The sequence below is a fragment of the Notamacropus eugenii genome, chromosome 1, assembly GCF_028372415.1.
Source record: "Notamacropus eugenii isolate mMacEug1 chromosome 1, mMacEug1.pri_v2, whole genome shotgun sequence".
NCBI lineage: Eukaryota > Metazoa > Chordata > Mammalia > Diprotodontia > Macropodidae > Notamacropus > Notamacropus eugenii.
In genome coordinates, this window is record NC_092872.1 from 749,955,915 (window position 1) to 750,028,003 (window position 72,089).

Below are 72,089 nucleotides of genomic sequence, written 5' to 3' on the forward strand. Positions count from 1 at the left end.
GTTGGCAATCAACCATTTTCCTAGCTCTGAATCATCCAATTCTGATATTGTTCCACCTGTATTTCTCCATCTTTTCCACAAGAATAACATGAAAGTTCTTATCAAGTGCTTTGCACACAGGTGAACAAGGTCTACAGCATTCCTCTGATCTCTCAGGTTAATAACCATCTCAAAAAAAAAGAGAAAAGAAAAGAAAAAGAAAATGAGATTAGTCAAACTTGACATGTACCAGGAAAAACTACATGAAATTTCTATGATTATTTCTTTCTTTTCCAGATCCTAATTAACCATCTCTGAAATGACCCATTTTAGAATTTTTCAGGTATGATTGTCAGATTTACTAGCCTGTAATTATTTTATCTTATTTCCCTTCTTTTTTCCATTTATTTTTGTTTGTTTTACTTCCCAATTGGAATATTGGCCCTCCTGCAGTCCTGACTTATGTCTTCACATTAATGACCATATATTAAATATCAATCAGTTACCAAATGTTTATTAAGTACCTACTATGTGCCAGGCACTGTGCTAACCCCTAGGGATACAAAAAAGGGCAAAAGCCATGTCCTGCCCTAGAGAGCTTAATGGGAGAACATCACTGACAGTGAATGTCTCTTCAAGTGGACTAGTCAGTTCTTTCAATCAAATGATCAATATTTATTAATCTCCTACCATGTTCCAGGTGCTAGAGATATATTCATCCAGGCCAAGTGACTTGGATTCATGAATTGCATCTGGGTGATCTCTTAGTATCTTCTACTTTATATTACCTCCCTAATAGTTCTGTTCTGTCCCTTTTATTCCCAAATTCAGTCTCTCTCTACCATAGAAAACAGCACCAGAATGAGAATTACATAATTTTTCTTTCTCTTTCTTGTCATTTGTCATCATCCCATCCACCCAAGCAGCAGTTCTATTGCTTCTTTTTTTTCAAATAAAACAAATTTTTGTTCTCCTTCCGATTTCCTTGCCAACCTCAATTCATTTCAAATTTGAGAATGTCTGGCACAATTCTTATGGGACTGTGCCACTATTTTGTCTTCATCCTCTGCTACCTGATCTACATAGTATTCATGTACTGAACAAGTTTTATTTAATTCTATGCAATACATTGGTCTCTTCAGACCAATTCCTTTTCCCTCTCTTCACCAGAATCTTTTCTCTTTGTATCTTCAAAATTTCACTCCTGAGAATTTTCTATTTCTCCTAAGCTAACTTCCCCTGTAGAATTTTAATGCATAGGATCCTACCTATCACTCCTGCGAACTCCTTGAAACATTCCCTCCCCAAAATGAAGATGTTTTTCAGAGAATGCCCAGCTTTTCTAAACACTTGTCATGAACTCTAAGATGTAGTGCTAATTTCTCTCCAAAGTTTCCACCTTTTTCCCCAGTAACTAATTCCTTCCTGTTGATGAGAATCAGATCCAAAATAGTTTCCTTTTCATGATTTCTCCTACCTTTGAAGAATTAAATTAAAACCTGAACAAGTCACACTACTATTGTCTCCCTTTGCTTTGGCAGGAGTGGTCCAACAGATTTATGTACAATTGAAGATGTTCATCACCAAAATAGTATGCCTCTTTGCTAAATTTGTGAATTATTCTCCAATCTCCTGATCCATTTCCTCCATAGATCCAAGTGGTCAGTAGTACACTTCAATGCCAAACACATATATTTCTCCCTTCACTGATCTTCACACAAATGCTATCCAACTATAGTCCTCCACTATTCTTACCCCTTCGGTTCCTGAATTTCCTCATGTTATTATCCATCCCTTTTTTTACCTATCTTTTATTTTATTTAATTAAATATACCCATCTGCAATCATACTCCATTCATAGGTCTCATAGTACCAGATTTGATATTGACCATAAGTTTTAATTTGTCTCCTTTTCTTCGCACTTATCATTAATTTTGTTTCCTGTTTAATACTTAGTATATTTGTGGATGTCTCTCAAAGATTTAATTTAATTATTCACTCCTTGTTTAGTTTTGTTTTCTACTTTGTGCTCTTACATGTTACAACTTATATTCTCCCCTATGGTCTCCTTATATTCTCCCAATTTATATTATCCTGCGGTTACTCTATGGCATCTACTTTGTTGGATATATGTAGCCAGTTTTCTTCCTCCCACTTTCTTTACAGCTTAAAGCCTTTTCTATTTTAGTTGACTTAGCAAGACCCCTGAATCTTGTCAGGTACCTCCTGTCCAAGACTATGCTCCTGTCATTTCTGTATATTAAACCTTTTTGAGATTATAAGGACGTACTAGAAACTGCAAGAAGGTGCTGGAGCCTGGTCTATACCAGGATGATATATCAGGCCTATACCAGGTCTATACCAGGCACCAGATCAGAATTTCACTGAAGGAACTTAACTACTCATTCATTGTGAACTAAGCCATCTCATCCCAAATGTCTGCTTTCCCAAAGAAGCATGGTTTCAAGTTTAGAGACAAGGGGAGTCATACAGGTCACAACATATGCTAAAAGAAAAAGTACTGGAATTTTAGTCAGATCTGCTTGAATATTAAACTCACCCACTCCCTCAACTGTAGGATTAGGGGAGAAGACTAGATGCCTGCTAAGATCTCTTCCAGCTCTAAATCCTAGAGTGCTAAGAGGAAGAATTGATCTAACAAAATAATTTAAACTGAAAGTTACAAAATTATGATGAAATTTTACCCAAAGAAGAGATATGTGAAAAGATATGTATACTTTGCCATTTTCTTTCCAGAATTTGGAGCATGCATTTGAAATCATATTTTTGCAATGCTTTCTGAAGTGTACTTAACTGGGTTTTTTCCCTCTCATTTTTATTTTTTTGTTTGTGGTACTGCTATCTGAAGGGTAGAGAAGAAGGGGTATTTTGAGAAATGTAGGTGATATAAAAGCTAAAGATATGAATTAAAACTTATTTTAAAATAAAACAAGAAATTAATGACTTTCCATAAAAGGAGAATTAACCATAGGATCTCACAGAAGTCATAAGAGTCCTGTCCCTGCTGTCCAATTACTCCTTTGGTACTTGCTGCTAGCTTCTTTCTTCTCTCTGGTATTCTGAACCCTGCAATTAACCCCAACTAGGCTATAGAGTAAAAACTATAATTAGGAGATTTTTCCAATGAACAGTTATGATTTGGTTGACTTTCTCACGTTTTTTCTTCTTTCTCAAGTCATTAAACACTAGTTACTCTCTCCTTTCTGTGCAACAGTCATTTGTTCTGAATCTTTTGCAATCTAACAAAAGAGCCCTAAACTTCCATGAGATGCCTTAAGTTTGTGTGACATCATTAAATTTAGTTAAACCTCGGTTTCCTCCTACATGAAATGGAAGCAATTTGCACATATCTGATCTTCAATAACATTCTGGGGATTTGAGACTGCTCCACACTCATATTCACTACTTTGTCATTGGCTCACCATGACCCTCATGTCTGAAATGCTCTCCCCATCTTCATTTTTCATTACCTCGTCAATCTTTAAATTCTAATTCAAATGCAACCTTCTAATATATGTCCTTATCTTCACTGAGATACATCTTATCATTAGAACAATGTCAAACATGTTCCAGAATCATATCTGAGAATGCCATATTCTGTCCTTATCTTTCCTTGCATAGAATCAGTATGTATCTGATACTGACTTTTTGTTCATTACATCATACTTCCTGCCATATAAATATTAATCAATATTATTATTGCAAGAGGTAAGATGATATTGTTGCCTTGGAGTCAGGAAGAATTGAGTTCCAGTTATGTGTCTGCCACATAACATGGAGATTGTACTAGACAAATCAGTCAATTTCATAGTACCCCAGGCAAACCGTTATGACTGAAGTCATGAATTACCAATCCATATTAGTGGAAAGAATTTCCACTCCAGAAATTCCTTAAACCAGTAAAATCAATGGCACAATCCCTTCCCCTGTTCCTTGTTGAATGAATAGATTGATCCATCAACTGTCCATATTAAAACTAATTTTAAAAAATTGATATTATTTTGAACTAGGAAAGATGTAGGATCTCAGCATTGTGAGCATATCTCTCCACAATTATAGATTGAAACTCATCCATTCCATATTATCCTGCACCAGACTTGGCCATGTATTCTCTTAAATCATCCACATAGATTCTAATTATCTCTCTGGTGAATGCTATTTCTGCCTCCACAGTTGGAGACAAGAAGATAGAGGGTGCTGAGACTCATATGGCTTTCCTAATATTAACTTAACTGTTGTCACTCAAGTCTGTGATCTCTGTCTTATGATTCCCTGCAGTAGGAATGAGCCCATACCTGCACTCCCCTAACCTTGAGTGTGTCCAGCACTTCCCTATACACCCCTAATTAAATCACTGTTCCTTGGTATGCGCTTTTCTATCATCTAAGCCACTGTCCATGGATGTATCAATTTTAAAGACTGGCAAAAAGCTGAGCCAGTGATTTTCTGAGCCCAAAAATTATTCAGCACTGTTGGAGTTGTCTGTCACAATGATGAGGTGAGTCAGAAGGAGGAGAAGTCAAAATATTGTTGGCAGTAGAGAGATGAAGCTCACTAATGAGCTGTCTCAAACCACTTTGTCTCATGTCTATACTCTCCACCTGCAGGAAACACAAAGGAGCCTGTTCCATCAATAGTAGCAAAAGAAATGAGTTCTCGTAAATAGTCAGCTCTAGTCTATACAATAGAATTTGTCTAAAATGTTTCCACATTAAACATTTTCCGTTTTATAACTTCTCTTGCTTCATATGCCAGTTTAAAGAGAGGTAGCATCTTATAATGGACACCGTAGAACCTGGAGTTGGGAAGACCAAGTTAAATTCTTACCACTAGCTTGGGATCATGGGTAGTCACTCAAAGTCTCTGAGTTTTCTCCTGTCTAAAATGGGGACATGGAGCACCAATAGCTGCAGACTTCATCTTGGAGTGTGCTTGTGTGCTCAAATGAGATAATAGATGTAAAGGGCTTTGAAAAACAAAATGCTATGCAAATGTCAGCTTTTATTACATGCTGTTATAAACAGTGCCCACTAAGTCCCCAAAAAATTGTTCCCAATAATAAATACAAACTTTTTTTCTCATTAGCACTTCTATAACTTCTTAGAATCAGTCATTTAGATCTTCTGTTCAAAATATCAAAGGACATACTAATTTCATCATGGGAAAAAACCCACAAATTAGCATCAATTTGGATCTCAGGTCAAATTCTATCTTATCCATTTACTACCTGTGAGACCGTGTTAAAGTCACAACATTTCTGGGCCTCACTTTCCTCACCTGTAAAATGAGAGGATTGGACTAGATCAATTTCCAATCAATCAATGAGCACTTATTCAGTCAAGGGTTCCCAACATGGAACTCCTTTGGCAGTCTGGGGAAGCTTTGTAGACCCTTTCTTAGAATAATGTTGTCAAAATTTATAAAATATAACACAGATGATTACATAGGAAATTAATTATATTTAAATGCGGGTCTCAAATTGTTAAAAAGGGAAAAGAGAATATCAAAGCTTTGGTTAAAACCTAAATTAAGCACTTATGCTGGTCTGGATATTGTATTAAGCACAGAGGATACAAATAAAAAGGAAAAACATCCTTCCCCCTCCCCCAAGCAGTTTACATTCTTAATGGAAAAACATTGTATGTATAAATTGGTAAGTGTAATATACATACAGACTAAATGAAAGATAGAAGGAAAACACTAGCAGATAGGAGACTGGGACAAGGACCTCATTAAGATTACATTTGAGGTGAGACTTAAAAGAAATGAGATTCAAAAAGGAGAAAGGGAAAGCATTCCAGTCATAAGAATACACTCTGGGGTACTTCCTGCTCTAAAATCTATGATCCTGCAGTCCTATAAGGAATATGGCTTTGAATATTATAATGTCATGTAAAGATCCCTGGATCTCCTTGTCAGAAAACATGGATTGGAGCCTCCACTCTGACACATGATGAGAGACTTTGGGCAAGTCACTCAATTTATTTATCATCAATAAACTAGAAATAAATATAAATTTAATTTCTGTCAAGGTGCTCTGCCCAGAGGAAACATAAATTTTAATCTCTGAACCTTTTTTGTTGTTTTTATCTCTTAAAGCCCAGCCTGAACCCCTAGTCACTCTGGTCCCAGACCAAGCTCTACTTGGTCACTGTTTGACCCCTGATTGGCTCAGAATGAATGTAAATAACAACTGTTTCTGTTTTGCCCAGAAATCCCAAAGGTCTGCCTCTCCCAGATCTATTTTTTAAAGAGACCATTCTTTGCCTCATTTCTTAAGTAAGCCTTAATCACTGAACCTGCCTCAGTCAAACTGAGACCTCTTAGAGACATTAGCTGGAAAAGGTTAACATCTCCCCACTGCTTCCTGGGCCATCTCCAGTTGTCTTGATCTATATCTGGTTCCTGGACCCAGATGGCTCCAGAGGAAAGAGAGAGATTGAGGACTTTGCACAGTTCTTCCTCACTTAAATCCAATTCACTTGCATGCTATGACATCATCATGATCCTCTGAAAGAGAAAGACAAACAGCAACATCAAATAATCAACAAACATTTATTAAGTGTCTACTTTGTGATAGATATGACTAAATGTTAGAGATGCAAATGAGACAGGCTCTGCTCTCAGGGAACTAGCAATCAAATGGGAGTGAGGCGACTACATGAAAACAGCTATATACAAAGCAAGATACATGAACAGAGGGAAGACACTGGAAGTATGAGGGGTTGAGAAAGGTTTCCTGTTGTAGAGGATGGGATTTTAGTTGAGACTTAAAGGAAGCCAGGGAAGTCAGGAGGCAGAGCTGAGGGGGGCTGTGCTGCAGAAATGGAGAGGACTGCCAGAGAAAATGCCTGGAGCTGAGAGATAGAGTGTCTTGTAAATGGAACTGCTTGTTCTGCCTAATTAGTAGAATTATTTTGAGGATTTAGTATAATAGCATATTAAAATTTTAGTTACAACATCAAAATGCAAAGATTAAGGGGTTATTCACATTAATGAAGGGGTTTTTTTTCCTACACTAAAGTTGGTTAAATAATCCCCTCTACTCATTAATACTGAGATTTGAATCAGAGACATGTGACTCCAAACTCAGCATGTTTCCCACTACACCATCATAGTCTAATTCTTCCAATTTCTACTTATGTAGCATTGGCGCTGTCATTCCTCTCTGGACCTCCATTTATTCATCCATAAAGCAAAGAAAACTTGGACAATATGACTTCCAGGTCTAAATGTGTTATAAACAGGAAACCAATGCGATCTGTTAGCAGATTGTTAAAGAACACTTCCAGTGCTGTCCTCAAGCAAAATGGAGTTATGGAGGTAACCCTAAAGTCTAGTAAACTAGAAGAACAGCTGCAATGTTAATTATGTTAATGAGAGTTAAAGACCTTCCACACTCATTAAAGCGCTTGTCTTTAAGGGAAGCTTGAATAGAGGAGATTTGTTTTGTAGGAAGGCTCACACCTTTTGTTAATTTCTAATGAATTATTGCTTCTCAAGGATTGTGATGCCCTCTGGTTCTGAAAAGTATAAATAGACTCTGAGGTGAGGTTTTTGTTTTGGGGCTTACTCACTGGAAGTGTTTGTTTGGCCAGATGAGACTCTCAGTTGCAGTTAAGGAGCCCATCTTCCTCCCAACCACCTCACCACCCTCACTCCCCTCTCCCCTCTTTGAAAAGCCAGGTGTTTCTCTCTCATAACTATGTATATATGTATTGGTCAAATAACTGGATCTGTCTGTTGATCCCTGATGTATTTATTGCTTATGCTAAGACTGTTGGAAGCCCTGTCTATTGGTCTTTATTGCTCTGTTGTAAATTGTTGGCCCCTCAAAAGTTTCTTTCCTTTTAGAAAAGCAGATCTAAGAATCTGTACAGCAGATCCTCCTTTGTATGTCGAGGTCCTTGCTGTTACAACAGCTTACAATGGAGTTCATCAAACTCCAGCTCACTTGGCCAGCTCCAGCCTCACCCCCTTTTTTGTACAGCTTGAGAGCCAATATATATGGATAGAGATAGATAAATATAGATATACACACATGTGTATATGTATGTGTGTATGTGTATGTGTGTATGTGTATGTATATGTATATATTTACGTATGGATGTATATGTGTATATATATACACACACACTCTTAAATAAAGTTTTATTGTATTTTTAAAATATAAAGAAACAGGTGGTAGATAAATTTGGCCCTCAGGCCATATTTTGTCAGCTCCTGGCTATGCCACTGAAGAATAAGCTATGAAGTCCTACTGTGATAGAAAATCTTAGAGTATGGATGTAAGTGACCTAGGACTAGCTTAATTAAATATATGTCAATATGCTCACCACCAGAAGGTAGCACAAGGGGCAATGAATTTATTTTTGGCCACCTTGATTCATGGATTTATCTACTAAGACAAGGAGAGACCATAATCTGTGTTGGAGGAGAAAACTTCTATACTGTAAAGTTAATGGTCTTTAAAAGTATGAAATCAAACTACTTTTGTGTTCAAAATTTGACCCCACAGTCTAGGAAGGAAATTTATAAACTGGTCCAGAAGACAGTGAACAATGTGGTGAAGGATGTTAAATTCCTGCAAAGTATTAACTGAAGGAAATAAGGATGATTAGTCTGGAGAAGAAAAGACTCAGTAGAAATTATAAATGTTTTCTGACTGTCTAGTGGTCAAGTGGAGGAAGGGTTAGCTCTATTTTTCTTAGTAAGAATTTAACTTGGTCTTCCCAACTGCAGCTTCTTCTGTGTCCACCATAAGAAGCTACCTCTCTTTACACTGACATATGAAACAAGAGAAAAAGTAATAACCAGAACAATTGGGTGGAAATTGCAGAGATACTTATTTCAGTCAAATATAAGGAAAAAAATTCTTAGAAATCAAAGCTATCCCAAGATGCAATGGGACACTGCAGGAAGTTTTGAGCTCCCTCTCAGTGTAGATCTTTAAGCAAACACTGGAAGCCCTTTTGTCAGGGATATAGCAAAGGGATTTCTTCAAATGCTGGTTGGACTTGGTGATCTATGAAGTCCCTCCTAGGTACTTCAGTTCTAAGTGATGCTAAAATCTTCCCATTACTTTTTTCTGCATTAGTCCAAAGGAGAGTATGCATGAGTTGCCCCATTTCCTTTTTTTCTCTCACTTGAGCCATCCCCACTTCTGAATGCTGCCTCTTCTCTCCTTGCTATTGCTGTTTGTCTTCCATTCCTGAAAAAAATCAATTAAATCAAGAGGGTGATGTCTTGACTTGCAAGTGAATTCGATTTAATTGAAGCAAGGATGGCAAAGTCATCAGACTCACTCTCTCCTCCAGGGTCATCTTAGTCCAGTGGCAAGACATAGGTGAAGATGACTGGAGATGACCCCAGATGTAGAGGGAAACCTTGGACTTTTTAAGCTAAGGGTCTCAGTTTGTGTGAGGCAACACCCATTCAATAATTTAAAGCTGGGTTAGAAATGAGGCAAAAGATCACCCAACTACTCTAAAAAAAATAAAATCAAATTGGGCTATGACCCTCAGGGTGGCTGTCCAAAACAGAAACAATTGCTACATATACTCACTCTGAGTCATCAAAACCCAAACAATGATCAAATGAGACTTGTGCTGAGACCTACTATTGGACAATCAGGAGGGTCAGAGTGATTTGGGTTTAAGGCATAGTCGAATAACTCAAAGTCTGGTTTTTCAGGGGGGCAGAGCCAAGATGGCAGAGTAGAAAGACACACATACACAAGGTCTCGCCAATACGGCCCACAAAATACCTGTAGAGAGGGACTCTCAACAAATTTAGGAGCAATAGAAGTGGAGAACAACAGAGTGGAGGAGATTTCCAGCCCAGGGTGACCTGAAAAGCCTACGGGAAATGTCAGTTGCACCGGACACAGAGCAGAGCACAGAGCCCAGCCCAGCCTTGGCTGCTGTGGCACGACTCTTGGAGGAGGACACCTTGGAGGCAGAATCTCCAGTCGCAGCACTAACGAGTCCACAGATCCCTCAACCCAAAAGGTCCAAAAGTCAGTGTTGGGGTTTTTTCATCTGGCAAGGAAGGGAGAAGGGCCTTCCTATAGCTCCAGACTCAGGCAGTGGCCTGCAGAGGCCACATTGGGCAGGCAGCAGCATACAACTAGGAAATGAGAAATACAGGTAATGGGGTATAGAAAGTTATCTTGCCCTACAGGAAAAAAGAGAAGATGGGGATAAGGGAAGGGAGAGACGTTAGAAGAGAGGGCAGATTGGTGATAGGGGTAATTAGAATGCTTGGCGTTTTGGGGTGGGGGAGGGGAGAAATGGGGAGAAAATTTGGAACCCAAAATTTTGTGGAAATGAATATTGAAAACTTAAATAAATAAATTTAAAAAGAAAAAAAAGTCTGGTTTTTCAGAGCTCTATTTCAAGAAATCATAAATGTAACTCCATGCAACAAAAAAGTTCATTGTTCCAGTTGTTTTTAAAAAAAATTCTCTCATAACTTAGATATTACTGTATTATCCAACTTTTTCTGTCCTCTCCACCTCCTCTTCAATCTTTTTCCTAGGCATATTATCCACCTTTTTCACACCCAAAATGTTAGTATCTCCCCAAGATTTGCCTTCATTCTTCATCTCTTTTCTCTCCGCATTATCTTCCTATTCTCATGTATGCAAACATCTCCTCAGTGTTAATGAATCCCAAACCTCCTGAGCTCATCTTCAACTTCCTATTGGACCTCTCTACCCTGGTATTCTGAAAGAACTTCAGATTCAGTAAATCTCAAACTGAACTCATCATGAACATCTATACACCTACTACCTTCTGACCTCACTTTTTCTGTTGAAGTCACCATCATCTTCCCAATCAGCCAGTTTCTAAGCATTGAAATGACCCTTGACTATTCCCTCTTCCTCACCCTTCACTTCCATTTTAGTCCTAAATTCTATCAGTTCTACTTCCACATCATACTTAGGATGCTATGATCATAGATTTTGAGTTAGAAGTCATCTCAGAAGTCAACTGCACTCTTCTTCCATTTTGCAGATGAAACAAATGAAGCCCAGAGATATTACATGATTTGCCCAGGGGCACAGGGCTAGTGTTTGAGGCTAGATTCAAACTTACTTCTTCCTGACTCAAATTCCACTGCCATACCCACTATACCATACTGCTTCTCCTTTCTGTCCATACCCTGTACTCCATTCACATGACCATTCACACTAGGCCACATGGTCTAGTTCAAATATTCATCATCTTTCATCTGGACTATTTTAACACTTATCTCCCTACAAGTAATCTTGCATATCTAAAATATCCTTCATGTAGTCACAAAATTAATCTGAACATATGGGTCAGAAAATCACAGAATTTCATAGTAATAAGGGATCTCAGCATACATCTACTTCAAACCATAACCAAAAAAGAATTCCTGCTATAATTCACCTGATAAGTGGTTATCCAACCTCTATGTAAAGACCCCAGTGAAGGGAAACTTGCAATTTCATGAAGCAGCCTATTTCACTTTTCAAAGAACAAGAAGATTAAGGAAAAAGCTAAGAGAAAAATAAGAATTAAGCAGGAAGAAACTATTTTTAAAAGCAGAGGAAGAGAAGAAGGAAGAAGAAGAAAATGGTAGGGGCAGCTCCATGTCACAGTGGATAGAACACAGTGGATAGAGTCAAGGACCCAAGTTCAAACAATGCCTCAGGATTAGCAGATATATGAAAGGATGCTAAAAACCACCAATAAGAAAAATGCAACTCAAAAAATTATGTTTTCACCTCACAAACACAGCAAATTGCCAAAAAAAAAAAATGACAAAAGATGAGAATTCTTGTGACGTTTTAGGAAAACAGGCACACCAATGGCAAAGATGTGAGTCAGTTCCAGCATCTGGAAAACTACTTGAAATTTTGCTAAAACAGCATTCATTACTTTTGCACCAGGATCTTACTGCTAGACTCTTGTAATTGGGAAATCAAAGATAAAAGCAGCTTCCCATATATGCAAAAATATTTCTCTTTTTTGTAGTAGAAAGTAGCTAAGGAAAGTAGATGTACATCAATATGAAAGAGGTTGAATAAAATCCTCTGATTCTGCTAAGTTTCTATCATTTTTGTCTTTTTATTATGCCCATTTTTGCATGAAGTGTTCCCTTGATATCTCAAATTTTCTTGAAGAGATCTCTTGCGTTTCCCATTCTTTTGTTTTCTTCTGTTTCTTTGAATTGCTTATTTAAGAAAGCCTTATCTCTTCTTTCTATTCTCTAGAATTTGGTGTTCATTCGGGCATATCTCTCTCTTTTTCTTTTACCTTTCACTTTCCTTCCTTTTACAGCTATTTGAAAAGCCTCTGCAGACAGCTATGTTGTTTTCTTACTCTTATTTTTCTTTGGAACACTTTTGCTGCTGTCCCCTATTTGATATTGTAAACTTCAGTCTGCAGTTATTAGGCACACAATCTACCAGATCTAATCCCTTAAATCTGAAATCCCTTAAAGCTGGCACACAGTATATCTGTAATAAATGTGTTTCCTTCCTTTTTCCTTCAAATTTCTTTCTTTGGATTGCTTTTCCTATTAGAATAAGATTGCCCGTGGGATCTTAGCTATCTCTCCTTTGATACTTTCAAAAGTTACTCTCCAAGTATGCCAAGATTTTTTCTCCTTACCAATCACAAAATCTAAGGCAGAATGGTCATGTTCTTTCTCCCACTCAAAGTTCCTTAATTTCTGCCCCAGTAATCAGTTCCTTCATGTTAGTGAGAATCAGAGTCAGAAGAGATGTTCCTCCTATTCATCCTTCTGCCCTTTAAAAATGAAAATTTAAGGAAAATTAAGGTGTTAATTGTCCTACTATTTTTGGCAGAGAGAGAACTCTATACAGGTATCTAGCTCAGTTGTTCTTAGACTTTTCCAGGGGGTACATGAGGTCAAAACTATTTTCCCAATGATACTTACATATTATAATATCTAACACAAGTATATAGATATGACCCAAATAAAATAAAAGCTCTTTGGGGTTTTCAATAATTTTTAAGACTATAAAAGGATCTTGAAACCAAAAAGGTTGAGAACTGCTGTCTAGATAATTGAAGTTCCAATCATTGTTTTGATTCTAGGCTATTGATCTGATTCCTGAACTCCTCAGCTATTTCTCCTTTCTGTCTAGTTGGTCTCTTGTTGGGGATGGAAGCTCAATTCCATGTGGACAGTCTTGGGTGGGTAAAGGTGGGAACTTCTAAATCTTAGAGTTCTCATGAGGCCCCCCAGAAAACAGCAGGGAATCGAGGAGTGAGACCGAGCTATCTCTTGTATTTCTGCCTCTTCCCGTGAGAAACGTGATGGGAGAGAGCTCTCCCCGCCCTCGAGATTGGCCCGGGTCTGGGCACACCTATCGTTATCTAACAGGCACAGTATTCAGGTGCAAACTACACGGCCGGAGAGCTTAAGTAGGGTCAGGAAAGTCCGAAGGCTCTCTTAGCGCGGAGGGGCCCTGACAGGACAGAAGGCTCCGTTTTTCCTCTCTTCGCTCTCCCCTCCCCCTCTCTCCCCACTTACACTTCTACTTCCAATCTCTTACCGTAAGATCTTGCCTCCTTGGGAGATTTCTCTCTCCCTCCTAAGGAAGAGCTCCCCCTGCACATGTAACCAGGACCCTGAATAAAGCCTAACCCTTGTTCGACTCCGGAAAGTCTCTTCTCTCATACGTTTATCCGGTTTGGCCAACCGAAGACCTGGGACAGGTAAGGTAAGACTCGGGTAGCCCTCATGCCTCTAGGCCTGGCAGTCTCTAGTATAATCCAATATCAGGTCTATATCCCAAAGAGATCATAAAAAAGGGAAAAGAACTCACATGTACAAAAATATTTTATAGCAGATCTTTTTGTGGTGGCAAAGAACTGGAAATTGATGAAATGCCCATCAATTGGGGAATGATTGAGCAAGTTATGGTATATGAATATAATGGAATGTTATAAGTATTATTATGCCATAAGAAATGATGAGCCAGTAGACTTCAGAAAAACTTGGAAAGATTTATAGCTGATTCTGCGTTAAGTGAGCAGAACCAGGGAACATTGCACACAGTAACAGGCACATTGTGCAATAGACAACATTGATAGACTTAGATCTTCTCAGCAATGCAGTGATCTAAGACAATCCCAAAAGATATTATCCACATCCAGAGAAAGAACTATAGAATCTAAAGGCAGATCGAAGCATACTATTTTCTTTCTCTTTGTTTTTCTCTTGTGTTTTTTTTCCCTTTTTGTTCTGATTCTTCTTTTATAACCTGACTAATGTGGAAATATGCTTAACATGATTATACATATATAACCTATATCAGATTCTATGGCATGTTGGGAAGAGGGGGGACAGAGAGGGGAAATTTAGAACTCAAAATCTTATAAGAGTAAATGTTGAAAACTGAAATAATTGAATTTTTAAAAAAACACTGTTTGACTTTCCAAGCCCTTCATAACCTGGTCCCATCCTCCAATCTCCTTTCATCTGACTCTTCTCCATTTACCCTGCAATCCAGTGAAGCTGACCTCAGTGTTCCTCAAAGATCCTCCATCTCCTCACAGTGTATTCAGTGTCTGTCCCCCAGGTCTGCAACTCTCTCCCTTCTCATTTCTACTTCCTGGCTCTGCTGGCTTCCTTCAAGTCCTCATGAACAAGACTTTCCTGATCACTCTTAATGCTAAGTTACATCCTTTTGTTGATAATCTCGTGTTTATCCTATTTGTGTGCGTATGTATATATGCATGCATGCACACATGTTTATGTGTATGTATATATGTCTTGTTTGTGCTTAGTTGTATAATTGTTTGCATATCTACTCCCCTTTTCACTCTGAGCTCTGTGAGAACAGGAGTTTTTTGCCTTTCTTTGTATGTCCCCTGCCTGGTATTTAGGAAGTGCTGTTTATTTGCTGACTGACCTTGCAGCTCTAACAGACTACACTCTAAGGTTGCTCCCGGCAGTAACATTCTATGTTCTATCATCCCTTGCAGTTGTAACATCTAATATTTTACATCTCTGACATTCTTTACTCTTTGTTCTATGAAATTCAAGTTAGTCACCCTGTTTTCCTTCCCCAAGCTGATCTGGGAGGCCCAGCGTAAAGACACAGGAGAATGTTAAATAAAAACAAAGACAAATTCAATGAATGGAAACTATTCAACGTTCATCTCAAAATCAATGCCTGGAAAATAGTTTATTTCAACTAAAGAGCTTAATTCTGTCCAGTACTTAGGCTCTTTGTGTTGTTCGAGCTGTGAGTTCTTGTATTTGCATTTTTATTAAAACCTTATCAGTCCTAATGCTTTTGTTTCTCTCAGCACAAGCCTTTGAGTGTGGAAATGAGAACAGATGGAGCAATCATTGCAGGGAGGGGGCAGTGGGGAGGGAAAAGGCAGCAAGAACCATGCCCTTTTATGGGTAGTATTTACTAGGTCACCATCAAAGCACTCCCCACTTGACCCAGCATGGACATTTTACACTCTCTCTAGTGAAAGTGCATCTTTCATCCATGAGGTCCTTTCAAGTAAAGAAAACACAGTCAAGAAAAGAGTTAGATGAAAGAAAGCTGGTTTGGGAGACAGAGGACCTGGGGATGACTCCCAGCTCTGCCATTTACTAGTGTGACCTTCAGGCCTTCTGCAAGGCAGGACGTTTCTTAGCCTTCTCTGTAAAATAGTGGAGTTTGACCAGATGGCTGCTGGGGTGCCTTCTACTTCTCAATCGATAACTCTTTGAAACTGCCTGAAAGCAGAAGAGGGCCCAGAGGATGTCATGAGACAGAAATGACTAAGGAAAAAGCGAGAAATTGTTCCTAGGCAGAGTGGCAGGAACTACAAACATTTCCTTTCCCATTTTAGAGTTGAGAAAACTGAAACACAGACTGATGAAGGAACTTGCCAATAGTCACACACTGAGTCCATATCAGAGGCAGAATTTGAATGCAGGATTTCACATCTAGAGTTCTTTTCACTATCTCCAAGACCAGGACTTCTATGAAGGAATAAGAGGCTGATTATTTCTCAGTGGACTATTCCAAATGTAACAGTTCTGCCAAGACAGCTGACAAGGGAAAAATTATTTCACTGACAGACAAATGGGATATTGGAAAGGAAACAAATTCCCTTGCACCATGTCCCTAGAGAGTTCCTCCTTCTGTTTCAAATCTTCACTTAATTAGTTTATTATTAAAATATGATCATTACTAATAGTGAAAGAGTTTTATCAAAGGGAAATCATAATGAAATCAGGAAATGAAACTGTGTTATTTCAGGATGGGGAAATGGCAATTTGGATAGAGCCTGATGTTGATGGACAGTGCCCTCCCCTGTGCTGGGATATGCATTGTCAGAGTAGCTTTTCCCACAATTTCAAATATGCCCAAAGGCAAATAGAAAAAGGGAAATAGAGGGAAATGCAATTAAAAATATCTCTATTCCAGTGACCTCAGCTCAGGTGAGCTCAATCACTGCCCCAAATGGATATTCAAAATATGGGGGTGGCCCCTGATTGGGCAACATTGGAGCCTGCATTATGAGGGTTTTTAATGACTCCATTCCCCTCTCTCATTCAAAATCCATCTCACTTCCTTTGAGAATACTAGGTGCATTATTTATGATGAAATGGGGAGTTCTTCCCTTGCATTTCACTGAATCAACTCATCAAACAACATTTATTAACATCTGCTATGTGACAGGCACTGTGCTAGGCTCTGGGAAAAATTAGAAAAACATTACAGTCCCTGCCCTTCTGAAACTTATTGTAGATGTCCATGAACAATTCAAATCAGAACTGAGATGGATCCTGACCATGAGGGTGCCTGTTGGTTCAGAGACTTCCCTATTGGGCCATGGGACTGAATGATGATGTAGTTTTCTGGGATTAATGGAGTTAGAATACCTCTGGTTTGTAGGCAACTTTTTTTCAAGAAAACCTTGCTAAAAGACAGTTCTTTATTTCTTGTTATTGCCACTCCCACCCCCACCCCCCACCCCTGATGGACTTCCTCGGTAGTCTAGTGAGGTATATGGACATGTTCTCAGAATGTTGCAAATAGAATTAGATACAATACATAGGAATAAAAAAAGAAAATGTTACCAAAAATATAGATGTAATTTTTCACTCATCCAAGTTCACTCAGCCCAGGTTAAGAGTATTGAAAAAAGGAGGTTAATTGCTCCTTTGAAATGAACTGAGAAGAAGCACATTATAAGAAACATGTGATCTGACTCAATGGAGAAGAGCTGGAAGGGGAAGGCTGGAGCCAGGACATCAGGGGTTGAGCTCTTGACTTGCCCATCCTTTTCCTTTCTGATTAGGCAAGCAGCAACATCAGTCAAAACAGACGCTTTGGCCTTTGGTTCTGGCTTTTTCCTCTATCAAAAGGTAAGATATTAGGGAGCCTAGGAGGCTAACGAGCTTCCTTCCCTGTAGATATAAATTCATTTAAGATTATTCTTATGATGATCAGAAGAGAGTTCAGAGAAAACCTGTTTTCTCTATCTTTCTTTGTGTCACTGTTTCTCTCTATATATCTCTATGTCTCTCAAACTCTATCTCTGTCTCTCAGGAGAATGTCACAAGAATGACACCTGTTTCCTCTCCATGTCTAATCACAGAATATGAAAAGTGGAAGAGAAATCAAGGGCCATCTAGTACAGACCATTCATAAAACGAAAACTCATCATACCATACCCAACATGTGGTCATTTTGGCTAGTTGTTGTCCTTTGTTCTCGAGGAGGACCAAAATGACATCACCATGAGAAAGTGAGGTTTCAGTGTATCTGATTATGGCTGAGCAGACCAATATGAGCTTGGAATGCTCTACCACAGATTGGGCACAGATAGTCCAAGTGAATTTTGGGGGTAGATACTCCAAGTTAGCGCATTCTGCATTTACTTTGTGCTGTCTCAATTCTGCTTTGCTCGAAGAGCACAGCACCCTTTCTGATGTGGGCACACCATGCTGAGCAGTCCTGTGCCAGTGTCTCTCATGTTGCACGGTCAAATCCAAAGTTCTTGAGAGAGACCATGACAGTGTCCTTGTATCACTTCTTCTGATCACCGTGTGATTGCCTGCCCAATGTGAGTTCTCCATAAAACAGTCTTTTTGACAAGCGTACATTCAAACAGCATGGCCAGCTCATAGAAGTTGAGCTCATTGAAGTATGGTTTGAATGGTTGACAGTTCAGCTTGAGCTTCAGTGTCTGGTACCTTATCCTGCCAGGTGATCCTCAAAATCTTCCTAAGACAGTTCAAATGGAAGCAATTCAGTTTCCTAGCATGGCCCTGGTAGACTGTACATGTTTCACAGGCATACAACAATGAGGTCAGCACAACGGCTCTGTAGACCTTCACTTTGGTAGTCAGTCTAATACCTCTTCTCTCCCAAACTTGTCTTTGGAGCCTCCCAAACACTGAAGTAGCTCTGTCAATGCATGTTTCAACTTCATTGTCAATGTATTTATCCCTGGAAAGTACACTACCAAGGTAAGTGAGCTTATCCACAGCATTCAAAACTTCTCCATTTTTTGTAACCAATGGTTCCACATATGGATGATGTGGTGGTGGCTGATGGAGCACCTGTGGGGTTTTTTTGGTGTTAATTATCAGACCAAAATTAGCACAGGTAGCAGAGAATCAATTCGTAGTTTGTTGTATCAATCCATAGCTTCAGAGGCTGCATTGAGTGCACAATCATCTGCAAACAGAAAATCATGCACCCACACTCCCTCCACTTTGGTCTTGGCTTGGAGCCTTTTCAAATTTAAGAACTTACCATCAGTACAGTAGTTAACCTTGATGCTGTGTTCATCCTCATTGAAAGCATTTGTCAACATGGCTGAAAACATCATGCTAAAAGCATGGGAGCAAGTACACGGCCCTATTTCACTCCATTGGTGATTGGGAAGGCACGAGAGCACTGGCCACTCTGCAGAATCCACGCAAACATGCCATCTTGAAATTGATGTACAATACTGATATACTTCTCCAAGCAACCAAATTTTAACATAATTTTCCACAAGCCCTCATGACTAACAGTGTCAAAGGCTTGGTCAAATCTATAAATGTTGTGTATAGACCTGTGTTCTGCTCCTGGAATTTCTCCTGGAGTTGTCAGGCAGCAAATGCCATATCTACAGTCCCTTGGCCCTTTCTGAAGTCACTCTGGCTCTCAGGTATATGACCCTCTACCATGTCTATTAAGGAAGACTCTAGCAAGAATTTTGCCAGCAATGACTAAGAGAGAGACCCCCCCTGTGATTGTCACAGGACAATCTATTCCCTTTACCTTTATAGATATGTACAATGGAGGCACCCTTGAACTTCTGGGAGATAACCTCCTCTTGCCTAAAAACACACCCTACAACCCTGTGGTCATCTAGTCTTTGCTTGAAGACCATGGAAGAGGAGCTCACCATCTCTCCATGTAGCTGACAATCTAACCTAATTTTCACATGACTATCAATGTGACCTTCATGATCCAGGTGTCATCCTAAGTCTTTTAGTAACTCTTTATTGACAAATAATGTTCAAATGCCTTTACCTGGTATTCAAAATTCTCCAAGATTTACTGCAAGTTCTTTCCAGACATTAGTCTCCATTATGTAATCTAAATCTTTCCAAAATTAGCTACTTTCTGTGTGGTACAAACTCTTGGTCCTATGCCATATATATTTTTTCACACAACTTTTACTAAACATAATTGGCCAATCAATGAAGACCTAGTCCTTAAAGCATGAACAAAAATGCCTTTACTGGTATATTATACCAAGGATTCAAAATATTCTCTCTACTGATAATATAGCAGAGGAGATGTGGTGAGTCTAATTTGGGCTTGGTTGGTTGGTTTTTATTATCCTTCATTCTTGAAGAGGACCAAAATGACATCACTATGCTGGAGTCAAGCTTCAGTGTTTCCAACTATGGTTGTTCAGACCAATATGAGCTTGGAATATTCTACTACAGGTTGGGCACAAACAATGAACATTTAAGGTGGATTCTCTAAATCTGCACATCTTACATTTCACTTGAACTATTTCAGTTCTGCTTTGCCCATAGAGCATAGTACCTTTTCTGATGTGGACATGCCATATTGAGCAGTCCTGTGCCAGTGTCTCCCATGTCTCACAATCAATTTACCTAGGGTCAGGAAAGTTCTTAAGACAGACCTTGAGAGTGTGCTTATATCACATCTTTTGACCACCATGCTTGCTCTGTGTGTTTTCCATAAAACAGTCTTTGAGATATGGATAACAAAAATACTCTTCACATTTCACAGCAGTTGAGACTATCCTCTATTTCATTTTCACATACAATATGATATGGTGATGAAAAGTCTTTGATTCATTTGCTGAACTAGAACTCAATGTGCTTCCCAAAGGGATCAAGCAGGTAACTTCTTCATCTTTTTTCTGGAAGCTTTTGAGTAAGGGGGATTGCTTTTGGAGAGGGGAGCAGATGACTCTATCTCCTATCCTTCCACCATATGTCCATGAACATATCTTGCCCTTGCTTCTTTTATTGTGCGTACGTCTTTCCTGACCCTAGGTAAATGGGATGGGAGTGCCCAGATGACCAGTGAAACCAGGAGATCCACTGAAGCTGAGAACATAGCTGCTTCTTGAGTCCCAAAGCTGGTGGCAATGGTAATTAGGTCTTTGAGAAGCCAGTGTCACTCTAAGTAGTAAACTGTTTGACCAAGCCCAACATTGCATTGACCCAGCAGTTAAGACAGTTGAGCAAAGAAATAATTCATCTACCAACTATGACACACAACGAAGTGAATTTGTTGTAACTCCAAGAAAGAAGAAAAGGACTCCCAAACTAAGAAGGATCAATCTTTTGCGGAGGGAAGGATTTGTGCAGCCACTTTGTTTTCCCCCACTATCCCTGGAATGAATTAAGGGTCAAGGGATAAGTGTACACCTCTCTCCTACTCCAGTGTATGGCAGAGGGATATTTTTGTAATGTCTATTCTTGCTATACTTTCTCAGTAAACATCCCTTTATAAGCTAGTTTTTGTCAACTGGTTGATCTTGGGGAAATGTTAATGGGTTAATTTGTATTAAGAAATACCTAAGGGAGCGTCAAGCATCTCACTATTACCCTTAGAGCCTTTGCCAGTATAAATGTTGGTTAATAAAGTGAACACAAAGCAAGTATAGAAGGCTGCCCTCTTCCCAGATAGCCATCCCTTATAATAATGAAAAGAAAGACAAAAAAACAGTCATTCCACAAAACTAACATATCAGGTGAGTCTGATACCATATACAATGTAGTCATCACCAGCTCTCCAACTAAGGAAAGAAGGTGTCTGTTTATTTCAACTCTTGTTCAAGGCCGTGACACTCCTGGTCTATATTCTGCCCCTAGCCTCCTGATTCAGCCCTTCTTCCAATAGTCAAATCTCACAGATGGATCACACATAGCAACATATGCAGTTGACAGCAGTTTTAGAGACTGATTAGACTGTGAAGTGTACAGGGTTTTGGAAAGGAATTATACCCAGCCAGGAGCAATATTTGCTCCAGGTTACTTTACATTACTTTTTAATGTACTTTGGGATACAAAGAAACTGGAAAAGCCAAATCTGGTTTTGTTTCATTGTCAATTTGAGGCATATTGCAGTGTCTGTAAGATTCGGAAGAGAAGGAGGAAAGGAATAAGTCCCTCTGTGTGCCAGGCACTGTACTAAGTTCTTTGCAAATATTATCTCATTTTCTCCTCACAACCCTGAGAGATAGGCACTGTTATTAACCCCATTTTATAGTTGAGGGCACTGAAGCAGTGAGAGATTAAGTGACTTGCCCAGGGTCACACAACTTGTAAATGTCTGGGGTTAGAGTTGGACTTGCGTCTTCCTGACTCTAGGACCAAAGGTTTACTGACTGGACTACCTGGCTGCCCCCAAAAAATTCTTCTGCAGGGAGTCTGATAGAAAGATTTTTTTTCCATGTCTTCATATCAATTCATCTCCTTCTTCCCAAGCTTCTATGTGTTCTTGAAGTAAAAAATTTATGGGCTCAAATCCTTCCTCAAACATTCGCCTATTGTCTTAACCTGGGAAAGTCATTTAAATCCCCTTGGTCTCAGATTCCTTACCCATAAAATGCTCATGGATTAAGCACCTACTATGTAAAATACAGCTAGTTAGATAGGTTTGACTGAGGTTTCTCACACTTACTGTGTGACCCTGGGCAAGTACTTAACCTCTATTTGCCTCTTAATTCAGTGGAGAAGAAAATAGCAAACCATTCCAGTATCTTTGCCAAGAAAATCCCATGGACAGTTTGATCTACAGAGTCATAAAGAACTGGACAAGACTGAACAAGGACATGTAAGGCACTCACTGCGCTAGATGCTAGATGTTGGTGATAGAAATACAACAAAGGAATAGCCCTTGCCCTGAAGAAGTTTACATCCTATTGTGTGTGTGCCTGTGGTGGGTGAGTGTGTGAGGGGGAGGTGGAAGAACATACACAAGTACACAAAAGTTAAATATATACAAAAGAGCACAAAGTAACTTCAAAAAGCAAAGCGTACAAATGGAGCTCAGAAAAATTCTTGTGTAGGACATGGCACTTGGGCTATTGAAAGAAATTTTGAATGCTCCAAGGAATGAGTGAAGAGAAAATATATTACAAAAGCTTTTTTGGCATTCTTCTGTCCCAAAATTACGCTCCCTGGAAAGAGACAGTAATGTTTGGGGAGGAGGGTGAGAGAGAGAGTGTGTGCATGTGAATGTGTATATGTGTGTTTATTAGGCAGGGTTGTGGAGAAGGGGAAGTTGTATGTGTAGCTACTACATTCTCCCATATACCTTTCGGTTCAGCTCTTGCATTACAACTCACAATGAATCAGCAAAGACAAGTTGATGTTATCCTCCAATGATTGGTGATTTTTTAATGCAACTCGCAGAGCCAGCGCTCACAGCCCCTTGCTTTCTTTCAGACTGGAGTCGTCATTGGCAATAAAACACCAGGAGAGCACATAAGCCATATTGATCTCCCACAGCAATGGAAAAATAATCCATGGCTACTTAATATACCTGTGTGGGGGTACTTGGAGATGGACTAGCATTTGTTCTCAAGATTTAATGAAAGCATAAATATTTAAGGGATCTGACATTTGTGCTCCTTCGATGAGAGAAGTGGCCAGATTTCTAAATAGGGAGCAGGTGTTTCATTTGCTATGTTTCATTGATTTTTTTTAATCCTCTAATTTAAAATTGTTTGCCTGGTCAACGAACATGCAATCTAAGGAGCGTTGTCATTGGACATGGGTCATTGTTTGGCAGACACTTCAGAATATAGATTCTTTCATATGCCAAGTTGGGACAAGAAGGAGAAGCTGGTGACCGAAATAAAAATGAGGATGTCAGTATTCTTCCATTCATCAGCATTCTTGAGGTGTTGGTGAAGTGGAACAATGTAATGTACTAGGTGTCATACAAGGCAATAATCATGGCTTCTGTTTATATAGCACTTAGAGGTTTTCAAAGCTTGTTAAATGCATGTTTTCTTTTGATCCTCACAGTATACCTTAAAGGGATGTAGAATCAATGAAGTCTCAAATATTTACTAAGTTTCTGCTATGTGCTGGGCACCGTACTAGGCCCTGGGGATACAGAGATAATTGAGAAATAGTCTCTTCCTGCTTGTAGAAGGAAGTGTAGGGGATCATGGGGATGGGGGGAAACATATGGAGTTCTCCCACCGCTTTAAATGTCATGCAAAGAAGTTTGGGTTTGATTTTCAGGGGTGGTAGGGAGCTACTGGAGCTTCTAAGTCAGGGGAATGATAGGGGTCAGCCAAGTGTTTTTGTAAAAAGTACTTCAACCATTGTGCAAAAAAGAGACTAAGAAAAGAAAAGACATTCTCCATAGTGATACCCTGGGAAGATCTCTGGCTCTTTAGTCAGATAACTTGGGTTTAGACCTTCCTTCTTAGAGTCAGTAATCCTGGGAAAAGTCACTTCTCCTTGAAATCCAGCAGTTACCTCCTCTGTAAACTTGTGGTTTGGGCTAGAAAGCCTCTAACGACCCACTCAGTCCTGTATCTCTGATCTCCATTTTACAGAAATGAAAGCTAAGTTTCCAAGAAGTAAGGTGACAATCACAGCCACACAGCGAGAGAGTGTCAGAGGTAGAAAAGGAACCCAGGTTTTCCAGGCTCCTGCACTGTACAAACTTCACCAAGCTGCCTCTCACTTATGCATAGAGTGTCACTTCTATGCAGTCTTTTGCAAGTTGTATTCTTTCTCTTAACCTCAGTTTCCAGTAAATACTTGGGACAAAATAATCCTTTTCCCTTTTACCCTTTAACTTCCTTATGCATACAAATAGCAAAATCACAGAATTTGAGAATAGCAAAGGGTCTCAGTGGCCCCAGAATCCCACCCTTACTGATAGTTCTACCTTTCCTAAAGCAAAGAATGCTAGATTAAGAGTAAAGAAACTTGAATAAGCTCTCATTTACTAATATTTACCAATCATATCTTGAACAAATTACTTATATCTCTGAAACTCAGTTTCTTTATCTGGAAAATAGGATCCAAAAGGCTTACTTGGGAGAGGCTGCCAGGGCTCTAGATTTGCTTCTTTATCTTGTCTGGTACCTTACAGTCTTGCCCTGTTTTTTTGGAAATTCATAGAAACTTCTATATTCTATGCTATAGTTTTTCTTCCCCTGGTCCATCATCAGAGGTTGCATCAGAGATGATAAATTCATAAGACACACCTGAGTGAGAAGTCACTCTTCCATTTAAATCCATTGCCTTTGCCTGACTCATTGAGCTACTCTAGTGTGAAGGCTATGGGAGCCCAATGACCTGCCACAAACTGGAGAAGAGGCCAGCTGGGTGAGCTAGGAGCATCAGATCTGAATATTCTTATAGGACTTTGGTGGTTCCCTCCTCTAGGTTCCCCTGACACTTAGTTTCTATATACTAATGTGTGGACCCCATTAGAGTTAACACATACTAGCTCCCCTTGCAGAATGGAAGCAGTGTCATACTTGCTCCTGTATCCTCAGTACCACACATTGTCTGGTTCTTAATAAACACGCATTGATTCATGATTAAATCAGGATCTTTATAATTTCCACCCTCTACTCCAGGTTCTGCCCTGTGGTGCCTAAAAGAAAACGACTAATCACACCTAGATCCAGCAAGGTGGCTGCAATGAATAGAGTGCTAGAATCAGGAGGATCTAAGTTCAAATCCTGCCTAAGACACTTATTAGCTGTGTGACCCTGAGCAAGTCAGTTGACCTCTGTTTGCCTCAGTTTCCTCAACTATAAAATGGGGGAAATAACTGCATCTAACTTCCAGGATTGCTGGAAGAATCACAAGGGATATTATTTACAAAGTTTCTGACACAGTTCCCGGCTCATGGTAGACACTAAATCAATGTTTGTACCCTTCCTTCCTTCTTCCCATGATAGCTTTTCAATGCCAGAAGACAGATATTTTGTCTCCCTTGAGTCTTTTCTTTAGACTAAACATCTACAGCGCCTTCAACTCATCCTCAGTCAGCATGACCTGAAGCACTTTAACTCTCATGGTTGACCTTTTCTCAGTGATCTGAAAGTTTTCAATTTCTTCCCTAAAATGTGGTTCCCCAAATTGAATGCAATACTCTAAATAAATAGTATCAGACCAGTGCACGGCATGGCAGGCACAACATGACATCCTCTTGTTCTTGGACACTGACTCCCTCAGCATTGCTTAACACTACATTATCATTTTTGTCATCACTATTTTGATGTTTATCTAATATTTCTGTAGAGTTTTAAGGTTTGTAAAATGCTTGACACATTATGTCACTGATTACATGAGCTTTCTTCACTGCCACACACACTTTTGACTCTTAGTGAAATAGCAGTCAACTAAAACACTGAGTTATTTCCAAACTGTTTTCTTCACCATCTTGTACTTGTGAAAAGGATTTTTTGAGCCCTTTTCAGATTTCACAGACTTTTGTCTTGGTAGACCCAGAGCAATATTCTCCCCTATCAAGATGTTTTAGAATCCTGAGTTTTTAAGCTATTCTAGTATGTGTTAGCTTTGTGTCACTTATGGGTTTAGTAACCATGCCTTCTCCACTTTTATCCAAGTCACTGATAAAAATGTTAAGTAGCCCAGGAATGTGAATAAATCCATGCATTAGGAAGAGGCAGAGGCTGAAATCAAACTGAAAACCCCGTGCACCTTTAACTATTGATTGTGCACTTTGCTTTTTCCTTTGTTTACAAGTTTCTGCTCTGGGAAGGTAGAGGAGTGGGAGAGAACAGCATGGAGTGCTACAAAAAGGAATATATTTTGTTCTGCAATTGGTTCAGTTACATCTGACTCTTTGTGACCCCATTTGAATTTTCTTGGCAAAGATACTGGAGTGGTTTACTACTTCCTTCTCCAGTTCATTTTACAGATGAGGAAACTGATGCAAACATTGTTAAGTGACTTGACTAGAGTCACACAGCCAGCGTCTAAGGCTGTATATGAACTTGTGAAAAGGAGTTTTTCTGACTCCAGGCTCAGTGCTATATCTACTGCACCACCTAGAGGCCCAAGAAATGAACAAGTAAATCCAATGGATGGATCAAAAAACATTTATGCTCATTATTGCCAAATATTGTGCTAAGCACTGGTTATATATATATATATGTATATGTACATGTGTGTATACAATATGTATGTATATGTACATATTCGTACTATATATATACATACATATACATATATATACTTTTATATATATATATATACACATACACCAAAAAAACCCAGGTGCTCCATCAGCCACCACCACACCATCCATACATGGAACCATAGGTTACAAAACATGGAGAAGTTTTCAATGCTGTGGATAAGTTCGCTGATATACACATTGACAATGAGGTTGATGCATGCATTGCCAGAGCTAGCTCAGCATTTGGGAGGCTCTGAAGAAAAGTTTGGGAGAGAAGAGGTATTAGACTGACTACCAAACTGAAGGTCTACAGAGCTGTTGTGCTGACCTCATTGTTATGTGCTTGTGAAACATGGACAGTCTACCAGAGCCATGCCATAAAACTGAATTGTTTCTATTTGAACTGTCTTAGGAAGATTCTGAGGATCACCTGGCAGGATAAATTATCAGACTCTGATAACTTATTGCTTAGTATTCAAACTATGCTTCAGGGAGCTCAACTCCAATGGGCTGGCCATGTTGTTTGAATGCAAAATGTATGCTTGCTAAAAAGACTATTATTTGGAGAACTTGCATAGGGCAGGCAATCACATGGTAGCCAGAAGAAACAATAAAATGACACTCTCAAGGTCTCTCTCAAGAACTTTGGGTTTGAATGTGTAACATGGGAGACACTGGCACAGGACTGCTCAGCATGGGGTACCCACATCAGAAAGGGTGCTGTGCTCTATGAGCAAAGCAGAACTGAGACAGCACAAAGGAAACATTAGGTGTGCAAATCTGGAGTAACCACCCCAAATGTTCACACGGACTATCTGTGCCCAACATGTGGTAGAACATTCCGAGCTCATGTTGGTCTGATCAGCCACAGTGGGACAGACTGAAATTTCACTTTACAATGGTGATGTCATTTTGGTCCTCTTTGGAGACAAAGGACAACAACCAACTAACCAACCATATACATATATATAATATATGTGTATATGTATGTGTGTATATATACAGTATGTATGTATATGTATATGTGTGTATGTATGTATATTTATATAATGACACTATCCCTGCCCTAAAGTCATTTACATTTTATCATAGGAGAATACTTAGATAATGGTGTGGTGACCAGAGAAGAAAGATTCTGAGAAATCACGAAGATGACTGGAAAATTAGGACAGGCCATCAATCTTTCTCTTTCAGGAACACAAGTAGTTTCATTTGGATTATAGCTCTCAGAATAAGAGTTGAGAGGGTGGGACAGGTAGGCATACATATAAGGGGGAAAATAAACCTGTGAAGAGGAGCTCTTCCTGGTCCCATAGAGTGCTGAATGTAGTGAATCAGTTCCTTCAAGGCCTGGTCTCTGTAAGTCCAATTTACAAGGCAAACCAGTCCTTATATAGTGATCATTATGAACATCACCTGTGAAGTGAGCCATTCCTACCCTGAACTACGTGACCCTCCACTTACAAATCAGCACCATATGGACACAACAGAAACTACTCCAGGTTTTGGTCTATTAACTCTCTTAATTGTAAAAACAAGTCATCAAAAAGCACATTTATTATACCAAGCATTTATCTGTCAAGTGCCTCGCAGGGTATCATGGGTCAGAAAAATGATGGAGAGGCAGGACCCAGCCTATTTGAATTTAGACTGTAGCCTTGGAAAAGTGATGGCTTGGGTTTGTTTTCCCAATTCTTTGCCCTAAGGCCCACAGCTCAATGTCCTCACCGTAAAAAAAACTCAGAATCATTTAAAAAGATTTAGTTCTCTGCCTTGAGTTGGCTGAGTCTTACTTATTTTTAAAACTTTCTGTAATTTCTTCTCTCATTTATGAATCTGGATAATAGGAAAAGAGAAGACAGATAACAACATCTTTTTCTTAAATCCTTAAAACTAGTATTCCTCTATCCCTGGACCTGAAACAGGAGAGTTTCTAACAGCACAGAGTGTCTTTGGGCTTATTCTATCATTCTGATTGAATAAAAATCATGTTTGTCTGAAATATTAAAAATTGAAACCATTTTTCACTGCCTTGTAAATGTTCTTTGCCTTTCAGGAGAAATTTAGGATATTGACTTAAATTGAATTTAAGAAATGATGAGGTTTTTTTACCTGAAAAATGACCAAATAAAGATGTTATCTGGACCATATTTCAAGGCTAGATGCATGGGGCAGTTATGAGGCACTAGAATATGCCCATTAATATTGGCATGGCATGTGGAGATCCCACTGAAGCATGAAGTGTGCCTTCCATGCTTAGATTATTTTTTACAAATATCAAAAGAATCATAAGATCATAGATTGAAAGATAGGAAGGATCACAGGAGCCACCTACTGTTATGCTCTTATTTTACAGATGAAATAATTGAGGACCATGAAGGTTAAAGAATTGTTCCAAGATCTCACAGGAAGTAAGCATTAGCAGTGGGACTTGAACCCATGATCTTCTGACTCCAGAAATAGTAAGCAGATATAAATCTAAGCTGCATGGTATTGCAAAATATGAGTGCTTCATCCATGAACCTTTACCAATTGTTCATATTATTTTCTAAAATCAGAAACTGAGTTCATCAACATTTATGAAGTTCCTAGTATGTGAAAAACACTGTGCTAAGCACAGAAGACATAAAAAGAGGCAAAAGATATCCCTATCCTCAAGGATCTCACTATCTAATGGGAGAAACAACATATAAACGATATACCAACAACATAGAAAATAATCTATATATAGGATAAATGGAAAATTGCAGAGAGAAGGCACAGGAATTAAGAGTAGCTAGGGAAGACTTCCTATAGAAGGGAGGATTTCAATTGGGACTTAAAGGAAATTAGAGAGGTCTGTAGGTACACATGAGGAGAAAAAGCATTTCCAGAATGGGAGCAGACCTGAAAAGGGCTCAACAAGTCCTCAAACCAAAGATATTAGTCTTCCCTAACTATCCCATACACCCCTGGCAAAGAATTAGGAATTGAAGAGATATTCATCAACTGAGGAATGGCTAAACAAATTGTGGCATATGATTTTAATGGAACACTATTTTGCTGTAAGAAATGATAAGGGGGTGGTTTTGGGAAAAAAAGATGAAAATGACGAATACATACAAAATGAAGTGAGAAGAACTAGGAGATCATTATACAGAGTAACAGCAATATCATACTGATGATCAGCTGTGAATGACTTGGCTACATTGATCAATGCAATAATCCAAAACAAGTTCAAAGGACTCATGATGAAAAAATGCTATATGCCTCCATATAGAGAACTGACAAACTCTGAGTAGAAATTGAATTATAACTTTTTTAATTTCTTTATTTTTTGTAATATGGCTAACATGGCAATATATTCTGAATTATTTCACATGTGGAATTTATATCATTTTGTCAGTAAGTTGGAGAGGAGGTAAGGAGTGAATTTGGAACTCAATTTAAAAGAAAATAATCTTTAAAATAAATAGAGATAGACAGACAGACAGACAAACAGAGAGGAAAGCTGTTGCGATAGTCCAGGTGAGAGTTGAGAACCTAGAAGGAACTGAGATGGCAGCTGTGTGATTGAAGAGAAAATATATGTGAGGGTAGTATCCATTATAGGGGGAAGGGATAAGAGAAAGGGAAGACACAAGACTTTCTCTGAAATTATAAAACTAGATGACTGAAAAGATGAGGGTGCCCTTGATAAAACCTGGAAATTAAGAGTAGTAGTTGTTTTAATGTAAAAAGGTGAGTTTTGTTTGGAATATTTTGAATTAGAGATTCCTATGTGAGCTGTCCAGCAAGGAGATGATAATGTAACACTAGAACTCAGGAGAAAGATGAGGGCTAGTCACCTTGATTTGGGAGCTGAGTTCATAAGGGGTGACTAATGAATCCAAAGCATCTTATGAGATGACCAAATTGAGAACATAGAGAGATAACAGAATACTGCCTGTTGGGATTGGAAGCTCAATTCCGTGTGGACGGTCTCGGGCGGGTAAAAGTGGGACTTCTAAATCTTAGAGTCTTACGAGGCCCTCCATGAACAGTGGGGGTTCGAGAAGGTCAGACTGAGCTAGCTCGGCTAGCTCGGGTATTTCCGCCTCTCCCCTGGAGATACGTGATGGGTGGAGTCTCCCTGCCCTCGAGGTCGTCCCGGATTGGAGCACACCTAGTTACCTAACAGCATGGTATTGAGATGCAAACTGTGTGGCTGAAGATTAAGTAGGATTGAGGAAGCCTAAAAGCTCTCTTAGCACGTGTGGAGCCTAAGAGGACAGTAGGGCTCCGCTTCTTTTCTTTCCTCTCTCCCCTCCCCCTCTCTCCCCGCTTGTACTTCTACTTCCAATCCCTTAAGCTTAGCCTCCTTAGGAAATCTCCCCCTCTTCCTCCTAAGGAAGACCCCCGTGCATTTGTAACCCAGACCCTGAAATAAAGCTCAACCCCTGTTCGACTCTGGAACGTCCTTTCTCTCATTCATTTATCCGGTTTGGCCAACCGAAGACCTGGGACAGGTAAGAAAGACTCGGGTAGCCCAATACAGGCCTCTAGGTCTGGCAGTTGGTGCCCCAACAGGGATTGGGAGCATAGATAATCCTAGGTGCTTTTGGGGTACACCCGGAAGGGGCTGTGAAAGAAGCGAGTCCCGAATCCTAGATTCGGAAGGAGAGAAAGGGGAGAGAAGCTTCCCAAACCCCTGGGAAAAGGGCGGAGATGGGGAATCTATTGCCAGTAATAAAGCCAGAGGAACAGGAGGTCTGGGCTGAGAAACTTCACAGGGAATGCAGGAAGGCGGGGGTCACAATAGAGTTAGATGACCTCCGAGAATTTTGTAAAAGGATTTGGAAAGTTTCTCCTTGGCTCAAGCAGGCAGGAATATCAAGAGAAAAATGGGGAGCGGTCGGAGAGCAAATGACTGCTTACAAGCAACAATACCCTGGGGAGCTGGAGGATTTAGATTTCCTGATATTCGGTGTAATTAAAAGCCTGCTGGAAGGGCCGGAGAGGCCAGGGCGGGATTGGAATGAGAGTGGAAGCGGAGAGAGGGGAGGGGAGAACACGGGACAGACGGAGAGTCCAGGCAAGCAGAAAGTTAAGCGGAAAGTTAAGGACTGTAAAGAAAAAATAGACTCGGAGCTCCATCTAGCGGATGGAAAACGCGAGGCAGGGGAGAATACGCCGTGTCTTCCCTCTGCGCCTCCTTATAGCACGCTCCATACTGGAGCGGATAGGACCTGCCTTAGCGGTCGCTCAGTACCCCGGCACTGGAAGCTCAAAGAAAGCCAAAGACCAGTGTGGGGAATAGGAGGGCGCCAAAATACCTTAGAGACAATGCACCCAGTAAAGTGGGAGGCAGAGGATCGCCAAGGGACCATATGGCCGTTGGTGATTCCAGGACTTAGTTTTAACATCTGGGGCAGGGACATCATGAGCCGCCTGGGCATGAAGCTATCAAATTTTTAGTAAGGGCCATTGCTGTTGTACTGGAGTCCCCACCCTTGAATTGGAAGTCAGACACCCCGATTTGGGTGGAGCAATGGCCCCTGACTCCAGAAAAACTCCAGGCACTACAACTACTGGTTAAGGAGCAATTAGCACCCTGGAATGCTCCTGTGTTTGTTACAAAGAAAAAAATCCAGGAAATTCAGGTTCCTTACAGATGTTAATCAAGCATTTGTAAGCTCCTGGCAGCTGCTATACCAAAGTAACCAGCCACTATGCATTCTTATCAATTTTACCTTAAAGGCGATCCTCGCTAAACAAAGAAGGGGAAAAGGTCGCCTAATACAATCAGAGCTAAGATTAAGAGGCCTAATACAATCAGAGCTAAGATCAAGAGGCCTAATACAATCAGAGCTTGATACAGCTGTCTCAAAAAGCGCACATACTACTCCAGCTATGAGACATTTTGTGACTTTTCCAAGACAACCCCGCAAGGAAAGTAATACCCAGGCTGGATATAAAGACACATGGGCCATGGTAAAGGATATGGCCTCAGGGAAATGGAAAGGTCCGTATAAGATACTAATATGGGGTCCAGGGTATGTTTGTGTCTCCACAGGAAAAGGTGTTGCGTGGATTCCCATTAGAAGGATCCGTAGGTGGGAACCGATGTCGGAGGCGACAGAGACGCAGGAGGCGGAGAGCCCGGAGACCCTGGAGAAGGATCATACACCACCTGAGCCTGCTGCTGACAGCTTTAACCTTGCTGCCCAGAGAGGAGGCAGCACTCATCGCAACCGCAGACACTGCTGCTGACAGCTTCAATCTAGGCATCCTTTTTTCGCCAGCTGAATGAGGACTTTGATATCACAAACCCAGGACACTTGGGTGGGGAGGAGGTGACCAATTTTCCCTGTTCGGGCACCAACTGCCAAGCCTAGAGGCCTGTATTGGGCTACCCGAGTCTTTCCTACCTCACCTCCGAGGTCTTCGGCTGGCCACGCCGGATGCACGTATGAGAGAAAGGACGTTCCAGAGTCGAACAGGGGTTGAGCTTTATTACAGGGTCTAGTTACAAGTGCAGGGGAGTCTTCCTTAGGAGGAAGAGGGGGAGATTTCCTAAGGAGGCTAAGCTTAAGGGATTGGAAGTAGAAGTACAAGCGGGGAGAGAGGGGGAGGGGAGAGAGAAAGAAAAGAAGCGGAGCCCTACTGTCCTCTCTGGCTCCACACGTGCTAAGAGCTTTCAGGCTTCCTCAATCCTACTTAACCTTCAGCCACACAGTTTGCATCTCAATACCGTGCTGTGAGGTAACTAGGTGTGCTCCAATCCGGGACAATCTCGAGGGCAGGGAGACTCCACCCATCACGTATCTCCAGGGGAGAGGCAGAAATACCCGAGCTAGCTGAGCTAGCTCAGTCTAACCTTCTCGAATCCCCGCTGTTCATGGAGGGCCTCGTAAGACTCTAAGATTTAGAATTCCCACTTTTACCCGCCCGACACGGTCCACACGGAATTGAGCTTCCAATCCCAACAACTGCCTACCAGAAAATCTTGAAGTAGACTCACATTACTTATGTTGTTGTTCAGTCATTTTTTCAATCTGTCCTTCATGATTCTTCATTTGGTGTTTTCTTGGCAAAGATATTGAACTGGTTTGCCATTTCCTTCTTCAGTTCATTTTACAGATGAAAAACTGAGGTACACAGGGTTAAGTGACTTGCCCAGGATCACACAAGCATCTTAGGCCAGATCTAAATGCAGAAGAATGATTTTACTGACTCCAGGCTCAGTATTCTATCCACTCCCCTACCTAGCTGCCCATAGACCCATGCATAATCAATCAATTAAAAAGCATTTATAAAGGACACACTATACTCCGAGTATAGACATGCAGGTACAAACAAATGAAACAATCCTTACTTGCAAAGAGTTTTCATTTTAATGGAGGAGAGAACAAGGATGAATATATGCTTGATGGATATAAAGGAAACAAATACAATAATGCAGTGAAAGGCAGAGAGAAGTGATCTTACAAAGGATCACAAAGAAAAGTGAGGAAGAAATAAACAGACAAGTAGAAGAGGAACCAGGAGTAAGTTGTGTTATGAAATCCCATGGGGGAGAGAGAATTCAGGAAGACAACTGTATCACAAAGGTGATATTCACAGCACTGGTGGTAACTATGAATATGACAACATAGTTCTCAATCAAAAAACATAAAAGGCTCTCCATATAGAAGGCAGAAGAAAAGCATTTATTTAAGCCCCAGAAAGCCAAATCCCAGAACCAGAAAGCAAAATCTGTCATGGTGACAAAGAAGTTAATAAATGTTATCAGAGCAGAGGGCAAAGCCATTCTCAAACCTCCCCTGCCTCAGTCAGGGCCTTCTCACTATCAACTGTCACACTGTGTCAATTGGCCTGTGTCAGTTGACCTGCGTTCTTTCCCCTCTGACCTGATGCCACTCACTCATTTCCTCCTGGTTCTGCTCCATTCTTCCTGTTCCGCCTCTTCAGCAAGCTCCTCCCACCACATGTGTCCCAGGCTTCCAGGTGATTTAAGCATATCATATGGGCCTATTAATTAATTAGAAAGATCTTTCCATTTAAATTATTATTACGTTCAGCCCCAAGATCTTTCATATTAATTACATAGGTCAGTGGGGCAACTGGTATTATAAACACCCCACCATTCCCCCAGGGGCCCAAAATCTCAGGGTAAGGGGTGAAGGTCTCTTCTTCCACAACTACTTCCTACTGAGATTGGACATAGAGCTGTCCCTGCCCCAAGGGGTCATATTTGAGAGATCAGTTCTTTAGCTGGCATCTGGAGTTTGGTCAACCTCAGGTCCATAGAGGACACATCACCCTGATAGATAGGAGGTGACATCTGGCTTAAGCAATCAGGCATCTGCAGGTGGAGGGTACTAAGCTTATAGGAAACAAATCTAGCAAACAAGATTAAACAAGCTTAACAGATAAAAAGACAAAAAACAAAAAAACAAACAAAACGAGGAAATGAGAAACAGGATAGACATAGGGTCAACTGGTTCTGGAGTACATAAACCCACTATCACAGCCTCTTCTATGGTAAAATATATGAATTAACGGTACAATTTGGTGATCATCCTCTCCTGAGTAAACAACAGTTACAGTACTATCTTTCCCATGTGCTATAATTTTTGAAGCCTCTGCAATGTCATCTGACTTCTGTTTTCCCCATATGTTAACTCCCAATTTTATTCTATCAGTAGAACCCAATCCTTCAGTTCCTCTGGTAGTTATTTCAGAAGGAGGGTAGGTTTTCACAAGTGGTCTTGTTTCACAAGGAATAATAATCACGAACTATTGTATCATTTTTACACAACTGTATGGGTTCATCACCTAAATTTTGGAATGTTACAATAATTTCTCCTTGATAATTAGAATCTATAACTCCAGTCAATACATGAAATGCTCAAGATGCTAATCCTGATTTGAACTGGGGTTTGGTCAACTTCCTATTCTCCCTGAAGATATGATAAACTTGAATATAAGGGTTCAGCAGTATCTGTAGGGGCAGTTCTTATTTCTCTATTTCATCTTATATCAAGTCCCTTTACTCAATACATTCTGTATAGTTCATTAGTTAGAATACCATCTCTGCTTCTAAAATTTACCCCTGATCTCAATAGAGCAGTAAGCAATGTCTCCTTGTCAATTTATTCTGATTTTGAATCCACTGGCTATTTACTCCTCTCTCTCTAGTAATGTTGTCTTTTCCCCAGTCTCTTAAGTCACCTAGCTGTGAAATCTTGTCCAGCACCTCTGAAAGAGGGTGCCCTATTTTCCCAATTATTAGTCAAAATCAAGTGCTTGTAAGTAGGAGGAGTTGTCTTCACTACTATAGTCCTATGGTAAACTGCAAGGGAGTATCATAGTATGCATCTGCATTTCTGATCATCGTGGCAGTCTTCATTACCTCCTCCTTTAAGTTTCTTATACAGTTCCTAAATGAATAATACCAGGGTCTGTCTCCACTAAGCCACATAAAATCAATGGCATACTGCCTACTGCAGCCTTCTACTGTCAAAGCTAACAGATTAGTTGTATTGTTACCACTCTACATATTATAATCTCTAAAAGTTTACTGTACAAAAGGATTCTAATAGCTATGAATTTCATGCAGTTGATGGGATCAATAGCTATTCCTCCAGCTCCTTCATCACTGATTCTCAACATCCAAGATATTAATGATTCTCCCATCCTTTGGGTAAATTTAATCAAAATTTCTGTGACCTCCTGCTGAGTAAAATCCTCAATTATTTCCCTAAACACTGAGTTACCTCCTTGGTCCTCCAGTTTCTGCCTCACTTGGGTATGCTTCTGACTGAGAAAATTTTCCTCTAAAATTATTTTACTTCCTTTGTCACTGCGGCAACTAGGCTAGGTCTGTACAAAGGTCGGATGGCCATTTCTTTTGTTAGCCTTCAGCTTCTTCTGAGCTAAATGAACAGCCTTTCCTTCCACCTGAGACCCCCACAGATTGCTCTTGTGCTATTTTCCATCTGAATTTTTTCCTTAAGAAGCTCATCTCTGTTTCTACATATAATATGGTAAGCCATTAGTAAAATCCAGCCTCTCCTACTTTTCCCTGCCAACTCCTTCTCTGTTCTTATTGGTATTCCTTGGAAACACCTTTCCAAATCTCCAGGTTCCCTTTCTTGTATCCTCTCTTCCCAGTTTTCACCGGGTCCAATGCTTTTAGCTCACTCCCTTGCTAGTGAGAAAAATGATAAATTCTCCCATCCTGGGATATTAATGTCTTCCTCTAAATTATTTCTGCCTCCAAATAGAGATTGTTTTATTTTGAAATCCTGTTCCTGACGACAAATGTATCTCCAAGGCAATATTCAGAGTACTGGTGGCGACAATGAGTATGCCAGCATAGCTCTCAATCACAAAATATAAAAGACTCTCCATATAGAAGGCAGAAGAAAAACATTTATTTAAACATCAGAAAGCCAAATCCCAGAACCAGAAAGCAAAATCCATCATAGTGACAAAGAAGTTAATAAACATGATCACAGCAGGGGGCAAAGTCATCCTCAAACCTCCCCTCCCCCAGCCAGGGCCTTCTCACTCTCAAGTGTCACAATGTGTCAGTCTCAAACCTCCCCTCCCCCAGCCAGGGCCTTCTTACTTTCAAGTGTCACAATGTGTCAGTCTCAAACCTCCCCTCCCCCAGCCAGGGCCTTCTCACTCTCAATTGTCACAATGTGTCAGTCTCAAACCTCCCCTCCCCCAGCCAGGGCCTTTCACTCTCAAGTGTCACAATGTGTCAATCTCAAACCTCCCCTCCCCCAGCCAGGGCCTTCTCACTCTCAAGTGTCACACTGTGTCAATCTCAAACCTCCCCTCTCCCAGCCAGGGCCATCTCACTATCAGCTGTCATACTGTGTCAGTTGGCCTGTATCAGTTACCTGTGTTCTTTCCTCTCTGACCTGGCCCCACTCACTCACTTCCTCCCAGTTCCGCTCCACCATTCCTGTTCTGCCTCTTCAGCAAGTTCCTCCCACCACATGTCACCCAGTCTTCCAGGGTATTTAAGCAGATCATATGGGCCTATTAATTAATTAGAAAGATCTTTTCATTTAAATTATAATTAAGACAGACTCAGCAATGTCAAAATATCATCATCATTGTCACCACCACCATCACCACTGTACAGTAGATTGGGGCGGGGCCAAAAATCGGGAAGACCTGAGTTCAAATCTGGCCTCAAAGACTTACTTGAGTAAACCTTGAATAAATCACTTAACTTCTGTCTGTCCCAGCTTCCTCAGTTGTAAAATGGGGATAATAATATTACTGACCTCCCAGGGCAGATGTGAAGATCAAACGAGTTAATGTTTGCAAAGTTTTTAGTGCAGGGTCACACAGCTCATAAGTGCCTGGGGTCAGACTGAACTCAGGTCTTCCTGACTTCAGGCCCAGATAGGTATTTAATAAATATTTTTTTCTTCTGTCTTCCCCAATAAATGCTTATTGAATAAATTAATGGATGGATAGATTACTACAAAATAAGACTTTTAACCACAATTCCAGAAACTCTTCATCCTAATAAGCTTTTTCTATCAAACCACCACCCTTTGGAATATTATATACCCATTAGACTGATGATCCTATTGGATCCAATACATCTTTGGAACTAACTCCTTTATTTAGAAAAAGGATACCAGGGTAAGGGAGAGCCTCAAGAGCACATCATGTGAGGAATTCCTTTAAGGTACTGAAGTTGTTTAGTGTATATAAGAGAAAATAGGGGAAATATGGTCACTGTATTCAAGTACTGGAAGGACAGCAGTCTGAAGGAGGGCTCAGATTCCTCTCATTTGACTCTAGAGGGCAGAACAGAAAGCAACAGATAGATGTTGCAGAAGCAAATTGATTCTGAATGTCAGAGAAAAAAATACTTCCCTAACAATGAGAACTGGTCAAAAGTGAGTCGGACTACACAGGGAGGTACTGAGCTCCAAGGTCCTCAAGGTCCCCAAGTCATAACCCAGTAGCCACTTGTCAGAGTCTGTTGAAGAGTTTATGTAGGGCATAAACTCAAAGGCCTAGAGCGAATTGCTTGCAGCTGTGGCAGTTTACAGACTCCTCAACCCACAAACGCCAAAAACAACTTTGAAGGTCTGTATGAAAGGTTGGACCTTGATGAGACAGGAGTATGGTCCAGCCCCAACCCCAGGGTAGTGGCAGCAACATCAACAGCAGCTGCTTCCAAGGCTCTCAGCCCACAGTTGGTGAGGGGATGAAGTGGCTGATCAAAAGGGGATTGCATGGATTTTTTGATGATGCTGAGGCAGAATTTTCTCCTTTTTGCTCTTGCTTGGATCTGGGTCACAGCCCTTGGTGTCAGTCCTGGGGTAAGGAGGAGTGTTGGCATGAAGAACCCTCTGGCAGTAGTGGAAAAGTAGTTCTCTTCATGGTTTGAAGGCAGAAAAGAGTACTTATAGTCATTCACAGACCAGAATACAGATCAGAAAAGATATAGACACCTCTCCTTTATCATACAACCTTGGAAGAACTAAAAATTTACAGATACCTAGTAGCAGCTTGGCAAACAGCATCTCAAAACCCCTGAAGTTTGGGATAATGTACTTTCTGCTCTGAAAGTGGAGCCCTACTTAACAAAGAGGTAAAAAGTCAGGTAATTTGCTGGGAAAATGAGCAAACAGTGGTAAAAACATAAGACAATATAATCTTGCTTGGCTGACAAGAAAGATCAAAACATACAACCAGAAGAAGGCAACAAAGTCAAATCCCCTACATTCAAAGCCTCTAAGAAAAATATGAATTTGTCCCAGGCCATGAAAGAGCTCAAAAAGGATTTTGAAAATCAAGTAAGAGAAAAAATTGGGTAGAGAAATGAGATAGGATTGAGGGAAATATGGAAATATGGCAATTATGGAAATGTTTTACATGACTACACATATATAACCTATGATGAATGGCTTGCCTTCTCAGTGAGGGTGTGCTGGGAGAAAGGAAGGGAGAGAATGTGGAAGTTGAAGCTTTAAAAATGAATGTTAAAAATTGTTTTTGCATGCAAATGGGAAATAAGTTGTACAGGCAATGGGGTATAGAAATTTATCTTGCCCTACAGTAACATAGAAGGGAAGGGGATATGGTGGGGGAGGCATTGTTAGAAGGGAGGGCAGATTAGGGGAAGGTGTAATCAGAATGCATACTGTCATGGGGTGGGGTTAAAGCAGAGATGGGGAGAAAATTTGGAACTCAAAATCTTGTGTAAGTAAATGTTGAAAACTAAAAAATAAATTAATTAAACTCAGAGGCCTCTGAGGTTCTGCGGTTTCTGAAAATTCTGAGAGGCAGGTCATCAATACTTCTCAGAGTTGTCTTCAGAGTTAATTTATCTGACATAGAAGGAAATTCATTTTGTTGTTTTATAGAGGCAGGACTCAAGTCCATTAGGATTCCTTGGGGGAGAACACGCCCCCCCAAGTTAGATGTCTTTTTCTCCCTCCTTCTTTCCTTTCTTTCCATCTTCCCCTGTATCTTCTTTATTAATCCCTTCTGGCCCTGTTTTAATCAGTTTAAATAACCACTTCAGGAAGCAGCTAAGTGCCTTAGTGGAGAAAGCACCAGGATTAGAGTCAGGAAGACCTGAGATACTTCTAGCCTCAGAGGACACTTACTAGCTTTGTGACCCTGGGCAAGTCACTTAGCCTGTGTTTGCCTTAATCCTCCAGAGAAGGGAACGGCAAACCACTCCTGTGTCCCATAACTTGCATAGGTGTGCTATGGTCCATGAGATCAGAGCCAGTCCGACTGAATGGCTGAACAGCAAGCCAGTCCGACTGAATGGCTGAACAGCAAGCCAGTCCGACTGAATGGCTGAACAGCAAGCCAGTCCGACTGAATGGCTGAACAGCAAGCCAGTCTGACTGAATGGCTGAACAGCAAACCAGTCCGACTGAATGGCTAAACAACAAACATCAAACAGTCTCATGTTTATTGCATTTGAATCGCCACCCTGAAGTCTGAAAGAAAACTATTCCAAGTGTATGAGAAAGGAAGGGAGATGAGGGACAAAGTGAGATAAGAAGCCAGGACAGGCTTTCTAGAGAGCACATCAGTCTGCTGAAGTTCATTCCTGGGCTCCCAACCTGAGAGGTGATGGCATGGCTATTGACTGAGCATTGTAAATGAGAGCATTGCCTGGATGGAGCACCTGTAGATTTTTGAGGGCATTTCCATTCTCGTGCTGCCTATTGTCTGGATATGTCATTACTCCCTCTCATCTCTATCAGGTTCAGGAAGTCAGGAAGACCTGAGTTCAAACTCTGCCTTTAGTTGCCTGTTAGGTATGTGAATCTAGGCAAGTCAATGTCCCTGAGCCTCACTTTCCTCATCAACTGTATGAGTAGGTTAGACTAGATGATCTCTATGGTCTGTTCTAACTATAAATCTACGAGCTGATGATCTCTGATCTTTTAATCTTAGGATCTCCAATCCTATCATGTGTGCCTACTCATCTCTTCTGAGCATTCACTAGCAAAGAATCAGGGGCTGAGGAGGGTTTAAGTCTGAGGGACATCAAATGTTGCTTAAATGGGATTGCATTCACTTACTCAACTCCATCCTCCCATTGCTCTTGACAATGCCATACAGAGGATGGTAGCTATGTGGAGCACTGGATAGATTGTCAAGTTTGGTGTTAGGAAGAGCTGAGTTCATACCTGGTCTCAGACACTTATTAGTTATGCAACACTGGGCAAGTCACTTAAACCATTTGCCTCCACTTCCTCATCTCTAAAATGTAGATAATAACATTTAACTTCTAGGATTATTGTGAGAAGCAAAAGAGATAATAACATAACACAGTGCTTGGCACACAGTAAGCACTATGTACGTAGTAGCACACATAGTAATACACACCAGCTGTCAGTCTTATTATATTATTACTATTTTCCAAGTTCTGCCAGGGCAGTAATTTCTTTATTTCTTTTCATGTTCATCTACTGTCAGGATTATCCGAGAACAATCTCCTGGTTGAGTAATCTTGAAAACCCCTTCCTAAACTATCAGAATCTCAGGGTTGGGAGGGTCTTGAGATTCCCTCTTGTCCTACCTTAATAGAATGCAAGTGGCTTGAAGGCAGAACTACTTCATTTTGGTTTTGTCTTTATATCCCCCATGCCTGACATCATAGACGTATAGTAGATGTTTAATACTTGTGTCCTGAATTGAGTCAAACGCCAGGAACCCCTCAACTAATGACGATTTATGAGTGCTTACCATGTGCCAGGAACTGTGATAAGTGATGAGGACACAAAGTAGGTCAAAACGAGTCCCTCTCAAAGAACTTCAAGTCAAATGGGTGGCAACACGTAATTAAGGAGATGAGTCTAGCTTCTGCTACAAGACATTTAACGAAGGGAAAGTCACTGCATACCAAGGCAGACCAACCTACTTTTTGACAATCAGTCAATCAACAAGCGTTTATTCAGCACTTGTTATGTGTTAATATAGCCCTATGTTAAACAATGGGAACACAAAAATAAGTGAGAGGCAAAACAGTTCCTTCCCTCAAAGAGGCTGTTTAATGGGGGACATAATATATAAAGTGAACCATAAGTTGGATGAAAGGGGCACAGAGGTATCTAGTAAGGTGTCCTGGGAGAGCAGGTCAAGACAGAGACAGAGAGATGGAGAGAGACCAACACATACACACACACACACACACACACACACACACACACAGATGAAGAGAGGGAGAGGACAGAGACAGACAGACAGAGACAGAGTCAGAGAGACAGAAAGAGACAGAGAGATAGAGACAGATCAACACACACACAGAGATGAAGAGAGGGACAGGAGAGAGACAGACAGACAGAGACAGAGAGAGACAGACAGAGACAGGGTCAGAGAGACAGAGAGAGACAGAGAGATGGAGAGAGACCAACACATACACACACACACACACACACAGATGAAGAGAGGGAGAGAAGAGACAGACAGACGGATGGAGACAGAGAGAGACAGACAGACAGAGACAGAGTCAGAGAGACAGAGATAGAGACAGATCAACACACACACATACAGAGAGAGATGGAGAGAGGAAGGGAAGAGACAGACAGACAGACAGAGACAGAGAGACAGACAGACAGAGACAGAATCAGAGAGACAGAGACACAGAGAGATAGAGACAGATCAACACACACACACACATACAGAGATGGAGAGAGGAAGGGGAGAGAGAGAGAAACAGACAGAGAGATAGGGAGACAGAGACAGAGAGATAGAGATTAGCGATGGCTCTCCTAGGCACTATCCTTAAAGGGAGATTCTGGAAGGACTTATCCATACTAAGGTAGAGGTTGTAGGAGTGGTTGGTACTTCGGAGTGGTTGGTACTTCGAGAGTGGAGTAAGGCTTAGGAGAGGAAATCCAGAATTCACCTGGAGAGGAATGAGATTTACCGCTTTAATGGTAGGAAATTTTGGAGGAAAATTGCTCCTGATTGCGGTTTTCGAGTCAAATAGAACAAGTCTGACCCCTTTTTGACATGAAAGCCCTGAAAATACTGGAAGGCAATATTATCCTCACCAAGATTTCTAGAAATTCTCACAACCAAACCTCTCCAACTCATTCAACTAGTCCTTATATGGCATGATGTCAAAGCTTTTTTTTCATCCCATTCACCTCTGGACAGTTTCCACACGTAACAGAGCCCAGAACAGAATGTAGCCTACAATGTGTGGTCTAATGAACTCAGAGGACAGATGATTCTAACTTTAATTGATGAAAACCCAATTGCTGAACATTTATTAAGAACCTTCGACATAAAAGGCTCTGGGCTAGATACAGGAAATACAAAGACAAAAACAAAGCAGTTCTTTTGTTCAAGGAGCTCACATTCTTCAGACATGAGATAACATGTGATTTTGAATCCCCTAATATGACGCAGATTATGGGGATCTCATCTCATGGCTATATTCATAGTCTGAGGATTTGGGTTTAGAAGGCAATGTGTCCGTTACAAGAGTCCATGGGTCTGAAGGGACAGATATGCCTTGTGTTCAAATCAACAGATAATGTCTCTAAAAGATGCAGTCTGTATTTAAGAAAGGAATGAATTGTTGGTCATTAGATGGTGTCTATTTTACAAAACAGATTGCTTCCTTCTAAACATCTTTATTTTGACATGTGACAGATTCATTTTCTTCTGCTCCTCCAGGCATTATGCCATTAGAATAAAGGTATTGACACTGAAAGTATCAAGCCTTCAAAAATCACTCTCTGGATCAAACATTTAGAGCTTCCAATTTGGGGACAATCTTGGTTATAATCTTGATTGCATCACACTAAATAAGTCTTCTTGACTGTTTCTTGGAGTTCATACCAACTGTTTACCATACCTGGGGGCAGAGAGGATGAAAGGAAAAAGCATCGAGCTTACAACAAGAAGGCTTATGCCAAACACAAGAAATATCTTCAAGTATTTGTGAAATGGGAAAGGAATTGATTTGTTCAGGCTGACCCCACAAAGTTCAACTAGGAGCACCAAATGGAAGTTTGCAATGAGAAAAAAATTAGATTTCATGTAAAAACAATTTCTGTTTTTTCTTTTTATGTTACAACTATTCAAAAATTATTCAATTATTCAAAAAATATTGTCAAAAATTAAAGGAAGTTCTGGAGGTGATAGGCTATCCATCCCTGGAGGCCTTTCAGCAAGGGATTGATGGCTGCTTGTTGGAGATATTGTAGGGCAGAATTCTTATCTAAGTATGTATTGCAGTAGATGGTCACAGATTTCTTTCAGCTTGAAAATTCTTTGATTCTGAATGACTTATTAACTCTGGGCTCCTGGGTCATGTTGCTTCACCCTTCAAAGTAGAATGTTTCCTGCAGGAGATAATTTCATGTATGTCCTTCCTAGGATCAATGAATCCTAGCATCACAGATTTAGGACTACAAAGGACATTAGAGTCCACCTAGTTCAAATCCTCATTCTAGAGATGGGGAAACTGAATCAGACAGGTAAAGTAGTTTTCCCAGGGTTACACAGCTATTAAGGGTCAGAAATGGAATCTGAACCCAACATTTCTTGACCTTACCAATCCCATTACTCTATCCACTATGTCATTCTGTCCCATATTTCTCTTCTAACTCACATCCTTCTGCCTTGTTAAATTTACCATAGTCTTCACCCAACGTTCTGGGAACTTTTCCCAAATATTATCCAAGCATGATGAGGATACCAATGGAGAAAGAATGTTCATCAGTTATCCTTCTCTCTTGCTACATGACTAGCTCATCTTGTAAAACTATTCTCCTGTGTATTCTTCATATCACATCTATATAATTCCTCATTTGCAGTGTATTGCAAACTGCTCATATCCACCATGTGCTTCACTATTGTTCAATTTTGCTTCTTCAGAAGCTTCAGAACTCCAAGATTTCATGTCATACATCACATGCATCATACAACTCATAAAATCCCCAAAACTCTCCCTTTACAGATGAAATCCTATTTTTAAAGTGTCCCTTCTTATGCCCCCACATGTGCTAGCATCCCTAACCAGTTCCCTGGCTAGTCCTAGATCCACCCAGAATAGAATCCATGTCTATAGACTCAATAAAAGGTTCTTAAATCTGAACCACATTACAATGGATGACTAGGCTTTGTGGGGAAACATCATTGAAAGGTTAGAATTCAGGCAAGGGTCTTTGCGTCTAGCGAGGGCTTTTAGGAGCAAGGAGGAAATGCCTATAAAATCTTGCCAAAATGAGAACATAGACTTTTTAAAGAAGTTTTCTAATTAATGAAAGAAAAGTCCTTTTAGAACAGCCACTTAATGTCCCACTTTCAAAATCCAAGTTTCTCAAAGTTGGAAATTGACCTAAATGGGTTGTCTCATTCTATCCAGATGTGAAAAAGGATCTCCTCTCCCACATCCCTGTCAAGTGGTCACCCATTTTGCTTGGGATCCTCCAGTGAAGGGGAATCCACTATCTCCTGATGCATTTAACCTATCCCACTTTGGACAGAGTTCCAGTGGTTGATTTGTTTGTTTGGTTGGTCTTTTCCTGATATTCAGCCTAAATGTAGAAATAACAAAAATCATATTTAGGCTGAATCTCCAAAAAATCCAATCCAAACCAAACAAACAAATTGCTCTTGGTTCTGCCTCTGGAATATCCAATGTGGAGTTGGAAAGGGGCCTTGAAGATCAAGTCCAACCCCTGGCCTTTCGTTTGATCTATGTGGAAACTAATCCTTGTAAGGATTCAATACCTTTTCCAAGACCTCCCAGATGGAAAATATCAAAATGGGTCATTTGATTCCAACTACAGTGCCTTTGGTCCCTCTATAATGCCACTACCTTCAACTTTTAGAGGACAGACATAAATATTATATGATGTTAATCTTCATTTTCAGGAAAAACAAAACATTCACAAAATCTGGAGTGTAAGAAAGTCAGGCATAAAAACCTGCTTCATGAGAGGGAAAATATGGGCATCCTCAATCACCCTTCTCTGTTTGCTGCTTCCAGCATTTTCTATCATTTTTATTTGGTTCCACACAGTATCCATTAACCTGGTTAGTGTGAGATGCCCCAGTCTGAAGACAGGTGTAATGAAACTCCAAAATAATGAAGGCTTTCAGTGTCTGAGTCCTTCCCTGCTGGTAAATTGGGCCCCAAGGAAACCATGCTCTCTTTCTTTATGTGCATTGGTGCCAGTCACTGTACTGCACATTAATGACCTTCTTCCTCAGGAGAAATACTGACTCTAGGGCCAGAGCCTACTAATTTGTAGATCTGCTGATATTCCAAGTTCTCCAGATCATCACCAACTATATTATGAAGCTGAGGTGGGAGCAAGCAAATTTGGATCTGGATTCTGCTGACCTTTCATAAATAGAATTTCAAATAAACCAAAAAAAGTGTTTCAGACATGTGGAAAAGCAGCATTGAACAGATTTTTACTGCTAGGGTTTAGAAAATTTAAAGATGGGGAAAAGCTTCAATGATATCTAGTCTACACTTCTTCTACAAATGAGGAAACTGAGGCCCACAGAGGGTAAGTAACTTGCTCAAGTTCATTTGGGTAGTAAATGGAAGAGCCAGATTTAAAAACAGGGCATCTGACTCCAAAACCATTGCCCAGTTATTGTGGCATCTCATTATTTTCAAACGATGTTGATAGAAATGTCACATTGGGATTTTTGACCAACTCAATCTTGGTCATCACAAAGCCATAACGATCTCTAGAAGGAAAAATCATCTCAAATAGAATATGTAAAGTGATTTGTCACATGGACCTGGGAGTAATAAGGTGACTATTGGTACAATGGGTTACAAAATCTTCAATTTATCCAGGAGGGCAATACTGAGAGAAAAATGGACTATCCAATCTCTCCCCCAAACTCCTTCCAAACCACAAGCAAAGGTCAACTTGGGGTCATTGTTAATCTCAAAGAATCAATCATACATTTGAATGTCACTCACTAGCTTAAGAAGTTTGAATAGCTCCCCATTGCCTCAAGAATGAAATATGAATTCCTCTATTTGGCTTTTAAAGCCCTTCACCAGTCTTTCACAAAATGGCTCCTACCTTTTTGGCCAGACTGATTGCATATCTGTGACCCTCATGTATTCTACATTCCAAACAAACTGGTCTTCTGGCTATTCCTTGTATACATCATTCAATCTCCTGGGTTTCTACCATTATCCAGGCTGTTCCCAATGCATGGGATACAATTGCCCTTCACTTCCATTCTTGGAATCCCTAACTTCCTTCAAATCCCTAACTTCCTCATCTCAGGTCTCTCCTGATCCATTATGCTAGTGTCCTCCCCACTACACACAAATTACTTCATCTATATTTTGTCCCTATTTATATGGATGCATATTGTTTTTTAGATGAAATGTAATATTCTTGAGGAAAGGATTGCTTCATTTTTGTCTTTATTATGCCAATCAATGCCTGGCACAAAAAATGCTTAATAAATTTTCATTGGATTGGAATGGCTTGAATCAAATTAAATCAAAATGAATTGAATTGAAAATGAAAAGAGTGTGAGCTTGATGTACCCTGTCACATCTTACTTCTGGGCTGGGTTCTTACAATAGTGCTTAGAGATCCCATGTTTCTCTACATCTTGCAGTATTATGATGCTGTGAAATCTGAGCAATGCTGGTGGATGATGTGGTGTACCAGAGAGGAGAGAGGTCTAGGTTCAAGTTCAAGGGACCTGAGCTGCCATCTTACCTAGACCTCTCACACTGTCTGGGGTACTTCACACACATGATACTCTATGCTTCTGATTTCTCATAAGGAGAATGATCCTGTTGCTTTCTACATGGCAGGGCAATCATGATTCAAGGTAAAAAATGAAAAAACAGCCTTTCTGGCTTCAGGGAGAGAATGTAGGACTTGGACTCAGAAAGACTTGGGTTCAAATCTAAAACTTCTACCTAAATGATTATCCACTTAACCACTCAGAGTCTCAGCTTCTCCATCTTTAAAGGGGAATAATAATGGACTATACCTACCTTATTAGATGGTTGAGAAAATCAAATGAATAATGCACAAAAAGATCTTTTCAAGCTTTAGATCATTGGGCTAATATTAATTTTATTATCATTACTAATAATGATAAAAATATTAGAAATATATGCTTGGAGTCAAAATATGTGAGTGCAGATACTGTTTCTGACACACAATGGTTGTGTTACCATGGGTAACAATGACAACAGTAATAAATAACATTTATATAGCACTTACTATGTGCCAAGCACTATGATCAACATTTTTCAAACATCTCATTTGGGCCTCACAACAGTCTTGGGAGGTAGGTGCCCTTATTAGCCTCATTGTACAGATGAGGAAACTGAGGCAAACAGGGGTCAAGTGACTTGCCCGGGGTCACATTGTTCATAAGTATCTGAGGACAAATTTAGACTCAGGTCTTCTTGACTCTACACTATGGCGCTACTTAGCTACCAAGTCACATAATCTCTCAAAGCCCCAGGCAACTTGCCAAGACTATAAATTGCTGATTCAAATTTGGATTTGTGTTAATATAAATGAAGGCAACAAGCCCTTATTAAGCACTTACTGTATACCAGATACCATGCTATGTGTTGGGGATACAAAAAGACACAAAGATATTCTCTGCCTTCTAGGAGTTCATATTCCACTAGAGGAAGACACCACATAAAATGAGGCTGGAAAAGAGGAGAAGGATGAGGAATTTGAGAGAAAGGTTCCTAGCCCAAGAAATGTGATTTTGAAGTTCAGAAGTCAAGAACAGTTGGCTTGAACTCCTCCATCAAATGGAGACCAAAGGCAGAACTTACCCAAAGGAGAAGGGGGCAAGGTAGTGAGGATGGTTGGGAGTTCCAAGGCAAAAAGGTCCCAGGTGCTGAGGGAAGTACCAGGTTGACAGCATCAGAGGCTTAGATAGAAAGAGAGGAAGCTTTATCACCAGAAGGAAAGCAGTGATTCATATGACCAGTCACTACCACTGCCAGTTCAGATGAGAAATAGCATAGATGAAGAGACAGAGAATGAACATGATGGAGTTGGGAATGTTTGAATCTTTCTTCTAACACCTACTAGCTACATGAATGTAATTAAAGCACTCAACCATGAATGTTACCTCTCAGGTCCCCAGGCACCTCTGTATGACCATAAGTCATATGTGAGTGGTTGATCTGCATCTGTGGAGGGACTTTACAAACTGGAGTCTCCCTATGCACCATCAAAATTATAAATGAAGACAAGATTTTAAAACATGATTGTGTTCTAATATAAAATATGAAAATAAACCTATATCTTGGGCACTTTTCTACCACATTCTTTCTCCCTTTATAATATATTATGCAATATGACCATAATTGAAAGTATACTTCCTAGAAGGAAGATTAATTGGAATACTGACAAAAATGAAGTCTTGCACAATAGAAAACTATTTTCAGCATCACCACTCAAATAAAAATGTGCTTGTGTTTGCCAAGGGGTCACAGGCAGGTAGCTTCATTAGCAATCACACTCTGGAGCCTCTAAATGTCAAATTATAATTGGCATTTAAGAAAATTGCTGCAGGATACAGAGCCCATGTATTTTAAAATGCCAGTTGGTATTTTTAGCCATCGTTGCACTCCTCCTCTACAGAAGACCAGCGCCCAATTAGACATCGATTAATAGCCTAAATATGTTTAATGCACTAAGCAGGGTGTCTTTAGGCATTTCAATTTGGATCAGTTAAAGGTGATGAGTTTCACCTCTTCAGAGTTTCAATCTCAGTCTTTGCTTTAATCATTAGGGTTTATTTGACTAAAATGCAGTAAGTGCTCCTTAAAACATAATAATTCAATACTGTGATGAATCTGTGTTCTCAGCAGTCTCTTCACTTGTACAGCTCATATCCAAGTCTCTTGTAATTCTTGTTTATGGCCTCTTACAAGCCTCCAAAGAAAGTCTGCCCAAAATATTGGGACTTTTATTGAGGTCCTTTAAAACCTTTTGAATCCCAGGGAGTCCATTCACTACTCCCCAGTCAAGTAACATAACCAGCTCTGCTTTTCTGGGCATCCATTTGCTTAATAATGTTACACCAATCTTAACTATAAGTCACTATGAGTAGTTTGCTGCCTCCCACTTATCCTGAAGCATTGCCTTTGGGTCAGACACAATTTCTGATCTGCACAGGTTTTGATGTTCAATGCCTTATAGTCACAGAGAATCACCAATAGATGATTTATTTGGAAAAGATGGATTATTGTTTCAGAGATCAAATTTAGAGGATAAAAATTTCATGAAAATCTCCCAGATGTGATGTAGTTGTTCACTATATAAAATGGCCTTTATCTAATAACCAACCAAGAACGTGTGTTTATTAAATACCTACTATGCACAAAGTGTTGGACAGCTACAAACAAACATGAAAGTCTTTTCCAGCGGTCAACAAATATTTATGAAGTACCTACTAAGTATCCGGTGTCTGTGCCAGGTACTTGAGGATACAGGCAAAAATAAGCCTGTCCTTGCCCTTTAAGCATCTGTTCCATTGTTTTTCAGTCACATCTGATTGTTCATGATCCTATTTTGGGTTTTCTTGGCAAAGATACTGGAGAGGTTTGCCATTTCCTTGTCCAACTCATTTTACAGATGAGGAACTGAGGCAAACAAGGTTAAGTAATTTTCCCAAGGACACATAGCTAGTAAGTATCTGAAGACAGATCTGACCTCAGGAAAATAAGTCTTCCTAGTTCCAAGCCTAGTGCTGTGCCACCTCATTGCCCTAGCCCTCTACATACTTATATTCTCTTGGGTAAGATAATATGTGTATGTATGCATGTACTTATGTATATATGGACACACATACATATGCATGTGCAAACTTATATGTACATGTGTTATATGTGTGTATACATATATATATATATACGAATATGAGATAATTTTTCTTTGAAGGGAGAAGAGCTAATAGCTGAAGAAGAATGGGAAAGGTCTTACATAGAAAGTGGTCCTAGAGTGTACATAGAGTTTCCCTATGAAGGAAACTAGGGATTCTAAGAGATGGAGAAGGAAGGATAATTACCAATGGATAAAAGACCTGCTTGCAATCTTGGGATAAATCCTCATAAATGTTTATTTATTAGAGTCTGAGATCTAGGACAATTGACTTATCAAAACTAAAAGGCACCAGTTAATTTTAATAACCTTATTGAAGGCAGAAGACTCTCATATTATCTGAAGTAGGACGATGATAATAATGCTAGAAAAACAATGATGGGTGAGATTAATATAACTTTAAGGCACATAAAAGAGAGTCACACTTTCATATGTGATCCCCTCCTTCAATTCAACAATGTATATGGAACTATTCATTTTATCTGGAATTGTTTACATTCATAATTTTTAAAATTCTAAAAAATTATCAAAATACAAAGTACTTTACACACATTATCCCATTCAATCCTCAAAAAATATCTGAGAGGTAGTTATAATAGGTATTGTTATTCATATATTAAAGATGAGGGTACTGAGGCTTGGAGATGTAAAATATGTGCATAGTCACATAGCTGGGAAATGTTAGAACCAAAATTTGGTCCCAAGTCTCTGTTGACTCCAAACCCAAGAAACTAATAAAAGCAAGAGTATTTCAGATCTCTAGACTAATTCACTCTGAACGAACGCTCATACTGAAGCTTCTAGATGGATAGCAAGATGGATAGCAAGAAAGCCAAAAGAGACCTCTCAATGACAGAAGAATGTAATTCCCAGAAGTATGATTATGTGGGAAGCTAGGTTCTGTTTTCATGTACCATGTGTCTCTGGAGAAAGACATTCATTGATCTGGGCTGAAATCTGCCTGAGGTTTTAAACACAGAAAATACCAGAGGACTGCACTGATTCTGTCACGAGGTCAGTGACACATGTGGATATTGGCGAAACATTCTCTCTAGTACAGCTGTGTGAAAAGTCATGAAATCCTGACAAATATCTTACCTTTAAGCACACAAAACTTTGTCACTGCTTTTAAAGACATATATATATGCATAAATATACACATATATGTATATACATATGTAGAGAAAGAAAGACAGAGACAGAGAGACAGAGAGATGGAATCACAGAGACATAGAGAGAGAGACACAGAGACAGAGATGGAGAGAGACAGAGAAAGAAAGAGGACAACTCTACAAATACCTAAGACATTTGAGCTACACAATTTTCAGGGTACACTGACAACATAACAAACCAGGCAGAAAGCCTTAAAACTCATACATTTATCCTTTTTAATTGCAAATTTTTGGACTGCACAGCTAAGAAAAGTTGCTGATTCATTCACTATTAAGTGCCTCAGACATGGAATTGGGTACTGTCTTCTGAATCATAGAAACATTGTTAAATGGACCGCAAATGATACCTATTGATTTCCTCAAATATCACAGGGGATGAAATATAAAGAAAATGAAATGTTTGTGTTTTATTTCATTATATATAGAAAAAGAAAGACGCAAAGTGGCCTGGCCATATTGGTGCCATTTTGTGCTATATTAAAAATAGCCTTGAACTTGGAATCAAAAGACTTAAGTTTGAGCATGAAGTTTATAATTTACTAGCTTTTTGACCTTGGGAAAGTCTTCATTCTTGTTTCGTCATTTGTCAAATGAGAACATGGGAGGAGATCAGCAGGTCTCAAACTATAGACTTTGGGGCTATAAAGCTTTGGATGGCCATTGAAATTTTTTAAATAACACTATGATTTCTGGAGCTTGAATTCTCTCCATTTTATTAAAATCCTTCTTAAATGGTGATATCCAGAACTGAACATCATACTCCGCATATTGTCTGCCTAGGGCAATGGACAGAGGGCCTGTCACCTCCCTGTCCCACACAGGAAGTCTCTTAAAGCCCAATATCATATCAGGTACTTTTTTGGCTGCCAGAACCTACTTCTGACTCAAGAAGAGTTGGTAGTCTCTCTCAAGTCCCCAAATCTTTTTCAGACAAACCACAGTCCAACCAAGCCCCACTGTACTCATTTGAAGTTGAGAATTAGTTTGATTTTTTAAAATTCATATAAGACTTTAAATGTTTAGTCCCACAGATTCCATCTGTTGTATTCAGTTTAAAGGTATAATTTGGAGAGATCTTGGATCTTGACTGTCATTCCAAGTCACAAAACCAAGAGTCAGAGAACACTTCAGTGGCCATGTAGTCTAACATATAAATGAAAGGAATCATTGCTGACATATGCTACAAGTGGTCACCCAGCCTCTGCTTGGAAACCTCCAATGAAGGGCACAACCACCAACACCTTTGTAGGCCACCCATTCCACAATGGACCAGCATAAATCATGAAGAAGTTTGGCAGACATTGAGCCTAAATTAGTTCCTTTGGCACTTGCACCCATTGCTCTGAATTCTGCCTCCTGGAGCCAAAGGAAAGTCTCAACGTTCTTTTACATGGAAGCCCTTGAAATACTTAGCTGTCACTGTGCTCAACACACACAGACACACAGACACACACACAAACAAACAAACACACATACAACGAATGTCTCTTCTCTAAGCTAAACTCCCCAGGTTGCTTCAGCTGATCCTCATGGCTAGAGAGCCATGAATTTGAGACCCTCCATCATGCTCCACTACTGAGATGTTCTAAAGTCTCTAAAAATGTGGTGCTTAGCATTGAAGACAGTGACCCAGGTCTGGGTCTAGCTACATCTCTGCCTCCTTGCACCTTGGATATCTTTGCCTTCCTTAGAACCTCTTTTATTTCCTCATATATTTCCTTGGGAAATGAGATGTTAGAGTCTCAGACATGGTCCTCCTATTATGGTTGATGAAAATATCTACAAAAATGCTACATCTGTTCCATTCTCACTTTGCTTCTCTTCTTTCTAATTTCTTCCACAAGTGAGCATGAGTTGGTTGGGCTTAATTGGTTATCATGTTAAGTTTCTTTCAGACACCCCTTCTAGCTCTTTTTGCTTCTTTATGGAGAGACACAGTTCATAATCTTTCTCAGTCTTTCTCTATTTCTTGAAAATGAGTTTATATTGTGAAATAGTGTTGCCTTTGGCCGGAATGTCTCTCTACTTGGCAGGGAGATAAGATATTTGCTGTCCAAGGCAGTTTCTGGCCTCTTTGGATGCCGCATTGCAGGAATTACTTTCCATATACTAAAGTTTCATTGGAAATGGAGATTGTACTAAGTTATTACCTTTGTCAACTACTATCCCTATTGATTTTTTTAGCTACAAAGCAACATGATATGAGCATGATGTTTAAAAAGATGGCTACTCTTGTGAGCACAAGACTTGGATTTGCCTCTAAATGACAGTTCTTCAGCTTTGTTATGTTAGGGTTAACTTTCATGTACAGGTTAAATTAAATGTCTACTGAGATTCCTTCTAACTCGGAACTTCTCTTATTCTGTAATTCATGCATCTATGTGGATAGCGATGTTGTACAGCAGATACAGCACTGGTCCTGGAGAGAGAACCTAAATTCAAATCCAGCCTTAGATACTTACTAGCTGTCTGACCCTGGGCAAGTCCCTTACCCCTATTTGCCTCTGTTCCTCATATGTAAAATGAGCTGGAGAAGGAAATGGTGAAGCACTGTAGTATCTTTGCCAAGAAAACCCCAAATGGGGTCATGAAGTGTCAGATATAATTAAAAGGACACAACCACATGCATCTATGTTCTAACACTTGTAAGCTGGAACATCCCCCACCCTGAACCTAATTTTCCTCATACATAAAATGACCATTAAAATCCCTGTATAGGGTTTCAATATATATATATAATTATATTTATATTCTTAAGGAAGATGTTCGGGACAAAATTTTGCAGGGTGAAATCAGTTGAAATTTCTAAAAGTCTTATTAATTTGTATTCATTTCAATTTTTAAAAGGGGGCAGGGGGAAGGGAAGACATGCCATCTAGCACTTTGAGGATAAATGAGAAGGGAGAGTCATAGAATCATCAGATCAGACCAACGATGATGGTGCAGCATTAGAAAACCATAGAGAATGTCTGAGTGGCAGTTGAAGGGACATGGAGGATCCTCAAGCTACAACCACATAGCTCATTCTGAGAATTGGGATATAGATTTGAGCATGCTCACTGTATATGACTTTTGAGCAAGTCATTTACTGCCCAGTGCCTGAGATCTCCCAGTTCTCAAATGAGAAAAATATCAGAGCTAAATGACTTCTGAGGAATGTTTTCAGGGACAATTAAACAAACCTATAATGGTTTAAAAATATAAACTGTTGAGAAATATTAATTCATTAAAAACACTTTCTTCTTGGTTGTATAATGGACTTTTTAAAGATGTATGTATAGACATTTCCCTTCCTAGAAATGAGAATTTGAATTTGAATCATAGGATTAAGAGTGAGAGGGAACTCAAAAACATTTCACCCTAACCTCTCCTTTTACAGATTAAGAAACCAAGTCCTAAAGAGCTGAGGGACTTGCACAAGATTACACAGGAACTAGGGCTCTAATCAACAGTCAAGTGGTTACATCCTATTCAAAGAGAAAATATAGGTACAGGGATAGGGTAATTCTGCATACTACAAAGTTGGACTCATATAAGGAAGTGTGGGAGCTAGGCCAGGAAAGCATAGCAGAGGACATTTTGGTGAAGTTTAAGGAAGGGATAAAGAGAAGTAATTTTATCCTACAGGTATATCCTACAGACTGCCTGCCCAGAAAGAGGATGTGGATGAGAACACTGGGTTATTGAGACTTCAATAATTAGGAAACTTGTGAAAGCTCCCTCTTTGCCAAAGTCAGGACAACAGATAACATTCGATTTGTCTCAATTACAAATTCATCCTTCAAACAGAGGAACCAAGTAGAAAGTCTGTTCTGAATCTGATACTTACTTACTATCATTAAATACTGGTTGTTGGGATAAATGTCATGGGGATGTGGAGATGGATGCCTACCAGAGTTTGTGACTCTGTACTTTGTAGAGGAAAGAAATGGCAGATATAATATAATGGGTCCCCAATATTTGGAGAGAACAGATTTCAACAGGATAAAAGAAAAGACAGGTAGGATTCCCTGGATTACAATTCTATAGGGAGAGTCAATCCAGGAAGTACAGGAAGCTCTCAAAAATGAAGTCTTAAACCTTGAAAGAGAAATAATTTTCAGACAGAGACAGAGTTGTCTGAAAAGATCGATGAAAATGCATAAAGAATTCACCAACCAACTCAGGGTTTTAAAAGAAATGTACAGAAGATGAAAACAAAAATAAATAACAGAAGATGCATAAAAAGTCATTACCAAGAACTTTAAGGTAAATATCAGGGTGGTGGGAGAGTTTGGGATGAGCAGAGGCTGGCAAAGAAAATGTAGGGCAGTGAAAGGGATGTTATTATTATCATTACTATGTTGGGGAAAAGATGATTCTCAAAGTAGGAATAAGATGGCTGCTCTGGTTGCTAAATAAGTGGAGAATAAATTGATAACAGGGAGAAAGCAGAGCTATTCAGTTTTATTTTTGTTTCAATTTGGGGTTTGAAGGAAATGGTGCTGTTATTGTTTGGTTTGGGAAAGGGTGTTTTCCCCTAAGGAGAATGTTCCTTGGACAAGAAAGGACAGAACAAAAATGACTATGACCTGATGAATTGAAATATCAGGTAATTAAAGAGATCATAAAATGGCACTTAGTTTCTCCTTGATTAATTCAAGTCCCCTGGCCCAGATGAACTGAACCCATAGGTACTGAAAAAAATGGGTAGATAATTGATTACTGAACCACTGTCCATGGTAACTGAAAAACTGTGAAGGATAGGAGAGAGATCATAGGAGGGGAAGAGGGGAAATGTGTTGATTTTGCAAAAAGACAAAGAGAAGTAAAATGTAGCACAATGAGCTGGACTTCAATTCCTAGAAAAGTTCTAAAGTGGTTTATTAAAGTGGTGGTTACTGAACAGTTAGTAAAGAAAGCAATAATATGAAACATTTGGCAAAGCATCAGGAACAAATTGATATTAATTCTGCTTCTTAAAGGGACCTTCCACTCCACTTGGAGTTGCTGATAGCCCCTAAATGATTTCACTTAGTCTCTCAGAACAAGATAGTCCTGGCCTGTAGCAAGGGTTCTTAACACAGGGTTTGTTCAAAAAAATACATATTTGGATAATTGTTTTGTTCGGTCATTTTTCAGTTAAGCTTGACTCTTCATGACCCCCCACGCCATTTGAAGTTTTCTTGACAAAGATTCTGGTGTGGTTTGCCATTTCCTTCTCCAGCTCATTTAGATATGGGGAAATTGAGGCAAGTAGGTTAAGAGACTTGCCCAGGGTCACACTGCTAGTAAATGTCTGAGGCTGGATTTGAACTCAATTCTTCCTGACTCCAGACCAGTTCTCTATCTATTGCTCTGATTTCCCCAAAGCATTCCAGCCCACTCTCCTCTTTTTATCAGTCCTAGACCCAGATCACTGGCCCTTTGGATTTGTTGCATATATACGTAGTGCTGGACAAGATCCATAAGGTGTCCATTCAGATGGGTATTTGATAAGGAGAAGTCCATGTCATATAAGCATCACTTCAAGGAACTGAGCATGTTTAGCCTACAGAAAAGAACACTTGGGAAAGAATAAGGGAATACTAGTTATATTTGAGTATTTTGATTGACTGTCTAAGGGAAGAACAAGAAACTTGTTGAAATAGATGGCAGAACTAGGAGTGATGAGCAGACATGATCGAGAGGCAAATTTGGACATAATGTCAGGAAAATCTTTCTTCTGTCTGAAAATGGAATGAGTTGCCTGGAGAGGTGGTAGATTTCTCTTCCTTATAGATATTAAGGCAGATGCTAGATGATCACTTGTCAGGTATGCATAATAAAAATTATATTTGGCTATAGATAGTGCCAGAAAGTCAAGTCACATCAAGTCAAGTGATGTCAAATTCATGAGATATCAAGGTTCCTTCAGCTTCTGAAAACCTGTGATTCTGACTCTGATTCCAAGCAAAGCCTAGGACTCCCATTCAAGAGCTCCTACCACTCCACTGTACCAGTAAAAAGATACTATGTGAAGGGTGGCAATATTTCTCCCATATGTATAAGAATGAAGCTATGGCCCACGAAGGACTAATGACTCTGGAGGCAGAAAATGTAAGTTCAGTTGATCCTTCAGATGTTTCCTGTCTGCCTGGCCATGGACAAGTCACTCACCTGCTGGGCCTTGTTTTCTTCTGTAAATGAGGAAGTTTCATAGATGAACTTTGAAGTCACTTCCAGTTCTCGGTCTTTGATCCTACTTCTATAACATGAGAGTGACGCTTCCCGTAAGGGTATGACCTTTGGTACTCAGTCAGTAATACTGATGGCTTTCCACTGATTTATCTTCACTGAAGTCTGCTTGTTATTCTATCTGCTTCCCTAAATCTGAGGGAAGAGATTCTTTTTTTTTAATCTTCTATTCAAGCTTTATTTAGTTGGGTTTTTTTATTCCAAAGTATTTTTATTTTTTTCCAATTTATTTATTTATTTTTAGTTTTTAACATTCATTTCCACAAGATTTGAGTTTTGAATTTTCTCCCCATCTCTCCCCTACCCCACCCCAAAATGCCGTGCATTCTGATTACCCCTTCCCCCAATCTACCCTCCCTTCTATTACACCCCTCCCTTCCTTTATCCCCATCTTCTCTCTTTTCTTGTAGGGCGAGATAGATTTCTGTACCCCATTACCTGTATTTCTTATTTCCCATTAACATGCAAAAACAATTCTCCACATTTGTCCCTAAAACTTTGAGTTCCAACTTCTTTCCCTTTCTCCCTCCTCACCTATCCCTACTGAGAAGGCAAGCAATTCAATATACGTTATATGTGCAGCTTTGTTAAAGACTTCCATAATAGTCCTGAAATGATGGAAGAGATTCTATATGCTTAACAAGGTTTCCTTATAAAGCAATTCTGTCTCCCAATTTTTTTGCATGGAATAAATTCTCCATTGTAAGAGTTTTTATTCACCCCCATGTTCTCCTGTCGGGGTCCTTTCTGGACTTTGTTCAATAAAGATCATCTGTCACTGCTTTTCCTTTTATTTCAATTCAGATAATTTTCCCCTGCAAGTCCTTGGTCCTGTGGTGTCTATGGACTTCTGCCACTGACCTTAGTCTCTTGGCTGGATCTTAGCTCAAACCATTCCTTTTTTCAACCATCCCAAAGCTTGTTTATTCTTTCAGCACCAATTAAAGGGGCAGAAACACTTCACTGTTTCAAATCACTCTTTTGGCCACCCTAGAAAATCACTGGTGAAGATATCAACAGTGTCAAATCTCTCTGATTTTTCATATGACTTCCATTTAAGGGTCTGTAGATTCATGGAGCTATTGAAATCCAGGTGATATATTTTCGGGGGAGACAAAATATTTTACTTCTCCAAATATTCTGGTAGGTTTTGGAAAAAGGGAGACAAAATTACAATGAACTTGTAGTATGTTATTATTGATATATCAAGAACCAAGAGTACAGGGACTTTTTAATGGAGTCTTTCTAGACTAGTTTGGGGTAAGGTCAATGAAATTGAGCCTACAAATTAAAGGTCTTTTGTTGGGCCTTATTTTCTAATCAACCTCTAAAACAAATCAAACATATGACCCTTCTTGGTTTTTCTTTTTTTTTTATTTTTTCTTTTCCTTTTCATAGGGCTACTGTTTAAAAAAAAAAAAAACAAACCCCTGATGAGCCTAAAATCAGGGGACACAGAGAGACTATTAGCCCTCCATTTACAGAATCTAATTTCTTTATTCACATATTTATTCAGTAAACAAACATTTACTGAGTCCATCCATCACATACAGAGCACTATGCTAAGGGAGGGAAGGTGAAAGAGGTCAGAGAAAAGAAAATATAAAATCCCCAACTTCTACCAGCTGCCAATATGCCAATAAACATTTTTAGGCCAGTTACTATACTAAGCACTGGAAAGGTAAAGGACAGTCCCTGCTCTCAAGGAGTTCACACTCTAATAGGAGAAGCAACACGCAAGCCGCCATGTACAAAAATATATGTAGACAGGATAAAGTGAAGATAATCAACAGAGCTTATTGAGACTATGGATATCCAACTGCCATCCCACTGGTATTCCAGAACTCCTGAATCATTTGGCCTTGGTGATAGCATTTCAAAAATGCTGGGCTTCCCCAAATGATCTGCTTCTCCTTCTTCATCTTCTCCTTCTTCTTCTCCTCCTCCTTTCTCCTCTTCTTCATCCTCTTCTCCTCCTCCTCCTCCTCATCATCATCACATTTATTATTATTATAAACTTTAATGTTATTGAAGTACTTTACATATGTGATCACACTATAATCTTCTTGCTCTTGAGAGAAGTATTGAGTGAAAAATATCATTACATAGGAAGAGCATTATGGTGTCATGTATAGAATGCAACTCTTGGAGTCTTGAAGAGAATGACTTAAATTGCATCTCTAGTATCTACTCCTTGCATCACCATAGGGCAGTCATTTAGTCCTCTGGCCCAAGTAACCACCTAACACCAGAGGTCATAGGAGATTTTCCAATTGACCAATGTAGAGGAAGTTACTCTCCCAGAGCTCATGATTCCAAGGAAATTCCAAGGTCAAAATAAGTAGGTAGGTAGGTAGGTAGGTGGATAGATAGATAGATAGATAGATAGATAGATAGATAGATAGATAGATAGATAGATGGACAGACAGAAAATAGGAGAATGGATACATATATGCATGGATGGATGGATGGAGAAAGAGAGAGATGGAGAGACAAGTAGATTGATTATAGATAGAGAGATGGATGATGGAGAGGTAGAAAGATAGATGAAAGGATGAAGAAATGAATCTGAAAATAGTAGGGGAATTCTCAGTACAATCAATTAGCAAGCATATATTAAACAGTAACATTGTGCTAGGTTCTAGGGATAGAAAGACAAGAATGAAACAGTCTCTAACTTTAAATATTTATATGTTATTGAGGGAGGCAGCATATATATATATGTGTATATATTTGCTAGATGTGCATAGAACAATGAAGATACCAGTACAGTATAAGGAAGCAAGGGGGTGCAGTGGAAAGAAAGCAGGGCCTGGAGTTAAGAAGAAGTGAGTTCAAATCTAGCTTTAGATGCTTACTAGCTGTATGATCCTGGACAAATCACATAACGTCTATCTGCCTCAGTTTCTCCATGTGTAAAATGGGGATAATAACAGCACCTACCTCCCAGGGCTGTTGTGAGGATCAAATAAGATAAACTATGTACGGGACTTTACAAACCCTAAAGCATTATATATACGTGAGATGCCCAAAAACTCTCAAAGGATCATTGGTTCAATTATACACAAATTTAACATTAGAATCACAGCTTCTCTTTCTAAGAAGAAAATTACCAGGCTGATCACATTGAGTCCTTCTTTTATCATTCTGCCTTCATAGGGGAAGAGGGGAGACCTTCTTTCCCTTACCCCATCCCTTTGCTTCCAGTTTCCTTTTATGTGTTCACTTCCCCATTGGAATCTCTACTCCTTGAGGGCAGGAGCTGTCTTTACTTTTGTGGGAATTCGTATCCCCAGTGTTTAGTATAGTATCTAGCATATAGGAAGCACTTAATAAATGCTTTTTTAACTTAAAAATCTCTAATAAAAATTTCAGAAATATAAGATAGACAATAATTCCCAGGGGAGAACTGCATTGTACTATCTCTTATACCCAGTCAGGTTTTGTGGACATGCATGGATTATGGATGTGGAACTCCCCAGGCAGGAGGAAGAAATTAAAAAAAGAGAGAAGGAAGCTTTAAAGAGCTCAAATCAGATAAAGATCAGCTAACCCAAAGTAGGAAGGATAAGGCCCAGGGGTCACCTGAGTCACCAGAAGAAAAGTCTGAAGAAAAATACCATGCAAATGAATCTCATTTTCTCAGTTGTGAGTTCAACATATTGCCCATGCTATGCATATAAGTGGTTCCTACTGAAAATTTACCAAATGGATTATGGAGGGAGATCCTCCAGCAAAGGTGACCCTGGATAACCTGGTCAGCTGGAGTAACCTGACTTGTCGACTGGGTAACAGAGCAGCTTCTTATTGAGGTGTAGGTTGGAGTGGGAGGCCACTGAGATCCTTTTCAACTCAGATTCTGTGAGTCTTGTGAAGCCAGGACATCAGAAAAGGATGGACTGAGGTACTTCCATTTTGTTCATCCATTACCAGGGCTAAGCTTTAGTGACATGTGTTGGCCTGCTTAATTCTGATCCCAGAAATAGTTAGAAGTGACAGAAAGACTGATCTTAGCTAGAGTAGACACAAAGGAAGCTTTAGAGGGGAAGGTTCTAGCAAGTGGAAGAATGAGGAAAAGGCTCCTGCAGGAAGCGACACTTGCTCTGAGTCTTAAAGGAAGTCAGAAATCTTAGAAACAGGTGAAAAGGGAGAGAATTCTAGGCATGAGGGACAGCTAATGTGAAGGTGTGGAAATAGGAGGTGGGATATGATATGAAAGGAAGAGTAAGTAAACCAGCATAGCTAGATCATAGAGTATATGAAAGGAAATAACATGTAAGGAGACTAGAAAGGTAGAAAAGAGTGAGGTATGAAAAGCTTTAATTGACAAATAGATTATTAATTATTTCAACTACCTTTTTAGTTGGGTCTTTGGGATTTTCCAAGTAAATCATTCTGTTTTCTACAAAGGAAGACAATTTTATCACCAGGTCCAATATAATAAAGATGACAATTTTGCCCAAAGTAATTTATGTATTTCATGCCATCCCAAATAAATTACCAAAGGATGGCTTTACTGAATTAAAAAATCAAATCAAATCAAAATTAGTTTGGAAAAACAAAAAGTCAAGAACATCAAAGGAAATAATGAAAAAGTATAAAGAAAGGATGCTTAACAGTACAAGAGCTTTAACTGCACTGTGAGGCAGTAGTTATCAAAATTATCGGTAGTGACTAAGAAATAGAAAGAGAATAGATATGTAATTTACAGCAATAAATAAACATAATAGACTTGTAACTGAGAAGTATAAAGACTTAAGATCTGGGGATAAGAATCAATTATGTGATAAAAATTATTGGTGAAAACTGGAAAGAATTATGGCAGAAATTGGGAATGGATGAATATCTCATATCATTTACCAAGATAAGGTCGAAATGAATACATGACCTAGATATAAAGAGAGATGTTATAAGAAAATTAGAAGAATATGGAATATATTACTTATCAGACTTATGGATAGGCAAACAATTTATGAATAAACAAGAGGTAGGGAGAAAATTTTGGTACAAAATGGATAATTTTAATTATTTCAAATTAAAAAGGGTTTGTACAAATAAAACAAATATAGCCAAGATCAGAAGGAAAGCAGAAAATTGGAGGATGGATGGGAACGTATAGACATTTTTATAGATAGTTTCTCAAATAAAGTTTCCTGTGTAAAATGAGAATAGAATCTTGTCAAATGTAAAGAATCTGCGACATTCTCAATTGAAAAATGATCAAAGGATATAAATAGGAGATTTTTCAAAGAAGAAATCAAAACAATATATAGTCATATAAGATGTTCTAAATCATTTATTAGAGAACTATAGATTAAACAACATTTAAGTATCATTTTACACCTGCCAAAATTGTTAAAATGACAGAAATGGAAAGAGACAAATGTTGGAAAGGATGTGGAAAAATTGAGAGACTGATTCATTGTTGGTGATATTGTGAACTGATCTAACCATTCTGGAGAGCAATCTAGAATTACGCCCAAAGAGTTATTAGACTATTTACACTTTTTGACCAAGAAATATCAATACTAGCTCACTTTCCAAAGATGATTAGGAAAAGCTAAAAGAACGTATGTACTCTAAAATGTTTATAGTACCTCTCTTTGGGTGGCAAAGAACTGGAAATTGCTGGAATGCCTGTCAAATGGAAAATGGCTGAACAAGTTGTAGTATATGATTGTAATGAAATGCTACGGTACTATGAGAAATGATGACTTCAACGATTTTAGAAAAAACATGAAAAGACTTGCATGAAATAATGAAGAGTGAAATGAACAGAAACAAGAGAACATTGTTTACGGTAAGAGTAATGTTGTTTTAAAAAGGACTTTGAGTGAATAAATTTTCTATTATTATTTTGTCTGTTATAAATACCCAAATGAACTACAAAAGAATTATAAATAAAAGCACTATCTGCATGCAGAAAGAATTGATAAATAGATGTACAAAATAATTTTGCATACATACATATATATGTACACATACATATATATGTGTGTATGTATGTGTACATATATACATATATATATGCCCATTTGTATCTAATGGTAGCCATCTCTAAGGTGGGGGGGATAAAAAAGGGAAAAAATTACATGATAACTTTTAATATATTTAAAAGGAATATCAAGTTGTGCATAGTGGATTTATAATTTCACCTCTTTTATTTTACTATGTTATGGAAATGCTTGTTCTATTACATAAAATGAAAATTAAATTAAAAAATTAAATGACAAATAGATGAGTTGATCTTAAGTCTTAAAGATAAAATATACCCTGGATATTCACAAGTAAGGAGACTGGGACATGGTCAGATCTGTACCTTAGGACGGTCATTTCAGTGTTTGTGTCCAAATAGTTATGACAAGGAAATGATGAATGATAAGAGAATTGCTCTTGAAATGGAAAGAGAAATGTGACAGCACGGGCATTGTTTCCTTCAACTGTGGATATTTCATGGCATTTCCCACGGAAGGGCCTCATGGAAAGGACATGATCCCTTGGACTGGAAAGGATGTTGCTGTCCTGAGGGGTGGGGAGGAAAAGGCTTGTCTTCACCTCCACTAGTCCTGTCATTCCTGGGTGTCACTTTCTGGTTCAGGAACCCCTAAAACTTCCAATTCCCATCAGTTTTGAACTACACTCTGGTGTTTTAGGCTGCCAAAAATATTCTCCAGTGACTCACAAGCATCATGTAACTGGATGAACTATGGTCAGCATAAGCCGAGAAAGAACTGAGTGAAGAACCCACTATCACAGAAAACCTGCTATGAAATGAACATGACAAATGGTTAGTCTGTCAGCCACACCACTATCAGTGCTGAGGATGAAAATGTGAATCCCAAGAAAGGCTTCTTAACCTTGCACCCCAATAGGTCTCTCTGTGGATGGAACTTGAATGAAGGAAAATTTTCTTTATTTTCACTAACCTCTAACTGAAAGTTAGCATTTCCTTTGATTATTTACAAACTATTTACAGAGAATGGGCTTCACCAGATGGCCAAAGACAGGTATCTGACATGAAAAACAGGATGCAAAAGAAGCCCTGCCTTAGGGAAAATCAAATATATATATGTGTGTGTGTGTGTGTGTGTGTGTGTGTGTGTGATCCACTCATGATTTTCTTTATATGACCTTGACAAACATAAACAAATATGTCATTTCTGTATACAAAGAAGAACAGAAAAGGATAATTGCATGTGAAATTGAATCCATTATAAATTAGCTTGGGATTTTTTAATAATACATCTTTAATATGTTCATTCCAATATTGTCTTGTTTATCTGTATGTCTTTCAGAAGTTCATTCTGTTCTGTAATTGCTTCATTGATGTTCCTCTTTCTCTTTTTTCCATTCATTCACAGTGTCTGAGACTAGATTTGAATTAAGGGAGATAAATCTTCCTGATTGGAGACCTGACTTCCTATCCATGGTGCCACTTCACTTCCCCAATAGGCACCTTGCTACATTTACATAAGTCATGTATCTTGAGTTAGAAATTGAGCCAAACATCCTGTATAGTAATTTAGAACTATGCCCAAAATATTACTAAAACTTTACTTTTCCTTTGACCAAATGATACCACTGCCAGACCTATGCCCCAAAGATATCAAAGAAAGAGGAAAGGGATCTATGTATACAATACTATTTATAGCAATTTTCTGGTGGCAAAGAACTAGAAAGTAGAGGAGTGTCAATCACTTAAGGAATAACCAAAAAATTTATGGCATATGAGCATAATCAAAAATGTTTTATTGTGAGAAAGGCTAAGACATTTCAGAGAAACTAGAGAAGACCTATAAGACCTGATGCAGAGTGAAGTGTGGAGAGCCAAGAACAGTTTATACTATAACAACATTGTACAAATGAACAACTTTGAAGGACTTTCAAACTCCAATCAACTCAATGACCTATGATGATTTCAAGAGACCAATTACACAGCATGTTATTCATCTCTTGGCAGTGAGGTAAAGGATTAAAGGTACAGAATGAGTCACACATTTGTACATGGTCTTCTTGGGAATTTGCTCTCCTTGACTATGCATATTTGCTGCAAGATTCTCCCCTCCATAGAGAAATAAATAATAAGGAAAGAAAATAAGTGTTTGTTAATTGCAAATAAATAAGCAAATGAGTAAATAGGTTAATAAATAAAATGATTCCTAAAAACTAAATTAAGTCCAGTGAATAAACCCAATAGGAAGGTCAAAAGCAAATTTCCCAAACTCAAAGTGAGGATCTTGAGTACAGAAATGGGAAGGTTTTCAATTTTAGTAATTTCAGAGCAAATTCTAGATATTGCCCCTAGACCTATATTGAATCTGAGGGCAGAGCCAGAATCCACAGAGAGGAGGGAAAGTAGGGTGAATTGGTAGGTTAAGCATCTTCTGGTGAGTAAAATAAATACTGTAGTCTTTGAGAAAGGCAGTAAATATACATTGAACCTTTGAACTTGGTCCCCAACTAGTGGTCTGAGGTAGTGTCATCTGGTGGTCAAATTATAGAGGACATCTCCAAGATTTTTAATTAATTGAGTGACAGCCTGTTTCTCTGTGGGTTATAAAAAGCAAAGAGACAAGCCAGATGCAAATTGTTTACTTAGGATTTTTTGAGCAGAAATGTTGGAGAGATGTGGGTTAGGTAATAGTACAATTTTACGTATTCAGAATTGGTTGAATGAGCAGATCCAAATAGCAATGATTAACTATTTGCTCTCAACCTGAAAGATCTCAAGTAGAGTGCCTCAGGGATCTGTACTTGCCCCTCTGCTATTTTAAATCTATCTCACTGATTTAGATGAAGACATAAGTAGTGTGCTTTTCAAATTTGTGAAAGCCACCAAGCTGGAAGGCATAGGCAACACCTGGTGGTCAGGAAGGGAGGTACAAAATCAGGATTCCTAAAAATACATAATTTGAAAGGTTAGAGTATAAGACTGAACTGAATAATGAGAAATGTGGTTTTAAAAATGTAAAATCTTAAACATAGACTCAATAAATCAATTGCACAAGGTTGAGAGTTCCCAAAGAAGCATAGTAAAGGACCTTAAATTTATGCCAAAAGAGGATCACTTCAAATAACTAGGGAAGTTTAGCCTGGAGGGGAAAAAATAATAATAGGACACATTTATCTAGAACTTTTAAGTTTGTGAAGATGACAACAAAGTGGCACATCAGATACAATATCAGGCGTGGAGTCAGAAAGACTCATTTTAGTGAGTTCATATCTGACCTCAGACACTTAACTATCTGGGTAACCTTGGGCAAGTCATTTAACCTATTTGCCACAGTTTCCTAATCTGTACAATGAGCTGGAGAAGGCAATGGTAAACCACTCCAGTACCTCTGCCAAGAAAACATTAAATGGGATCACAAAAAGTTGGACACAAATGAACAAAAACAAAGATTTGCAAAATGATTTACAAATATAATCAGGCTTTGTTGTGTAACGGTTCTCTCTGTATATGGCTTTACTGCATTTAGATTACAAGATCCTTAAGGACAGAGCCTACACCATTTGTAATATATCTTCAGTGTCAAATACAGGGTGATGAGCGTCTACTAAGAAAAAAAGCATGGGCCTAGGTATCATGGGCTATATATACAGATACTAGCTCAGGTTCTGAATCAGGTATTCAGAATCACATAGCCTTTCAGAACTGGAAGGGACATCAGTGGCCATCTTTCCAACTCATAATTTGTCATTTAGGATTTGTTTGAAGACTTCTAGGGAGGGTGAACCTACCGTATCCCAAGAAAATTTATGCTACTTATGGGTAGCTGTAATTATTAAGAAGTTTTTTTCTTATGTCTAGATTCATTTTGTTCCTCTGCATCTTATACTCAATAGTACTCAGTCTGTTCTTTGGGGCCAAAGAAGACATTACTTATTAGAACCTAAAATTATTTTCCTTATGTGTACCCACATTGACTAGTTTGCATAATATTCAAAGTTGGGCAAGGGATTGGCCACAGATCTCTTTTTTTTTAAATCTTGTAACCTGTTTCCAAATCAGAAGACCATCCCCTCCTGCTACAATGTCCAAGTTCCTTTGCCAGGGATCCTCAAAGACAGCTTCAATTTTTAACTTGCTCATTAAATACACTGTTTCAGCTCATTCAGGTCAAAAGAATTTATTATTTTCAGGCTCTTGGCTAGAGAAAAATAACTTCCACTTTCCTTTAAAGAAAACCACCCCATCACTGGTGCCAGAAAGACTGTTACAAAGACAGTTCAGGGGGTTTGTTGTCATTAATTAGTGTTATTATTATTAGTTCATCATAATGTTTAGCAGCACTTAACTAGATTAAAAAAATAAATGGGTCAATTGCACTGATATTCCATTCTCTGGCTAGCTGAGTTGTTCTTCATCTTTGACACTTAAAGGTCAAAGATACTTTAATAAAAATACTGATAGGAACATGATTTATACAACACAGAATTAATTTTGAATGAGGATTTGATCTTTTGTGATATTGCTTTCCTTTTTCACACAAAATTATTACATGATGCTGTTAATGAGGAACATTAATATGCCCTTTAAAAAGATCATTAACCACACAGCATAGTGAAATGAGAATTAGTGATTGCTCTAAATTTCCATACAAACTCTTCCAGCTCTGAGAACTTCAATAACAAAAAACTCATACACCATCTCTGCAAAATACATGTCTACTATTGTCAGACTTAGTATGGCTTATAATGGGAGGGTTATAAATATGAGACAGAGCTAGACATCTTTAATATTTAGGTATTGTCTACTGAATTAGTTACTGAAACATTTTCTAGGCAAGAATTTTCCAACTACAAAGGACTGTGATGATAGCTAAGAGGTATCCAAATAGAGAATGGGCTACTTTGGGATGTGGTGGGTCTTCCCTCACTGGAGGTCTTCAAGCAAAGGGTGGATGACAATTTTATAGGTATGTGGTAGTGGGATTTCTTGTTCACGTAAGGGTTGGACAGGACAGAGATCAGCATGCCTTTGCATTGTGGAATCTTGAGATTCTGAAATATAAGGAACAAGAGATATGAATGCCAGCCTTGTTTGGGCACTGAGCATATGGTCCATTAATGAATGTGGGCCTGCTTAAACATAGCATCCATTAAAACATTTATAGAGATCAGCATATTGAGTTATCAATACCTTTCCCTGACCTGATGAGCCCAATCGAACAATGACACTGTGTTGCCTCTGATAATGAACTTCATGGTAAGTGGTATGTATCAACATTGTATTATGGCAGCCAAAAATCTAATTGGCTCATAGGATTCATTGAGAAGCACAGCTTCCAGGAATGAGTCTATAGATCCTCTACCCTCTGTACTAAACAGACCACATAGGGAGCAGGGTGTCATTTCTAAAAGCTACAGGTTAGGAAGAGCATTGATCAACTCAAAATATTCCCAAGGAAGCCAAAGTCCATTATAATAATCTTTCTAGGATTGGTGCTGTTGCTTTCTGTTTCCAGATCTAGAGGTGAAAAGCAATTAAAAGGAAAGGTAAGAAGGATGATGCATGGCATGGCACCGCAAAACAATGTCCAGAAAAAAGCTAGGTCTTTGTTGTCTGGATATGGAGAACTTCCATCAGTCAGAAGCCCAAGATCCCAAGGACTAAGCAGGAGTACTGGTCTGGGTCCAGAAGAGGAGGTGGAGTGAGGGGGCATGGCATGAAGATGATAAGAAGGATTCTATTTGTTTTATTTGTTACCAAAGGATAGAGCTAGGAGTGATGGGTGGAAGCAGAAAGAGGTATATTTGGACTTGATATTTAAAAAAAAATTCTTGCCAATTACAGCAAGAGTGTGTGATTGGACTCAATGGTCTCCAGGGGCTCCCTTCCAGTTTGAATAGTCTCTCTCTCTCTCTCTCTCTCTCTCTCTCTCTCTCTCTCTCTCTCTCTCTCTCTCTCTCTCTCTCTCTCTCTCTCTCCTTCTCCCTCTTCCTCTCCCTCTCCCTCTATCCCTCTTCTCTCTCTCCCTCTCCGCTCTCTCCCTCTCCCTCTCCCTCTCTGCTTTTGCACTCTGACTTCATACAAGTCTCACTTTTGTGACTATTCTGTCTTTTCCTCTCTGTGGGTTCTCACATAGCCTAATTCTGGCAGAGACCCAGTCCAATGCCTTGTCTGACCACCACAGCCCAGTCTCCTCACCTTTAACAGCAGGTTCAAGATTAATCTGCACACCAGTGTCCTTGGATTTCAAATACAACTGACTGTTTAACAACCAATCATCCATTAAAGTGCAGGTGATTAGAAAGTGTTTTGGCATTCATATCCAATTTGCCTCCATTACTGTCAGCATTTTCTCTGCTGACATGTTCATCTAGTGTCTCATTGTGGTGTGGAGGTGACCCAGGACCTTTGAAATCTGTTCCAAAAGAGTGTCAGCCCCAGAAGGTCCTATCAGCCTCTTACACCATCCAGTCCTTGCCCAAGAGTCATGGAAAGATCATCCTAATTGATTAATTCATAAGGCATCATTAGCAGAAGGTCTGACACGTCCATTGATTAAAATCATCTCCTAAATATCAGAGGGTTTTCACAATTTGCATTACTGGAAGGAGAATCTACACTGATGAAGTCACAGTTTTTTTAAAGCACTTTTAGCGTTTATACAATCAGAGAAGCATTATATTATTTGAAGTTTGGTATAGCAGAAAAAGATGGTTGAGATATGAGAGTCATGAGATCTAGGTTCAGGTCTGTACTCTGACATTTAACTTAGCTATCTGACCCTGGGCAATTTGACTCTGAACCTCAGTTTCCTCATTTGTAAAATGGAGATAATGATATTAGCTCTACCTACCTCATAGGGTTGGCAAAGCAGCAATCATCATGCATTGAATGTCATGGATTGTTTTATTCTTTATTTCTACAGCCTCCTAACTTTAGGAGAGGTAAGCAGAGTAATATGATAAAGAAGAAAAAAATACGAAATCTGCAATTAGAGGACCTTGATTCAAATCTTGTCCATCAATTCCTACCTAGGTTGTGTATATCCTCTTTGTAATAACTAGTTTTATACTCTTGACTGGAAGATGGTACTTGAGAAATGAATTGATTGCCCAATCAATCAACAAGATATGTGTCACATAGGCCAGCTAAGTGGCTCTAGAGCTCTGGACCTGGAATCAGAAGGATCTGAATTCAAACCCAGTCTAGTCATTAGCTGTGGAACCCTGGGCACAGTTTTCTCACCACTGCCTCAATTTTCTCCTCTGTAAAATCAACTGGAGAAGAAAATGTAAACCACTTCAGTATCTTTACTAAGAAAACCCCAAAATGGTGTCGTGAAGAATCAGACATGACTGAGCAACTTGTGCCAGGCACTGTGCCTAGGGTGCAAAGACAGAAATGAAACATCCCCTGCCCTAACAAAGTTTTTGTGCTATCAGAGAAAAGAACACATATACAAAAACAAACAACAAATGAATACAAGGCACATTTGTTGAGGAGAATACCCTAGCAGTTTGGAAGATCAGGAGAGGCTTCCCATGGAAGATTTGCCCTTGAGCAGAGTTTTGAAGGCTATAAGGGCTTCTACAAGGTGGAAGACATTCCAGGCCACAAGACAGCCAGTGCAAAGACATGAAGATAGGAGACGGTAAATAGTGTCTGAGGGACAGCCAGGAGGCCAGATCAAGTAGACCATT